The sequence below is a fragment of the Phyllobates terribilis genome, unplaced genomic scaffold, assembly GCF_046119375.1.
Source record: "Phyllobates terribilis strain yellow unplaced genomic scaffold, ASM4611937v1 Scaffold_2350__1_contigs__length_138666, whole genome shotgun sequence".
Taxonomy (NCBI): Eukaryota; Metazoa; Chordata; class Amphibia; order Anura; family Dendrobatidae; genus Phyllobates; species Phyllobates terribilis.
The window spans coordinates 29,292-101,380 of record NW_027365108.1 but is presented as its reverse complement, the minus strand read 5'-3'; the positions used below and the strand labels follow the sequence as shown (position 1 = coordinate 101,380).

At 46.4% G+C, this 72,089-nt stretch overlaps 1 long non-coding RNA gene across 1 annotated transcript; it reads right to left on the bottom strand.

Moving 5' to 3' along the window:
- Nucleotides 1-34,638: 34,638 nt before the first annotated feature.
- LOC141246225 (uncharacterized) lies at nucleotides 34,639-62,103 on the bottom strand. The gene is made up of 4 exons (XR_012309837.1): nucleotides 61,920-62,103; nucleotides 57,629-57,701; nucleotides 47,598-47,751; nucleotides 34,639-34,800 (listed from the first exon to the last, which is right to left on the bottom strand). It is a non-coding gene; the product is annotated as an uncharacterized lncRNA (long non-coding RNA).
- Between the last annotated feature and the right edge of the window lie 9,986 nt (nucleotides 62,104-72,089).

Genomic DNA, 72,089 nt, shown 5'->3' with positions numbered 1-72,089 from the left:
GCTCACCTGGGAGCGCACACCTGTTACCTGCCTGCTAGCCTACCTGGAGGCTCCGCCGTCACGTGCTGTGACCATCTGCCTTTTCAGAGACTCCTGCCCGCTCACCTGGGAGCGCACACCTGTTACCTGCCTGCTAGCCTACCTGGAGGCTCCGCCGTCACGTGCTGTGACCATCTGCCTTTCCAGAGACTCCTGCCCGCTCACCTGGGAGCGCCCACCTGTTACCTGCCTGCTAGCCTACCTGGAGGCTTCGCCGTCACGTGCTGTGACCACCTACCATTCCAGAGACTCTCGCTTGCTCACCTGGGAGCACACATCTACCATCTGCCTGCTAGCCTACCCGGAGGCTCTGCCATCACAGGTCGTACCTACCCTTTACCCAGAGACTGCCCCGGTCACTTGCCGTAACTCCCTGCCCGTTCATCCAGAGACTGCCCCGGTCACTTGCCGTAACTCCCTGCCCGTTCTTCCAGAGACTACCCCGGTCACTTGCCGTGACCTCCTGCCCGTTCTTCCAGAGACTGCCCCGGTCACTTGCCGTGACCTCCAGCCCGTCCACTCAGAGACTGTCCCGGTCACCTGCTGTGACTGCCTGCCCGTCATCCCTGATTGCCACCCGCTCCCTTATAAGGACCGCCCCCTTGTATAGTAGCTCAGAGGTTCCGCCTCCCAGACCCGTTACAGTTTGCTCGGGCCCTGGAACCCGGTGGCACCCAAGCTCCCTAGCTCTCGGACCTGTGTCATGAACTGTCCCGCCAGAGGTCCCAACAGGAGTCCATCCTGGGTCACCTGCGGAATGTCAATTCTTGCCTGGACACTCTGACTGCTCCGCCAGCAACCTCCGCCAGCGCCATGATTCGCAATCCGACAGCTCCGCTGTCCACCAACACTATGGTATCCTACCCCGGACCCCGGCTTTCTGCACCTCCTCGCTTCGGAGGCGACTCCGCTCAGGCTCGGGGCTTCATAAATCAGTGCACCCTGCACTTTGAACTCCTGTCCCACCAGTTTAACTCCGACCGGGCCAAAATTGCCTTCATCATGTCCCATCTCAACGGAGAGGCTCTGGCCTGGCTAAATCCTCTATGGGAGAGAGGAGACCCCCTGGTGTCCAACTTGCCTGCCTTTCTCACGGCCTTCCGGAAAGTCTTCGACGAACCCGGACGGAAGACCTCATCCGCATCGTCACTGCTACGCCTCCGTCAGGGAAGCCTCACCGTGGGCCAATATGCCATACGGTTCCGTACCCTTGCCTCGGAGCTGGCCTGGGATAATGACGCTCTGGTTTCAGTCTTCTGGGAGGGTCTATCCGGCCGTATTAAAGATGAACTTGCCGGTCGGGACATTCCTACCACCCTCGATGACCTGATAGCTCTTGCCACCCGGATTGACCTGCGGTTCCAGGAGCGTGCCAAAGAGGTCACCCGTGAGAGGAGGTTTCCACGCCTAGCTCCTACTTTTCAGCAACCCGTCACTCCCTCCGTCTCTCCTGAGCCTATGCAGGTCGACCAGACCAAGATGGTCGGTTCTCGCCAAGAATCTCGCCGAGCCGAGGGAAGCTGTTTCTATTGTGGCAGTAAGAAGCACTTCATCCGTTCCTGCCCGGAAAAGCCGGGAAACGCCAGTGTCTAGGACCACTCGGAGAGGTCGTCCTAGACAAAAGTAAGTCCTCTCCGTCTCTGACCTTACCGGTCTCTATTGCTTGGGGAGAAAACCGTCTCTTCGAACTCGCCCATCTGGATTCTGGAGCTGCTGGAAACCTCATCGCCCAGTCTCTGGTAGAGAGATACCATATTCCCACCAAGTCCCTGGCGGAGCCATTGTCAGTTGCTTCCGTGGATGGAAGACTTCTCTCGGAGACCATCCTGCTCGTCACCGAAACTATAACCCTACAGGTGGGAATGCTGCACTCTGAGGAGATCTCATTCCATGTGCTGTCCGGACTTTCTCACTCCTTGTTGCTAGGTCTACCTTGGCTCCAGACACATGAACCCGTATTGAACTGGCGGTCCGGTGAAGTACTCCGATGGGGTCCTGACTGCCATAGGACCTGCCTGGTTCCGGTCCGTCCACTTCGCCCTCAGCCTACTCCAGCTAATTTACCTGGTCTCCCGGCTCCCTACTGGCCCTATGCGGACGTCTTCGGTAAGAAGGAAGCTGAGACGTTGCCGCCCCATAGGCCATACGATTGCCCGATCGACCTGGTACCTGGCACCACTCCTCCCCGTGGGCGTATCTACCCGTTATCTGCAGCCGAGACCCGAGCCATGTCTGAGTACATTGAAGAGAATCTGGCTAGGGGATTTATCCGAAAATCTACCTCCCCGGCTGGAGCCGGATTCTTCTTTGTCAAAAAGAAAGACGGCTCGCTACGTCCCTGTATTGACTACAGAGGACTCAATCTCATTACGGTAAAAAACAAATATCCTCTGCCACTCATCTCCGAATTGTTTGACCGGCTCAAGGGCGCCAGGATCTTCTCCAAGCTGGATCTTCGAGGAGCGTATAATCTGGTCCGTATCCGTCAAGGAGACAAGTGGAAGACGGCATTCAATACCCGGGACGGTCACTACGAGTACCTTGTGATGCCCTTCGGTCTCTGTAATGCTCCCGCGGTCTTTCAGGAACTAGTCAATGACATCTTCCGTGACCTCCTGTACTCCTGCGTAGTGGTATACCTGGACGATATCTTGGTCTTCTCTCCGGATCTCCCCACACACCGGAGGGATGTTCGTCAGGTCCTGCTTAGGCTTCGGCAGAACCACCTTTACGCCAAATACGAGAAGTGCCTCTTCGATCAGACCTCCCTTCCGTTCTTGGGCTATGTCATCTCCCAAACAGGTCTGCAAATGGATCCCGAGAAGCTCTCTTCCGTTCTAAAATGGCCTCGTCCTGAAGGTTTGAAGGCGATACAGCGATTCCTGGGCTTCGCTAATTATTATCGTCTTTTCATCCCACACTTCTCGTCTCGGACTGCTCCCATATCTGCACTTACCCGTAAGGGGGCTAACCCCAGGATATGGTCGCCTGAAGCCGAGGAGGCCTTCCTTTCCCTAAAGAAAGCCTTCGCCTCTGCTCCCGTCCTGCACCGTCCGGACTGTAATAAACAATTCTACCTGGAGGTTGATGCTTCCTCCTCCGGAGCCGGAGCGGTGCTCACCCAGAAGTCTTCTACCGGGAGAATGGTAACGTGCGGCTTCTTCTCCAAAATCTTCTCCTCGTCGGAGCGCAACTACTCCATTGGAGACCGGGAATTGCTAGCCATCAAATTGGCACTAGGAGAGTGGCGCTATCTGCTTGAAGGGGCTCTCTACCCGGTAATTATCTACACGGATCACAAAAACCTGGCATATCTCCAAAATGCCCAGAGGCTCAATCCTCGCCAGGCCCGGTGGTCGTTGTTTTTTGCCCGCTTCGACTTCACTCTTCATTTCCGTCCGGCGGACAAGAACGTCAAAGCTGATGCCTTGTCTCGGTCTTTCCTGTCCTCCGATCAAGAGGAGGAACCTACGCACATCATCGACTCCTCCAAGGTGATGAATGTGGCTCCCTTGGATCTAACTCGTCTTCCACCCGGTAAGACGTTCATAGCTGTGCCAGATCGGGAGAGGGTTCTTCGCTGGGGACATTCTTCTAAACTAGCTGGCCATGCTGGCCAAAAAAAGACCTTTCAACTTATTGCCCGGCATTACTGTTGGCCTACCCTACGTAAGGACGTGGTAGACTTCGTCGCGGCCTGTTCATCCTGTGCTCGTAACAAAGTTCCCCGACATCTACCTGCCGGCCATCTCCTGCCCCTTCCCGTACCTGCTGCTCCTTGGCAACACATCGCTATGGACATTATCACCGACCTTCCAGTTTCTGCCGGTTGTACCGTCATTTGGGTTGTCGCTGACCGTTTTTCTAAGATGGCCCACTTCATTCCCCTGCCTGGTCTTCCGTCTGCACCCGAGTTGGCTAAAGACTTTATCCGCCACATCTTCCGTCTCCATGGTCTGCCCCTCCACATCGTGTCGGATCGTGGGGTTCAGTTCACCTCTCGTTTCTGGAGAGCCACTTGTAAGCTGCTGGACATTACCCTGGATTTCTCCTCCGCTTACCACCCTCAGTCCAATGGTCAAGTGGAGCGGATCAATCAGATCTTGTCCAGCTACCTCCGGCACTTCGTGGATGCTCACCACTCGGACTGGGTGGATCTTCTACCGCGGGCCGAGTTCTCTTATAACAACCATGAGAGCGAGTCCTCTTCCAAATCCCCGTTCTTTATAGTTGGTGGCCAACATCCCCGGATTCCACTTCCTGTCTCCGTTTCTGTGGACAACCCTGCTGCGGAGTCTCTTGTCAGCGAATTTTCTACTATTTGGGAGAGCACCAGGTCCGCTCTTCTTCTCTCCTCTGAGCGGATGAAGAGATATGCTGATAAGAGACGTCTGGATCCGCCCCAATTCCGTCCGGGAGACAAGGTTTGGCTCTCATCCAAACATGTGCGGCTCAAAATACCCTCCTACAAGTTGGGTCCTCGATTCATCGGCCCCTTCGAAGTCCTCAGGCAAACTAACCCTGTGGCCTACAAATTAAAACTCCCGGCCACCCTACGGATCCCCAACTCCTTCCACGTATCTCTCCTCAAACCCGTTGTCTTTAACTCTTTTTCCAAAAATCCAGGTGCCCCTCCTGCTCCGGTTTCCGCTGATGACATCTTTGAGGTAGAGAGTATTCTGGCCTCCAAGAGGGTAAGAGGAAAAACCTTTTTTCTGGTAGATTGGAAGGGGTTTGGTCCTGAGGAGAGAACTTGGGAACCCAGGGAGAACATCAACGCCCCGCTTCTCCTTGAAAAATTTCTTTCTGGCCTAAAGGAGAGGGGGCCTAAAGGGGGGGTACTGTAGCATCGGCGTCTCTGCCCCGTTCTAGGCAGAGACGCCGTCCCTCTCACCTCCCCGCTCCTGGCGCGGCGTCCTCCAGCGCTGCTCTCCCCGCTGCTTCCGGCGCGCGCTCCTTCCCCGGCAGTGTGCTTAGGGCGCGCGCGCGCTCCCCCTCTCTTAAAGGGACCGCGCGCGCCGTCCTAAGGAGTCCCCGGCCAATTGCCGGAGGACCTCCCATATAAAGGGCACCTCCTCCAAAATGGAGGTGCCCGAGCAATGTTGTTTGCACCTGTGTATCACCTGTGCTTCAGCCCTCAGGTCCCGTTGCCAGTTACCTGCCAGTTACCTGCCAGATTCCTGCCAGCTTGCTGCCTTTGTCCTGCCTGATATCCAGTCACCTGCCTGCTAGCCTGAGGTCCGACGGTCTGCCTTCCAACTCCCGTCAGTCTGTCTATGGACCAGCTTGCCCGCTCACCTGGGAGCACACACCTGTTACTTGCCTGCTAGCCTACCTGGAGGCTCCGCCGTCACGTGCTGTGACCATCTGCCTTTTCAGAGACTCCTGCCCGCTCACCTGGGAGCGCACACCTGTTACCTGCCTGCTAGCCTACCTGGAGGCTCCGCCGTCACGTGCTGTGACCATCTGCCTTTCCAGAGACTCCTGCCCGCTCACCTGGGAGCGCCCACCTGTTACCTGCCTGCTAGCCTACCTGGAGGCTTCGCCGTCACGTGCTGTGACCACCTACCATTCCAGAGACTCTCGCTTGCTCACCTGGGAGCACACATCTACCATCTGCCTGCTAGCCTACCCGGAGGCTCTGCCATCACAGGTCGTACCTACCCTTTACCCAGAGACTGCCCCGGTCACTTGCCGTAACTCCCTGCCCGTTCATCCAGAGACTGCCCCGGTCACTTGCCGTAACTCCCTGCCCGTTCTTCCAGAGACTGCCCCGGTCACTTGCCGTGACCTCCAGCCCGTCCACTCAGAGACTGTCCCGGTCACCTGCTGTGACTCCCTGCCCGTCATCCCTGATTGCCACCCGCTCCCTTACAAGGACCGCCCCCTTGTATAGTAGCTCAGAGGTTCCGCCTCCCAGACCCGTTACACACCATCTCTTCAGCTGGAGCTTTTCGTACGTCTTCAACTAGCTCTCTCTCTCTATGCTTTTACCGTTCTTTATTTCTGCAAAGTCTTTTAAGAAAAATCAAAGCATGAAAACAAGTCTTTCCACCAGGCAACATCTTCCATCCTGCCTCTCAGTGGTGAATACCACTCAAGTGGGCTTACCTGGTCCGCAGGCAGAGATACATGATTCCAGTCGACAGTCCTTGGCACTTGACTTGGTTCATCAAGTGTCTCATATGTCAGCATCACGGGCCTCCTCACTTCTCGAGTCGACAACCTCCTGGTGGGTTGTTCCTCAGAGACCACGGGTTCTTCAATCACAGAAGTTTCTTCCGCCGCACTCATTTCCCATGCTTCCTCAGATGATCTTGGAGCTGCCTCTGTAAGTTCCTGTACTTCTCCTGAGTCGCTTGTTTCCGCATGGTCTGGTAATTCCGCTCCTCCTGAGTTTCGATCGGTCTCTACAGGGGCCGTTGTTAGATTATCAGATCTGAATTGGACTTCATCTGTACTCCTTGGTACGAACTCTGGTGCCTCAGGACTAAGTTCACTGTCCTGAGGATGGTACATCCCTCTCCTTGCTGGTCCAAGAAATACAACGGTGTGCTATTCTCCATCGGAACTTTCAAGGTCACTATCGACCCCCGGAGCTTCAGTCTGTGGTGGTCCCTTAGTCGATTTCTGAAGATGTCGGTCATGGTCCACATTGGCACCAATGACAAAGTGAGTGGTAGATGGAGGGTCCTTAAAAATGATTTCAGGGACCTAGGTAGGAAGCTTAGGGCAAGGACCTCCAAGGTAGTTTTCTCAGAAATACTACCAATCCCGCGAGCCACACAGGAGCGCCAACGGGAAGTTAGGGAGGTGAATAAGTGGCTAAAGAGTTGGTGCAAGGCAGAAGGGTTTGGGTTCATGGAGAACTGGGCCGACTTCGCGGTCGGCTACAGGCTCTACCGTAGGGACGGGCTGCACCTCAATGGGGAGGGTGCAGCGGTGCTGGGGAAGAAGATGGCTAATAGGTTGGAGGAGTTTTTAAACTAGAGACGGGGGGGGGAACCAAGGAAATAGGTGGGATGTGAGGCAAGCAAGGGGGAAGGGGAGAAGTGAATATAATGAGGGTGGAGAGGGGGGTGGGGATAGTACAGTTAGATCGTTAGAGAAGAATAGGATGCTAAATAACCCCAAAGTTTTATCTTGCATGCTGACCAACGCAAGAAGCCTGACCAATAAGGCGGATGAGCTGCAGGCGCTTATATCGGAGGAGAGGTATGACATCGTAGGTATAACAGAGACTTGGCTAGACGATAGCTACGACTGGGCGGTAAATTTATTAGATTATAGTTTATTTAGAAGGGACCGGAAACAGGGGAAAGGCGGAGGAGTCTGCTTATATGTAAAGTCATGTCTAAAACCCAGACTAAGGGAAGATATAGGAGAGGGAGAAGAGGGGGTCGAGTCCATGTGGGTAGAGATAGAGGGAACTAAAAATAATAATAAAATATTACTGGGGGTCTGCTATAAGCCACCAAATATAACAGAGGAGAATGAGAATCTGCTATTAGGACAAATAGACAAAGTAGCAAAACATAATGAAGTGATTGTAATGGGGGATTTAAACTACCCGGATATTGACTGGGAAACAGAAACCTGTAGATCTCAGAAAGGAAAAAGGTTCTTGACAAATATTAAGGATAATTATCTCTCCCAACTAGTGCAGGAACCAACGAGAGGGAAGGCCGTGTTGGACTTAATATTGACTAATAGGCCTGATAGAATAACTGAGGTACAGATAGGGGGGCACCTAGGTAATAGCGACCATAATATTATAGACTTCAAAATGCCCTTCAGTAGGGTTATCAATAAGGGAGCAACAAAAACATTAAACTTTAGGAGGGCGAAGTTTGATCAGCTGAAAGAAAGCCTTCAACTTATTGACTGGGACAAAGTTCTTAATCAAAGGAATACGAATAGTAAATGGGAAACCTTCAAAAGAATTCTGAATACTCAGTGCGAGAGGTATATACCGTATGGGAATAAAAGGGCCAGAAATAAGAGGAAACCAATATGGTTGAATAAGAACGTAAAAGGGGCGTTAAATAGCAAAAAAGAGGCATTCAAGAGATTAAAACAGGAAAACAGCAAGGAGGCACTAATGTGTTACAAGGAAAAAACGAGAACCTGTAAAAAACAAATAAAAATAGCGAGGGAGGAAACAGAGAGACGTATTGCTAGGGAATGTAGATCAAATCCCAAACTGTTCTTTACGTATATAAATAGTAAAAGGATTAAATCGGATAATATTGGACCGATAAAAAGTGAGGAAGGCAAAATCATAGAGAAAGATGAGGATAAAGCTAATCTATTAAATAATTTTTTTTCGACAACTTTCACAAAGGAAATCGAACTAACAGGAGAAATGAGAAGTGACAAACTTAATCCTCCACTAAGTATGACAAATCTAACCCAAGCTGGGGTACAGAAACGCCTCAGTAACATTAAAATAAACAAATCACCAGGACCTGATGGCATACACCCACGGGTACTAAGGGAACTAAGTAATGTGATAGACAGACCGTTATATCTTATATTTAAGGACTCTGTTGAGACTGGGTCTGTGCCACTTGATTGGCGACAGGCGAATGTAGTGCCAATATTCAAAAAGGGAGCGAAAAGTGACGCCGGAAACTATCGGCCGGTGAGTCTGACGTCCATTGTGGGCAAAATTTTTGAAAGCTTCATTAAAGAGGCAATTACGGAGCATCTTGATGCTAATAATCTTTTAATCCCGAACCAACATGGATTCATGAGGAATCGCTCCTGCCAAACAAACCTGATTGACTTCTACGAGGAGGTTAGCTCTCGAGTAGATCAGGGGGAACCAGTGGATGTCGTGTATCTCGACTTCTCAAAAGCGTTCGATAGCGTGCCACAAAATAGGTTGGTATACAAAATGAGAATGATGGGGCTGGGGGAAAATGTCTGCAAGTGGGTAGGTAACTGGCTAAAGGATAGAAGGCAGAGGGTGGTTATAAATGGAATATACTCAGATTGGGTAAGCGTCACTAGTGGGGTACCACAGGGGTCTGTACTAGGCCCAATTTAATTTAATATCTTTATTAACGACATAGTCAACGGGATAAATAGTAAAATATCAATATTTGCAGATGACACAAAGTTATGTATAACAATTAATACAAAAGAGGACAGTGCAGACCTACAGAGGGATTTGGATAAGCTGGGTAGATGGAGCATTAAATGGCAAATGAGGTTTAACGAGGAGAAATGTAAGGTCATACATATGGGAAGGAAAAATGGAAGTCACCAGTACTCACTGAATGGGAAATCATTGGGGAATTCAGAGATGGAGAAGGACTTGGGCATCTTGATTGATAGCAAACTAAATTGGAGTGCCCAAAGTCAGGCCGCTGCTGTAAGGGCAAACAGGGTAATGGGATGTATCAGAAGAGGTATAGCTGCAAAGGATGAGAACATTGTTCTTCCACTGTACAAAGCACTGGTCAGACCACACTTGGAATACTGTGCTCAGTTATGGGCCCCAATATATAGAAAGGATATAAATGAGCTTGAAAAGGTACAAAGGAGGGAAACAAAATTAATAACGGGAACGGAGGGACTGCAATACCCAGAGAGGCTGGCAAAACTAGGACTATTCAGCCTGGAAAAGAGAAGGTTGAGGGGGGACATAATAAATGTGTACAAATATGTTAGGGGACAGTATAGAGATCTTGCCCGGGATTTGTTCAAAAGGAGGGATATTACGGTAACAAGAGGGCACTCACTAAGACTGGAAGAGAAAAGGTTTCAGCACCAGCATAGGAAGGGGTTCTTTACGGTAAGAGCAGTGAGAATATGGAATTCACTGAGTGAGGAGACGGTAATGTCAGATTCACTACACCAGTTCAAGCGGGGACTGGATGCATTTCTAGACACCAGGCAGATTTCAGCGTATACTTAAAAATAAAATAAAATAGTAGGTTGATACAGGGATTTATTCTGACTGCTGGTTTCAGAGTCGGGAGGGAATTTTTCCTCAGGTGAAGATTGGCTAAATCATTTGGGGTTTTTGCCCTCCTCTGGATCAACTTTAGCAATTACAGAACTAACAGGTCGAACTTGATGGACGCAAGTCTTTATTCAGCTTTACAAACTATGTTACTATGTTACTATGTTACTTCTGGGAAGTCTTGTTGTGGTGGGAGATAATAACAGGGTAATAGTAAATTCCGATGGACTAATCTGGTTTTCTTGTCTCCTGTTTCCAATCGAATTTCATACACTGGGCTGTCATCATCTTTCCTCCTTATGACCACATACACCTTGTCTTCCCAGTACGAATGAAGTTTTTCTGGACCGCCTTTCTCACGTACGTTCTTGACTAGCACCCGGCTTCCCGGTGCCAATTCTGCTCCATAACATTTTTGATCATAGTACTCTTTACTAGAGATGAGCGGTGTTCGACTAGAACTGTTCGCCAATCTCAAATTCGAGCTGTTTTGGGCGGTGTTCGAGTTGTTCGACGAACCCGAACGATTTGCAAAAAATTCGGCTGTTCGAGGTTATGTTCGATAACTGTTCGTGCACCAAAAGCTTGTCCTGCATGTCTGGCGCTATTTAGAGCACCAATCATGCAGGGATTGTCTGTCACTCACTGTAATGCCACAGCCATGGTGGTTGTGGCATTACAGTGATTGCCCAAATCGATGGGAACAGTGTCAACAGTGAAAAATGAAAAGCCGGCAATTCAGCAGCGGCATACACCGGTACCCGACAATTTAGAACCGAAAGAATAGAGCTTCACACATAGATTAGATAGATATAAACATGTCAGCCACATATATACGAAGTACAGTGAAAGTGCTGCTTACTGTACTTGTCATTTAGCGTAAAGGATTTATCAAAAAAAATAATAGTGTTTTCATGCACCGTCTCTTTAAAAAAGCCGGCCGGCAATTCAGCAGCGGTACCCGACAATTTATAACAGACAGAATAGAGCTTCACACATAGATTAGATAGATAGAAACATGTCAGTCACATATATATGAAGTACAGTGATAGTGTTGGTTACTGTACTTGTCATTTAGTATTAAAATAAAGGATTTATTATTAAAAAAAATGGCGTGGGGTTCCCCTTAATTTTAGGCTCTAGCGGAGGTTAAGCAGACGGCTGGGGCAGATGTTTGAAGCCTGGGAAGGGGGTAATACCCACGGAGCTTCCCAGGCTACTAATATCAGCCCCCAGCTGAATACATAGCCTTTACTAGCTATTAAAATGGGGGACCCCCCAAAAAAAATGACGTGGGGTCCCCCCTAATTTAATAGCTAGCAAAGGCTAGGCAGACAGCTGGGGGCTGATATTAATAGCCCAGGAAGGGAGCCATGAATATTGGCCCCCTCCCAGGCTAGAAACACCAGCCGTCAGCCGCCCCAGAAATGGCGCATTCATAGGATGCGCCAATTCTGGCACTTAGCCTCGCTCTTCCACGCTGCCCTGGTGCGGTGGCAGGGGGTAATAGGGTTGGGGTTGATGTCAGCTTATAATGCCAGCTGACATCAAGCCCAGGTTAGTAATGGAGAGGCGTCTATAAGACACCCCCATTACTAACCCCAAAGTCAAAGTTAAAAAAAACACAAACACCCAGAATAAAGTCCTTTAATTGAAATAAAGACACAATCCTTTATTGTTCTAAATTAAACCATACTTACCGTCACGCCCATTCCAGCTGAAGCCAACGATCTCCTGCAATAAAAGAAAAATAATAAAGCAACCTCATCCTTACCTTTCCATGGTTCCCACGACAGCTTCAGCTCTGCTACATCGAGATGACAGGCTGGACCGCAGCAGAACGCTGCCATCCAGCCTCTCATCCCGCAGACACTGAGAAGCGCAGGCTTACTTGCGCTGCTCAGCGTCTCTCTGTGACGACATCCAGATGAGCCGAGTTCATGTCCAATGAACTCAGCTCACCTCCTGCACGTCACTGACAGCGTGGGAGAATTCTCCTGCACTCAGTGCTTCAGCGTGAGAATTCTCCCGCTGAAGCGCTGAGTGCAGGAGAATTTTCCCACGCTGTCAGTGACGTGCATAAGGTGAGCTCATGTCCAATGAACTCAGCTCACCTCCTGCACGTCACTGACAGCGTGGGAGAATTCTCCTGCACTCAGCGCTTCAGTGTGAGAATTCTCCCACGCTGAAGCGGTGAGTGCAGGAGAATTTTCCCACGCTGTCAGTGACGTGCATGAGGTGAGCCGAGTTCATTGGACATTAACTCGGCTCATCTGGATGCCCTCACAGAGAGACACTGTGGAGCGCAAGCAAGCCTGCGCTTCTCAGTGTCTGCGGGATGACAGACTGGATGGCAGCGTTCTGCTGCGGTCCAGCCTGTCATCTCGATGTAGCAGAGCTGAAGCTGTCATGGGAACCATGGAAAGGTAAGGATGATGTTGCTTTATTATTTTTCTTTTATTTCAGGAGATCGTTGGCTTCAGCTGGAATGGGCGTGATGGTAAGTATGGTTTAATTTAGAACAATAAAGAATTGTGTGTTTATTTCAATTAAAGGACTTTTTTCTGGGTGTTGTGTTTTTTTTAAATACTTTACTAGAAATTCATGGTGGTCATGTCTAATATTGGCGTGACCCCATGAATTTCGGGCTTAGGGCCAGCTGATAATGCCAAGCTGGCCCTAACCCCTTTATTACCCAGTGAGCCACCGCATCAGGGCCCTGGATGAGTTGGGTACAGCGCCAGAAGATGGCGCTTCTATGAACGCGCCATTTTCCGGGGTGGCTGCGGACTGCAATTTGCAGCGGGGGTGGCCCAGAAAGCTTGGGCCTCCCTGCGCTGCGGATTCCAGCCCCCAGCTGCCTAGTTGTACCTGGCTGGACACAAAAATAGGGCGAAGCCCCACGTACTTTTTTTTTAATTATTTCATGAAATTCATGAAATAATTAAGAAAAAAAGGCCTTCCCTATATTGTTGTGTCCGGCCAGGTACAAATAGGCAGCTGGTGGTTGGGGGCAGCCCGTTCCTGCCTGCTGTACCTGACTGGACACAAATATAGTGCGAAGCCCCACGTCAATTTTTTTTAAATTATTTCATGAAATAATTAAGAAAAAAGGGCTTCCCTATATTGTTGTGTCCGGCCAGGTACAAATAGGCAGCTGGTGGATGGGGGCAGCCCGTTCCTGCCTGCTGTACCTGGCTGGACACAAATATAGTGCGAAGCCCCACGTCAATTTTTTTTAAATTATTTCATGAATTTCCTGAAATAATTTAAAAAAATTGAAGTGGGGCTTCGCACTATATTTGTGTCCAGCCAGGTACAGCAGGCAGGAACGGGCTGCCCCCATTAACCAGCTGCCTATTTGTACCTGGCCGGACACAACAATATAGGGAAGCCCTTTTTTTCTTAATTATTTCATGAATTTCATGAAATAATTAAAAAAAATTGAAGTGGGGCTTCGCACTATATTTGTGTCCAGCCAGGTACAGCAGGCAGGAACGGGCTGCCCCCATCCACCAGCTGCCTATTTGCACCTGGCCGGACACAACAATATAGGGAAGCCCTTTTTTTCTTAATTATTTCATGAATTTCATGAAATAATTAAAAAAAATTGAAGTGGGGCTTCGCACTATATTTGTGTCCAGCCAGGTACAGCAGGCAGGAACGGGCTGCCCCCAACCACCAGCTGCCTATTTGTACCTGGCCGGACACAACAATATAGGGAAGGCCTTTTTTTCTTAATTATTTCATGAATTTCATGAAATAATTAAAAAAAAAGTACGTGGGGCTTCGCCCTATTTTTGTGTCCAGCCAGGTACAACTAGGCAGCTGGGGGCTGGAATCTGCAGCGCAGGGAGGCCCAAGCTTTCTGGGCCCCCCCCCGCTACAAATTGCAGTCCGCAGCCACCCCGGAAAATGGCGCGTTCATAGAAGCGCCATCTTCTGGCGCTGTACCCAACTCATCCAGGGCCCTGGTGCGGTGGCTCACTGGGTAATAAAGGGGTTAGGGCCAGCTTGGTATTATCAGCTGGCCCCAAGCCCAAAATTCATGGGGTCACGCCAGTATTAGACATGACCGCCATGAATTTCTAGTAAAGTATTTAAAAAAAACACAACACCCAGAATAAAGTCCTTTAATTGAAATAAAGACACAATTCTTTATTGTTCTAAATTAAACCATACTTACCATCACACCCATTCCAGCTGAAGCCAACGATCTCCTGCAATAAAAGAAAAATAATAAACCAACCTCATCCTTACCTTTCCATGGTTCCCACGACAGCTTCAGCTCTGCTACATCGAGATGACTGGCTGGACCGCAGCAGAACGCTGCCATCCAGTCTGTCATCCCGCAGACACTGAGAAGCGCAGGCATGCTTGCGCTCCTCACTGTCTCGCTGTGACGGCATCCAGATGAGCCGAGGTCATGTCCAATGAACTCGGCTCACCTCATGCACGTCACTGACAGCGTGGGAAAATTCTCACGCTGAAGTGCTGAGTGCAGGAGAATACTCCCACGCTGTCAGTGATGTGCATGAGGTGAGCTCATGTCCAATGAACTCAGCTCACCTCCTGCACGTCACTGACAGCGTGGGAAAATTCTCCTGCAATCAGCGCTTCAGCGTGAGAATTTTCCCACGCTGTCAGTGACGTGCATGAGGTGAGCCGAGTTCATTGGACATGAACTCGGCTCATCTGGATGTCGTCACAGAGAGACGCTGAGCAGCGCAAGCAAGCCTGCGCTTCTCAGTGTCTGCGGGATGACAGGCTGGATGGCAGCGTTCTGCTGCGGTCCAGCCTGTCATCTCGATGTAGCAGGTCTGAAGCTGTCGTGGGAACCATGGAAAGGTAAGGATGAGGTTGCTTTATTATTTTTCTTTTATTGCAGGAGATCGTTGGCTTCAGCTGGAATGGGCGTGATGGTAAGTATGGTTTAATTTAGAACAATAAAGGATTGTGTCTTTATTTCAATTAAAGGACTTTATTCTGGGTGTTTGTGTTTTTTTTAACTTTGACTATGGGGTTAGTAATGGGGGTGTCTTATAGACGCCTCTCCATTACTAACCTGGGCTTGATGTCAGCTGGCATTATAAGCTGACATCAACCCCAACCCTATTACCCCCTGCCACCGCACCAGGGCAGCGTGGAAGAGCGAGGCTAAGTGCCAGAATTGGCGCATCCTATGAATGCGCCATTTCTGGGGCGGCTGACGGCTGGTGTTTCTAGCCTGGGAGGGGGCCAATATTCATGGCTCCCTTCCTGGGCTATTAATATCAGCCCCCAGCTGTCTGCCTAGCCTTTGCTAGCTATTAAATTAGGGGGGACCCCACGTCATTTTTTTTGGGGGGTCCCCCATTTTAATAGCTAGTAAAGGCTATGTATTCAGCTGGAGGCTGATATTAGTAGCCTGGGAAGCTCCGTGGGTATTACCCCCTTCCCAGGCTTCAAACATCTGCCCCAGCCGTCTGCTTAACCTCCGCTAGAGCCTAAAATTAAGGGGAACCCCACGCCAATTTTTTTAATAATAAATCCTTTATTTTAATACTAAATGACAAGTACAGTAACCAACACTATCACTGTACTTCATATATATGTGACTGACATGTTTCTATCTATCTAATCTATGTGTGATGCTCTATCTTTCTGTTCTAAATTGTCGGGTACCGCTGCTGAATTGCCGGCCGGCTTTTTTAAAGAGACAGTGCATGAAAACACTATTATTTTTTTAAATAAATCCTTTACACTAAATGACAAGTACAGTAAGCAACACTATCACTGTACTTATTATATATGTGACTGACATGTTTCTATCTATCTAATCTATGTGTGAAGCTCTATTCTTTCTGTTCTAAATTGTCGGGTACAGATGCTGAATTGCCGGCCGGCTTTTTTAAAGAGACGGTGCATGAAAACACTAATATTTTTTTTAATAAATCCTTTACACTAAATGACAAGTGCAGTAACCAACACTGTCACTGTGCTTCTTATATGTGTGACTGACATGTTTCTATCTATCTAATCTATGTGTGATGCTCTATTCCTTCTTGTCTAAATTGTCGGGTACCGGTGTATGCCGCTGCTGAATTTGCCGGCCGGCTTTTTTAAAGAGAGTGTCTTCTGAGCAGTTTGTCAGCTTTTGGACACCTTTGCAGGTGTTTTCTATGTGTTTCTATGTGTTTTTGTTTGCCTGCCATTGGTTTTAACGGTGTTCGACGGTGTTCTAAGGTGTTCGACGAACAGTTCGACGAACAGTTCCTCGAACATCCCGGTGTTCGACGAACCGAACCGAACCCGAACACTACGGGGGTGGCTCAACACTACTCTTTACTCTTGCTTCTGTAAGTCTCTGACATCGGAGTATCGAGCATGATGTCGATTGGCAGTCTTGGCGATCGTCCATATAATAGGAAAAAGTGTGAGTAACCCATTGCATCGCTCTTTGTACAGTTATAGGCATGTACCACTTTTGACAGACAACTCTTCCAGTCTTTCTTCTTATCAGCTGTTAAAGTGTGCAACATCGACAATAATGTCTGGTTAAAACATTCCACTTGTCCATTACCCTCTGGGTGATAGGGCGTTGTATGGGATCTCTGAATTCTACAATACTTTCCTAGCTTGGCAAAGAGCTGGTTCTCAAATTCTCTTCCTTGGTTGTGGTGTAACCTCGTAGGTAACCCAAACCTCAAAGCAAAATCATTGAAGATCTTCTCTGATGCTGTTCGACCCGATTTATTGGTGGTGGCATATGCTTGAGCAAATCGAGTGAAATGGCCCATCACCACCAAGATGTATTCATAACCACCCTTGCACGTCTCGAGATGTAGAAAGTCTATTGAGACCATCTCAAATGGATATGTAGTTTGAATGTTGCCCATAGGTGCCAGGTTGATGTGTTGGGATGTTTATCTTTCAGACACTCACACTCCCTGGTCACGTACCTTTCAATATCTCTCTGCATGGATGGCCAGAAGAAACGTTCACGGATCAAATTTGTTGTCCTTTCCACTCCCAGGTGTCCCATGTTTTCTTGGAGTTCTTTGAAAACCAACCTATGGAATACTCTGGGTAGTAGCAACTGCTGGGTTTGTCCTCCTTTACGATACAGGATACCATCTTCACTGAGGTAGAGCTTCGTCCATTCTTTAATTAAAACAGATACTGCTGGTGACTCATTGTCTCTCTCCCGTTTACTTGGAAACCGATTTTGGTCCACATAAAGGAGTATTCTACCAATTATCTGATCTTCCCATTGTGCTCTATGGATTTTCCCTTTTGGTAGTTGTTGAATAGACAAGGGGTGATCTTGTTCTCTCGCTTTTATGGTGGTTTCCACCGTCAATGGACACCACAATGGTGTGTCTTTCTCCTGATAAGCTTGTACTGCTTGGGTAGTGCTCACGATTGCTTCCAGACTGACTTCCTCCGAGCATTCTTGCATGAACTCCTCAGGCTCTTGTGGCATTCTTGACAATCCGTCAGCATCCGCATTGCATTTTCCTGGCCTGTACTTGATGCTGAAATTGAAGTCAGCTAGTTCAGCGACCCATCTCTGACCCGTTACATTCAGTTTGGCTGTAGTAAGGACATGGGTCAAAGGGTTGTTGTCAGTGTCTATCTCAAATTCTTTGCTGTAGTAGAGATAATCTCTAAATCGTTCACAGATAACCCATTTCAATGCCAGGAACTCAAGTTTTCCGGAATGTAGATGGTAATTCTTCTCGGCGTCTGTCAAAGTTTTAGAACCGTAACCGATGACCCTCAATTTTACATTTTGATTCTGATAAAGGGCAGCTCCCAGTCCAACTTGAGAAGCGTCAAAATGAAGAACAAATGGTAAATTGAAATCAGGATATCCCAAGAAGGATGGTTTTACCAGGTAATCTACTAGTTCTTCCAATACTTTCTGGTGATCTGCTGTCCAGAGAATGGGCTGTTGGGACGAAACGGCGTTGTTTCTTTTAAGAGTTGTCATCTCTGTCATCCCCCCGAAGATGAGGTATAGTGGGGCAGCAATCCTGGAGAAGTTCTGAATGTAAGTACGATAGTAGGAGAGGAATCCTAATATCTGCCTCAACTCCCCGACGGTAGAGGGCCGCTTGTCTTTTAAGGCCAGTACCAGAGCAATTTCTACCGGGTCCCTGGTATATCCTTCTCCCGACACAATTTTTCCTAGAAATCGGACTTGCCTTTTGAACAGTTCACAATTCTTTGGGGTCAACTTAACTCCATGTTCTTGATACCGCTGTAATATGGTACTCACGTATTCAACATGCTCCCGGAAGGTTTTGCTGTGTACCACATTGTCATCCAAGTACGGCTAACCGATACCATCCCTCAATCCTTCTAAACATGTCTCCATGCTCCTCTGGAATTCTGCTGGAGCTGAACTGAGCCCAAACGGTATGCGGATCCACTCATATAATTCCTATGGTGTGATGAATGCTGTCAAGGGTCTACTGGACTCTTCGACAAACCTTTGGTGGTATGCCTTACCCTGATCGAGGACAGAGAACCAGGTACTTCCTGATAGGCTATCCAGCATATCTTGAATCTTTGGTATCGGGTGTTGATCAGGTACTGACTTTCTGTTTAGTTCCCGGTAATCACAACAGAGTCTCAACGTACTGTTCTTCTTCCTAACACAGACAATAGGAGAGGAATAAGATGACTTCGACTTTTGGACCTAACCTGTGTTGATGAGATCTTGTAAATATTCTTTCACTTCACGGTGTAATGGCTTTGGCACAGACATGTAACTTCTCGTTACTGGGATCGTGTCTTTCAGATTTACAATTGCAACGATGGGATGCAGCCTATATCAGAGTCATCTTTAGAGCATAACACTCTTCTCTCAGCATCTGTTTTGCTATCGCTATATCTTCACCACACAAGTGTTCCAGTGATACTGGAGGATCCCAGGACCCTGAGGTGGGTCTTGCAATTTCCTCTCCTGGGCAACTCTTGTTCCTTGGTGGGAAAACTGAATTCACTGTAGACCCCTGGGCTAGTCTCACACTGGCTGGATATACTGTTTTAACGGTTTCGATGTGACCTAACACAGTCTTTGGATCCAGTCTAATTTTGTGTTTCGTAGTATTCATCACTGGTACTATTACTCGAGCAAACCCACCAGTAGGAATCGTAAGCACAGTCTCACCTTGAACTAGGCCTTCTGTAAGTTCTGAGGAGTCTTTTGGCACAAACAATCTTTTCTGGACTTTTCTTCCCGGTTCTACCCAGACTCCACACCTCACCCCCACCATTTGGTTTGCAGGGATGAGGGTTGGGCACAAGCCTACCTTGACTTCCTTTAGGTCCATTGTATTCTGTGCTTTCTTTACTCTATGAATCACGTTTTCCGCCATGGTGTTGAGTATGTTGAGCGATGTGGCAATTGCATCCACCACCAACGCCCCTGTCTTGTGTTTCGTGATGACCTCACTGATTACATTATAACCCAGGATAGGATCCTCTGCCACGTTCTGATCACTGGTCACGAGAAAAGGTACCAAAAGCTCGATGGTGTTGCTGTTCTTCGTGCCCCTGAGTTGGAAAGTCACTTCCACCCAGTCTATGAAAGGCATTTCAGTCTGGTAGACGGCTTTGCTGTGGAGTTCCACTGGTCCCAAGAGCTCTTTTAGTGACTGAAGGCAAGTGTGTGGCAGGTAGCGCCTTCTCCTTTCTTCATTTAAAAGGCTCGCTTGGGCTCCTGTGTCCCACAGTGCTTTTACTAGGAGTCCATCTAGCTGGCACTGTATAAAGCACCTTTCACCGATTAGGTTGATGAGGCTATCTTTACTGACTGAGGAATCCTCCTCACAGGAGTACATTGTTTGACCTCCGCACTGGGCATTAAGTAACTGATGCCCCTGTCTCCCTTGAAGCTGTTGTAGACGGAAACACACTTGGGGATAGTACTGACGCAGCCATTTTTACCTCATGCGCTGATTTGGATGAGATTTGGATTTTCTGGCGCCTTCTCTGTGTCGCGGTTACCACTGGTAACTTCCTGTCTTTTAACCCAAACAACCGTTACCATTGGCATTCCTTGGCATAATGTCCTTCCCCACCACATCTTAGACAGTAGACACACCGTACTCTGATTTGATGAACGCCACGCTTCACAAGCTGGGTATCTTCGGTTTTGGAACCACTTCCTGGCCTGGAACGAATCAACTTTTTCACCTCAATCAACTCGGCTTGCAGTTCTCCTATTACTTCCTTCCAATCAGAGCTGGCAGGCCTCTCTTTTGTTGGTGATTTAAGGTTCACTCTTGGAGGTGGCACTGGAGGGTCTCTATGATGATCTTCGGACTGGCCACCGGTGGTCTCCAACTTCAGCTGACTCATTTTGGTGATCTTAGGATTAGAGCCTTTCTTTAACTTCTGTTCGCTCTCTGACTCCAAACTAGCGGCTTCATTCATTTTTTCAGTTAGGACTTCGTCCAAAATGCCAGGATCTTCTAGGTACTGTTTCAGCTACAACTTGATATCTTTGCTGATTAATCCCATTCCCAATGATCTCAAGAATTTCTTCTGGACTAGTCCAGCATCAAACTTCTCTTCCGCTTCTACATCTCTGGATACAAACAACAGTCTATCCTTCAGTTCAATTGCTCTGAACAAGAAATTTTGGGGGGATTCATTTTTTTTCTGTGAGAGGTTACTGAGTCGGTGGAACAATTCTAAAGCACTCTCTTTATAGTGCCCTTTTAAAATCATCTTCAGCTGTTGCAAGGTCAATTGACTTTTCATTTCTAGCATACTACGGAGGTTCAGTCCTGGGCTGATCGCTTTCACCACCCCCTCAACGATCTCATCTGGCTGGTAGGCTTTCTGTAAGCCTGCATCGATCTGGTGCAACAAGTTCATATAAGACAGTCTCTCCAATCTGTCCCAGGATCTTGAATTCTTTCGTTATGGTGATTTGTGGTGTTAGAGAGGACTGTCTTCCTGATTTATCTAACCAAACAGGTTAAAGGCCCTGTCTGAGTCTATCACCCGTTCAGAGATTTTGGTCTATTCCTGCAGGACTGTTGTTAGGGCTTTGAATTGTTCTTTCAGTTCCTGTAGTTCAGTCTGTGGACTGAGATTCCTGCTTTTGGTAATTGGTGCTGCCCCTCCATCCTCCAACTTCAATCTGGTTAGAAACTGTGTTAGTTCCTGGAGGAATGTCCCCATGATGTCTTCAGCTTCTTTATCCCCCAGCTCATCCATTTTTGCATTAATTGCTGCTAACAGTTGCCTGCGGTTGTGTGCTTTGGAAATCTGTTCTACTGACATCTTTATATGTTTTGCCACTATTCTCAATTCTTCACAGGTTAACTGAAGAAGCAGCTCACTAATTCTGTCTATTTGTATTTCCACATCCATTGCTGCTAGTGAGTTTTTCTTTAGGGCTGGTCCCCTTTAACTGGTGTTGCAGAGTTGAGTTGAGGTGCTGTGCTGCTGTGTTTTTCCAGACACTTTTCCTCTTCTCCCTCTACACGCTAATTCCCACTCAGGATTCTCTGTACGGGTCACCAATGGTAGAACAGTAGCATTTAATAAGAAGCCGCACAGCCAGTGCAAGTTAAGTCATACGAGCAACAGGCTCCAGTGACAAACAATACAGTTTCCTTAGCAGCACAGCAGTTCACAGTCTTCCCAGTAGTACAGGACAGCACAGATCTAATGCAAAGGCACATTAATGAACACAGCATTCTTTACAGCACAGCACTACTTCTGCATGTCACACAAGAACCTGACTATCATGGATCTGAGCTGGTGATATTGGCAGATTCCCCTGACCAGCAAGGCATGGGAACTCTCTACCTTTGTCACCCCATTCAGACTGTACGAGTCCACTATGATGTCATTTGGCATGAAGAATGCCCCTGCTACTTTTCAGCGGATGGTTAACACGCTACTCAAGGGACTTCAAGGGTACGTGGCCGCATACCTGGATGACATTGCCATCTTCAGTTCCACCTGGGAGGATCACTCTCTGATGCATGTGGTTCACTTCGAACAGGGGGGCTTACGCTGAGTAACGTTATGTGAAGGACCTAGGAACACGCTGGAAGCTCAGGCCCCCATGAGACCCAGCGAACACATGGTCAGATGTCACCAGTTGACCTGATTCATCTGCTTATATCTTTTGTCCTACTACTATTGTATTTGTATTGTGACACAGGTACTTTAGATGCAGTGACACAGAAACACAGAGCAGCCAGTACAGGGTTAATAAACAGGGGGGATTTATTGTAACAGGGTCAATCTCCACACAGGGAGTAACAGGGGAAATTTGGGGACAACAAGGGGAGTAGCAGGTAACAGACTATAACTGACAATCCACAGTTTGGCTGGATGCAGCAGAGTTGACATGGTTGTAATCGGCAGTTTTACACTTAGCTGACTCTTGTTCCCCACAAGGCAGTTGCTGGCTGATGCCGGTGTTGTTTTCTTCTGGCTTCCCCGCCTAAACAATGCTCCATCTTCTGGCGGCAGCGGACAGTCTCTGGTTTGACCCGCTGAGCCCCTAGTCCATAACACTGCACCTCACTTGCTCAGCTCCACATCTTCTGGTGGCAGCGGGTGATCTCCGGTTTGACCCACTGAGCCCCTAGTCCATAACACTGCACCTCACTTGCTCGGCTCCACGGACCCTGCGTCTCTTCTCCCTCTAGTGGGGTTTGACCCCAACTGAACACTCTCTGCTTTCCCGTGCAAAATAACTCCTTTTTCTCCCTCTTCCTAGACACGCCCCCAGCTCCCCAGTCACCTGACTCCTGAGCTCTGGCTCTGGACACGCCCCCAGCTTCCCGGTCACCTAACTCCTGTGTAGAGATGAGCGTTGTTCTACTCGAACTGTTCGCCAATCTCAAATTCGAGCTGTTTTGGGCGGTGTTCGAGCCGTTCGGCGAACACGAACGATTTGAGAAAAATTCGGCTGTTCGAGGTTATGTTCGATAACTGTTCGTGCACCAAAATCATAACTGGATTTTTTCTCAGTAATGATGAAAATTAATGTTAATACGCAGTTTGAGTGTACAGCGGGGTGGGGGGAGGGGCAGGGGATGGATCTCTGCAGGAATAATGAAGATCTCCATTTTTTTTTCTCTTTCCCGCATTTACAGTGGGGAGGTGCAATCTGTCAGCCTATCAGCAGCGCACACACGGAGCGAAGTGCTTTTTTCACACAAGCAAGGGCATGTGTCATTGGCAGTGTATGTCACATGTCCTTGCCCTATAAGACCAAGCCATTTTCCCCGTCGCCACCATTTTCTCACTGCTGCAGCTGCATGTTAGACGGCACCGCTGTTGCTGTGTGCGCTATACCTTGTTAATTTCAAGCCAATTTTCGCACAAATCTACAGATAGCTTGGGAGTAGGGAATAGTTGTGATTGCAGTCCTTTTAAGGACTAGGTTACAGCATTTCCTATGACTTTTATCAGGCAGGTCTGTGCTCTTAAATAGATAGATTGTGGGAGTAAAGACTAATTGTAATTGCAGTCCTTTTCAGGACTAGGTTACATCAGTTCCTATCAGTTTTTGCCAGGCAGGTCTGTGCCAGTGCTGTGCAAGTTTTTTTCACAGCATTTGGCTGAATCTAGCAAAGCTAATCCTTTTTGGCCTATTGCAGAGTGTGTTAGTCAGTGGAGTAGCCTATCTGTGTTGCAAGAAATACCACCTGTGCATAGAATACCAATTTTTTTACTGCATCTAGTGAAGTAAAATCTTTTGGGCATAGCATCATTCTATTAGTCCATCTATACTGACCTCCATCAGGTTGCAAATTGAATATAATTTTTTTCTGCATCTAGCTCTGAAAAAATATTTGGGCTTCTAGCAGTGTGTGGGACTTGTTCTATTAGTCCATCTATACTGACCTCCATCAGGTTGCAAACTGAATATAATTTTTTTCTGCATCTAGCTCTGAAAAAATATTTGGCCTTCTAGCAGTGTGTGGGACTTTCTCTATTAGTCCATCTATACTGACCTCCATCAGGTTGCAAACTGAATATATTTTTTTTCTGCATCTACCTCTGAAAAAATATTGGGCTTCTAGCTGTGTGTAGGACTTGTTCTATTAATCCATCTATACAGACCTCCATCAGGTTGCAAACTGAATATATTTTTTTTCTGCATCTACCTCTGAAAAAATATTTGGGCTTCTAGCTGTGTGTGGGACTTGTTCTATTAGTCCATCTATACTGACCTCCATCAGGTTGCAAATTAAAAATAATTTTTATCTGCATCTACCTCTGAAAAAATATTTGGGCTTCTAGCTGTGTGTGGGACTTGTTCTATTAGTCCATCTATACTGACCTCCATCAGGTTGCAAACTGAATATAATTTTTTTCTGCATCTAGCTCTGAAAAAATATTTGGCCTTCTAGCAGTGTGTGGGACTTTCTCTATTAGTCCATCTATACTGACCTCCATCAGGTTGCAAATTAAAAATAATTTTTATCTGCATCCAGCTCTGAAAAAATATTTGGCCTTCTAGCAGTGTGTGGGACTTTCTCTATTAGTCCATCTATACTGACCTCCATCAGGTTGCAAATTAAAAATAAATTTTTGTCTGCATCTAGCTCTGAAAAAATATTTGGCCTTCTAGCAGTGTGTGGGACTTTCTCTATTAGTCCATCTATACTGACCTCCATCAGGTTGCAAACTGAATATATATTTTTTCTGCATCTACCTCTGAAAAAATATTGGGCTTCTAGCTGTGTGTGGGACTTGTTCTATTAATCCATCTATACAGACCTCCATCAGGTTGCAAACTGAATATAATTTTTTTCTGCATCTACCTCTGAAAAAATATTTGGGCTTCTAGCTGTGTGTGGGACTTGTTCTATTAGTCCATCTATACTGACCTCCATCAGGTTGCAAACTCAATATAATTTTTTTCTGCATCTACCTCTGAAAAAATATTGGGCTTCTAGCTGTGTGTGGGACTTGTTCTATTAATCCATCTATACAGACCTCCATCAGGTTGCAAACTGAATATAATTTTTTTCTGCATCTAACTCTGAAAAAATATTTGGGCTTCTAGCTGTGTGTGGGACTTGTTCTATTAGTCCATCTATACTGACCTCCATCAGGTTGCAAACTGAAAATAATTTTTTGTCTGCATCTAGCTCTGAAAAAATATTTGGCCTTCTAGCAGTGTGTGGGACTTTCTCTATTAGTCCATCTATACTGACCTCCATCAGGTTGCAAATTAAAAGTAATTTTTATCTGCATCTACCTCTGAAAAAGTATTTGGGCTTCTAGCTGTGTGTGGGACTTGTTCTATTAGTCCATCTATACTGACCTCCATCAGGTTGCAAACTGAATATAATTTTTTTCTTCATCTAGCTCTGAAAAAATATTTGGCCTTCTAGCAGTGTGTGGGACTTTCTCTATTAGTCCATCTATACTGACCTCCATCAGGTTGCAAATTAAAAATAATTTTTATCTGCATCCAGCTCTGAAAAAATATTTGGCCTTCTAGCAGTGTGTGGGACTTTCTCTATTAGTCCATCTATACTGACCTCCATCAGGTTGCAAATTAAAAATAATTTTTTGTCTGCATCTAGCTCTGAAAAAATATTTGGCCTTCTAGCAGTGTGTGGGACTTTCTCTATTAGTCCATCTATACTGACCTCCATCAGGTTGCAAACTGAAAATAATTTTTTGTCTGCATCTACCTCTGAAAAAATATTTGGCCTTCTAGCTGTGTGTGGGACTTGTTCTATTAGTCCATCTATACTGACCTCCATCAGGTTGCAAACTGAATATATTTTTTTTCTGCATCTACCTCTGAAAAAATATTGGGCTTCTAGCTGTGTGTGGGACTTGTTCTATTAATCCATCTATACTGACCTGCATCAGGTTGCAAACTGAAAATAATTTTTTGTCTGCATCTACCTCTGAAAAAATATTTGGGCTTCTAGCTGTGTGTGGGACTTTCTCTATTAGTCCATCTATACTGACCTCCATCAGGTTGCAAATTGAATATAATTTTTTTCTGCATCTAACCCAGCCAATAGTTTTGGCCTAATACCACAGTTTGGCCACTCAGCTCTGCTCGGTTCCCATCCATTGTTTTTTTGTGCAAACAACTCCAGAGTTGTGAATTAGTTAACCACCAAAATGAGTGGAAAAAGGCCTGCTGCTGGTGGAAAGGGGAATAGGCGTGTTGGGAAGGGGAAAAAAGGTTGTGTCCGTGGGGTAGGTGTTAAAGCAACAGTAACATCTGCAGAAGAAAGACCATCTTCCAGCCAAACTAAAATGTCTACTTCTTTTAGCGGACAATGTGATAAGATCCCTTTCTTACGGCCACGCCAATCGCTACAAATTCCAGATGAGGCACAAAAACAGCAGGTGCTTCAACGGATATCAAGTGCTCCTTTAAGTGGGCTCTCCTCCACATCAACTTCAACATCACAAATACTCCAGTCCTCAAAGGTGTCACCCCAATCGCACTTGCTTCCTCACAGCTCCCAAATCTCCAGCTGCCCGTCTGAGTATGAGGTAGAACAGATGGTTGAGTCTGCAGAGCTGTTTACTCATACTATAGCCTGGGAATCAGAGGTCGACTCCAGCGCTTCTGTGAATCCAGACGAGGAAATGATCTGCACTGATGCCCAGAATCTTTATGAATCGGATCCAGGACCAGACGCAGAAGGTTCTGACCATAATGTAGACCCTCATTCCCAAACTGTAACTCCTGTTGGTGGAGACAATGAGGAAGACGATGATGAGACTCAAATACCTGATTGGAGCGACAACTTTAGTTTTTTGTCAGGGCAGGAACAGGTTGGCTCTGAGGACGACGGGTGTGATAACGCACAGGGTGATGATGATGAGGTTGGAGATCCCACTTACTGTCAACCCACAGTCAGCCAAGAGATGAGGTCAGCAGAGGAGGTGGAGGAAGATGCTAGTGACGACGAGGTCAGGTTGCGCCTTCCTGGACAGAGACGTAGTACTGGAAGCACGTCAACAACTGCATCCTCAAACACAACTCTGCCTCTCACCACAAGTCGTGGTGGCTCTTCAGGTCGTATGGGTGCTAAGCCTTGCATAGCCTGGGCATTTTTTCAGATCGATAAAGATGACCCAACTCGTGTTATCTGTAACATTTGTCAGCAAAAGCTAAGTAGAGGCCAAAAAATACATAGTTTGAGTACTTCATGCATGAACCGGCACATGGACATGAAGCATAAGTTGCAGTGGGAAGCTCAGTGTGCTACAATGCGGCCTAGCCGGCCGGGCCAACTACCGTCTGCCATATCTTGTGCATTCGCGGCCTCTTCATCCTCTGTGACTGGGGGGACAGCAGTCACACCTGTTTTGGGGCGCAGACCTGCCACCTCTTTACCCGCAACAGCCAGCGTGATTGGCAGGTCATCATTTTCTTTGGAGGTGGTAACACCAGCTGGTGTTGAGCGCTGTCCGACATCGATAGCACCACCTTTGGATCAAGGCAACCTAACATGTCCGCCTGCATCTTCCTCACAGACCGGCAGTTTGCCGGGGACACCCTTATCAACCCCGTCTAAGCACAATAGCCAGCCCTCGGTCCCTCAGATGTGGACAAGTAAAAGACCATTTCCTCCTAGCCATGAGAAAGCTAAGAGGTTGAATTTCACCATCTGCAAGCTCTTGGCTACAGAAATGCTGCCTTTCCGCCTGGTGGACACAGAGGATTTTCGAGACCTTATGTCGGTCGCAGTGCCCCAGTACCAGATGCCCAGTCGGCAATACTTCTCAAAGAAAGGTGTGCCTGCGCTCCACCAGCATGTCGCACACAACATCACCGCTTCTTTGAGAAACTCTGTGTGTGACAGGGTGCATTTCACCACAGACACTTGGACGAGTAGGCATGGACAGGGGCGTTACATGTCGCTGACTGGGCACTGGGTAACTATGGTGACAGCAGGACAAGGGGCTGCTGTCCAAGTCTTGCCGTCCCCACGAGTTGTGCGTCAATCCTCTTTATGTCAAAGTTCCTCCACTGCTTCTGCCTCCTCAACCTCCTCTCGGTCTTCCACCTGCACCCAAAGCCTGTCTGGTCATGCCACAAGCTTTCTAACTGCACAGAAAGGATCCTGCACACCTCCTTACTATGCTGGCAGTAGGGCTCAACGTCATCAGGCGGTTTTTACTTTGAAATGTCTGGGAAATGTGAGTCACACAGCTGAGGAGTTGTGGTCAGCTCTGGAGAACCAATTTCATGAATGGTTGTCTCCACTGGACCTGAAACCAGGGAAGGCCGTGTGCGACAATGCTGCAAACCTGGGTGCGGCCCTTCGCCGGGGCAATGTCACACACGTGGCTCACGTGTTGAACCTGGTTGTCCAGCAATTTTTAGCCCACTATCCCAGACTAGATGGCCTTCTGCAGAGGGCACGGTCGCTGTGTGCTCACTTCCGCCGTTCGCATCCCGCAGCTCAGCGACTTACATCTCTACAGAAGTCGTTGGGCCTGCCACTTCACCGGCTAAAATGCGATGTGCCTACCCGGTGGAATTCAACTCTGCACATGTTGCAGCGACTGTGGCAGCACCGACAAGCCCTGGTGCAATACGTTCTGACGTATAGCCTGGGCCAACGAGATCCGGAGGTGGGGCAAATCACGCTGGAGGAGTGGTCTCAGATCAGGGACCTATGCACCCTTCTGCACAGTTTTGAAATGGCGACGAAGATGTTTAGTGCTGACGATGCCATTATCAGCATGACTATTCCGGTGATTTACATGCTGGAGCACATGTTAAACAGAATTTGGAGTCAGGTGGTGGCACAAGAGGAGGTGGAGGAAGTAGAGGAGGAGGAGTTGTATGCGGAAGGGCTAACATCTGCAAGGTCCAGACGGTCGGCAGCACCAAGGCGGCAGGCATGTGAGGGTGGGGGAGATGGTTTTACCAGGGCGCATGGTAGCAGCCAAACTAGTGAGGAAGGTGCAGGAGCCCAGGAAGAAGTGGAGGACGAACTGATGGAAGACTCATCAGATGAGGGAGACCTTGATCACATTTCTGTTGTGCGAGGTTGGGGGGAGAGGACAGAGGAAGGAAGCATGATTGTTACCTCGCCACCAACACAACAGGGACTTGGTGCTCCTGGATGCGCAACACACATGAGTGCCTTCTTGCTGCACTACCTGCAACATGACCCTCGAATTGTGAGAATTAAAAATAATCCTGACTACTGGGTTGCCACACTGTTAGATCCCCGGTACAAAAGTAAATTTGCAGAAATTATTCCTGCCATAGAAAGGGATGCACGCATGCAGGAGTATCAGCAGAGACTGTTGCAGAATCTTACATGTGCTTTTCCACAAAACACCAGTGGTGCACGTAGTGAATCTCACAGTTCCAACTTGCCAACCGTGGGACCGTCAAGTGTTCAGCACTCAAACCGTAACAGAACCACAGTATCTGCTGGTAACATCAATTTTGCGGAATCACCCTACCAACCGTTTTAAGCTTTCAAATTACTAATCATGTTTATCTGTATCTTGACTGGAAAATAATTTGGGCTTTGTAGCAGTGTGCAGCACTGATCCTATTAGCCCATCAATACTAAGCTCCACCAGATTTAAAATTAATAATAATTTTTAGCTGCATCTAGCCCGGAAAATAATTTTGGGGCTCCGAGATGCGCAAGACACATAAGTGCCTTTTTGCTGCACTACCTGCAACATGACCCTCATATTGTCAGAATTCGAAGTAATCATGACTACTGGGTTGCCACACTCTTAGATCCCCCAAACTTTTCGATCAACCTTTTCATTTTAATAAAGACCAAAAAAATGGTAATTTTTGAAATTATAAGCATTAGCAGGTTATTAGAAACTGAAATCAAACAGTTTTCAACTCAAAACTTTATTCTAGGTGATGTTACATTTTCACATAGGACCCCTTGTTCGAAAGGAGCTTCTGAACTCTCTCGTCCATTGAATTTGTCAGGTTTTGGATGGTTTCTGCTTCAATTGTTTTGCATGAGGACAGAATACCCTCCCAGAGCTGTTGCTTAGATGTGAACTGCCTCCCGCCATCATAGACACTCCTTTTGATGATGCTCCAGAGGTTCTGAATGGGGTAGAGGTCAGGGGAGCATGGGGGTCACACCATAAGTTTGTCCCCTTTTATGCCCATATCAGCCAGAGATGCAGATGTTTTATGTGCAGCATGAGATGGTGCATTATCATGCAAAAAAATGATCTTGCTGTGAAATACATGGTTCTTCTTCTTGAACCATGGCAGGAAGTGCTGTTTGAGAAAATCCACATACATTATGGAGTTCATCTTTAGCGCCTTCAGGGATCCTAAAGGGGCCGACAATCTCTCTCCCCATGATTCCAGCCCAAAACATTACTCCACCTCCTCCTTGTTGGCGCTGTAGCCGTGTTTGCGTGGGGTGTCCATCAACCAGCCATCCTCCACTCCATCCATCTGGACCATCGAGCGCTGCACGGCACTCATCCGTGAACAAAACAGTTTTGAAATCAGTCTTCATGTAATGTTTGGCCCACTGGAGCCATTTCTGCTTGTGTGAAGTGGATAGAGGAGGTCGACAGGATGGCATATGCACAGCTGCAAACCTCTGAAGGACCCTGCATCTTGTTGTTCGGGGGACGTTGGAGGCACCAGCAGCTTCAAAAACTTGTCTGCTGCTATGACAAGCCTTTTTTGCCGCTGCTCTTTTAACCTGACGTAATTGCCTGTAGGAAAGAGTCCTCAATTTGCCCTTATCAGCACGCACACGTGTGTACTGTGAATCAGCTACTTACTTCTTGATTGCCAAGACACTTCATCCTGATCATCGCACAATGTTGATTGTAGTCATGCCTTGATCTAAACACTCCACAATTTGTTGCTTCTCAGCAGCCGACACATCCTTTTTCTTTCCCATTTTGGCAGAAAATGTAGGCTGCTTAATAATGTGAGACAGCCTTCTTAAGTAGTCTTGCCTTTCATTGGACACACCTGCCAAACTAATTAGCACAGGTGTCTGCAATTGCTTACAATGATATAAAGAGCCCTGACACACATCACCATCAATGAGTTTAACTGACAAACAAACAAATTCTTTCCTTATCACTCCTAAACACTTTTTGCATAATAATTTGGAACACAGTGTACATGTGCTTTTCCACAAAACACCAGTGGTTCACGTAGTGAATCTTACAGTTCTAACTTGCCAACCGTGGTCTGTATGGAGTTGTTCAATAAAGGGCCCAAAATTAAGATAACATAGATGGGAGAGGTCTCTATGAATAGGAATTCCTAAGTATTTGATACCCTGTGAGGGCCAGGCAAAGGGAAAGTTGGACTGGATGGAATCCTATATGGATTTGGGGAGGGAGACATCGAGGGCCTCAGACTTCGCTGCACTGATTTTAAAATTTGACCATGTAACAAAGTGATCTATTTCAGCCATAACAGCATGGATGGATATATGTGATTGAGTGATATATACTAGTACATCATCAGCAAATAGAGAGCACTTGTACTCGGTGCCTCCCACCTCAATCCACCTAATATTGGGGTTATGGCGAATTGATGAGAGCAGGTGCTCCGTCACTAGGATGTATAAGAGAGGGGACAGAGGACATCCCTGCCTTGTCCCATTGGTGATTGTGAAAGGTGATGAAAATGTTCTGATGCACCCCCTGGGCCTTGGGACACCCGGAGCCGGACCCTTTTTGGTGGATGCTGGTGGTTGTAGTCTTCGTGGCGGCGACCCGGTTCCGTGGCTCAGGGTGGTCAAACCAGTGGCGGAACTATTTATGTGGTTTTGATGTTTAAATGTCCGACTACGCCACCCATGGATTGCGGTCAGAGTGAACCGCCGCTGCAGGGCAGACCGCTGAGGCTGGTGTTATGGGTGCAGCAGAGCATAGCATAACTCCCCACGGGAGGAGTATAGCCTCAGGGCAGTGTATGCGGAGGATGGGGGTGATGGTGCAGGGCAGCAGCAGTAACGACACGGAGTCAGTGATGCAGTCCATTGCCTTTACTCACAGTTCTTATTATCCAGACCACGTCTGCAGGTAACGGCTGCCCACGTCGTACTGTGCTCACCAGGTGAGGGGCTCAGACAACTCCCAGATAACTTTGGAGCGCTTCACAGGACCCCCTTTGTGTGTCCTTTGTCTGGCCTTTCTTACCAACCCTTCTGTCCGGCTGCCTCGGGCCTCCTCTTGGTAAACTTGGCGCCAGTTTCCCTGACCCTATGTGCTGCCCTCCTAGCGGGTGTAGCGAGGGGCTGCGCCACATAAAATGTCACAGCCTCCGGTTTCTAGCTGAGGGTCGTTTCCTGCCTCCACTAGTTTCGGGGACCGGTCTCCCCGTTTGGCCTGACCCCTCCACGCAGGTGGATTCGGGCGTGCGGTGGCGACTCGCCCATCCGCACCCCTGGGATCCCTTCGTTCCTCGTTCCTGGAGCCTTCTCCGCTCCTCTTCCTTCCTTCTCCCTCTTCCAGGCCTGGGCCTCTGTTACTAGGCCCGCCTCCGGAGCAGAGCTCATGCAGAGCCCCTGCTCCCTGCCACTTCTGCTCAGACTTCTCTGCACTGAACTAAGATGGTGCCCACCTTTTATACTCCCTTCTCAATGCACCCAGGAACTGCTTCCTCCCTGCTCCTGCACTACAGGGTTCCCCTTCCTCAGTGTTCCCTCCCCCCACTCCAGCCAGGGACAGGGACTGTCGTGCCCATCTCAGGGGCATATTGGTCACCCTGCCCCACGGCAATGTGGTGTAATGCATGCAGGTGTCGGGTCCTGATCCACACTCCATCCTTACCTGAGAGTGAGATATCACACCTCTGGGTGAGGTGCAATACCTCTGTAGCAACAGAGCCCTCAGGGTGCTACAGTTCCATTTATCTTCAGCCTAGGTGACGTATTGCGATACAGGGCCGTGATTTTGGCTATAAAAGGGTCCCCTAGACCCCTACCCCAAGCTTTTTAAGAGAATCATATATGGCGTGCCAGGAGACTCTATGGAATGCTTTCTCAGCATCCAACGAGAGTATCTAATTACAAATTTTTAACTGCATCTAGCCCAGGAAATACTTTGTGCCTAGTAGCAGTGTCTGCTAGTCAGCGGATTATCCCGGCTGTTAAGCAAGCTACACCACCTGTAGTTTGGACACTTAATTTTTTCAAAGCAAATGCTTCGGGACCACAGGATACTCAGTGAAGAGCATTAGGAGGCACCCCAAGGCATAGGGGCTGGGACTGGCAGTAGGATGCCTTGCGGTGGACAGCCGAGCTCGATCCTTATAAAAGCTTTTTAACTGCAGCAGCTTTAGTGGACGCTACTGGAGCTGGAATTACGCGGCTGCTGGCATGAGACTTGCCCTCCAATAGATCCTTGTAAATGGATTTTAAGTGTATTCATTCAAATTAGAGAGACAATTTAAATTAAAAAGCTTAGAGCTGCCTCCACCACAGGTGGGCTCGCTCGACCCACCAGCGGACAGGCACCAGTATTGGGAGAGGGGGGCTGGCCGTCAGGGTTCACCGCGGCTCTGGCACAAACCCGGCGACACGGAGGTGGCACGGGCAGGAGCGGACTGAACGTGTCGGCTTCTCACTTTTTGGATTTTAGAAGGGCATGACATGCCTATATCTGTGTCTCCCCCTCCTTTTACTCCTCCACCTCTTTTCTTTTCTCATGACTATATGTACTTGTCACTTTTCCGTGTTAGTTGTGTCTTCTGAGTAGTTTGTCAGCTTTTGGACACCTTTGAAGGTGTTTTCTATGTGTTTCTATGTGTTTTTGTTTGCCTGCCATTGGTTTTAACGGTGTTCGAAGGTGTTCGACGAACAGTTCGGCGAACACACGGGTGTTCGACGAACCGAACCGAACTCGAACACTACGGGGGTGGCTCAACACTACTCCTGTGCTCGCAGTCTGTCTTTCCCCTGCAACCTGAGGCACGGCCCCGGAAGTTTCAGGTCCCTTGTTCTGAAAGTACTTACACCCCGGTCTTCCCCCTTACAGTATATCTGACCATTATATATGTATAACCCTTGTGTATATAGTGTGCCCTTAAGGCAATTAAAAATATAATTTAACCTTGGGTTGCCCTTTTATCTTGATTCGCGAAACCACACATCCGTTGCTTGGTTTAATTTCCCATACTACCGGAGCTGGTTTCTGGCCCGATATAATTACTGTTAACAGACTGGGCTTATATCGAATAGGAACTGGTGGTGGCTCTACAGGGCTAATAAGGTTCTGTTTCACTGGGGCTAGTGAAAGGGGCCTCTCAACCTGTCAGGGGTGTGAGTGAGTGTGGTGCCACATCAGTGACTGAGCGGGACACCTCTTCTCACTCCTGGTACCTTCCTGAGTCCGTGAAGACAGGGGCTGTCTGTGTAAAACTGTACCAATCTGACCTTACATGTCCCCGAGGGGTACGGAACGTCACGTTGGTGCAAAGTGAGGATCCCTATCACGTGATCCGTCTAACCTAATAGTGACGTTAGGCGGGCGGTGAAGTGCAGATTCATCACAACATCTGTTTAGACAAATGATGCCCAACTTTATGGTACCCTAAAGTGTTGTTTATGCAACTTACTTATCTTTGAAAACTTTTTTATTTATATATTTTAGGAAATGTTATTATAATAATTTTCTTACCTATAAAGACTCCAATGTTACTTCCATGTATGGTTTCGGAGGCATAGCCTGCATCTTCCAGAGCTCTGTATGTGCATTCAAGCAATAGCTTGTGTTGTGGGTCCATATTTTCAGTCTCTGATTTAGTCATACCAAATACTTTGTTGTCAAATTCATCAATCCTTAATAAATAAAAAAGGGATTTTTTAGCTTTTTTATATTTCCAAAAATCTTCTTTATAGCTTAGATATACATCATGATACAGTACATGATTCCAATATCATCAAGAAAAATGCAAAACCCCTAAAATGTATTAGTTGTGAGTAGTGTTGAGCGATACCTTCCGATATCGGGAAATATCGGATCGGATTGGATCGGACCGATACCGAAAAAGTATCGGATATCGCCGATTCCGATACCGGAAACCAATGCAAGTCAATGGGACATAAATATCGGAATTAAAATAAACCCTTTCTTTCCTTGTAGGTTATTTCTACATGAAGGAAAACAACTAAGAATAATGTAGAATGTATTGGGGGAGGTGGGGGAGACAATAAAGGCATAGAGGTTTAGCCCAGTCAAATGGAATAGCAGGAATTAATATTTTTTTATTATGTTCTGAGTTACGGAAATATTAACTATGTTAAGTATTTTTATATTTTGTCAGATATTTATGTTTCACTACTTCCATGCTCTTCACCTTCTTTTTTACTTCTCCCACACTTTCTCCTTCATCATCCTCAGCATCTTTTTCATCCACTTCTTCTTCACCTTCTTCTTCTTCACCTTCTTCGTATTATTCTTTTTTTTACATTCTTCATATTCTACTTCTTCATCTTCTTCATATTCTTCTTCTTCATCATATTCTTATTTGTGACAGGCATTCCTGTAGTTGTTATCTATAAAAGGTTGGACATTACACCTTTCGTTCTGCCCGTCACAAAAGATTTACAACAGGATTTGTCCGCGTTCAGTTTGGCCTGCAGCAGCAGGTCTTTTCCAGGGGCACCACGAGGAGGAACGGACTCACCCCCATACACTGCTTAGTCATCTTCTGCTTATAATTTAGATATTATCTTTTGCTCTGATTTTTAGTCTTATGCTTAATGTTCTTCCGCTTTTTGTTCTGCAGCTTCTTGTATTTCTGCTTCTTGGTTTTCTGTCTCTTGTTTTTCTGTATCTTGGTGCTTGTCTTCTCTTCTTTGTCTTCTTGGTCAACTTCTTCAGGGTCATCTTCTTGGTCTTCTTCGGGGTGGTCTTCAGGGTCGTCGTCTTCGGGGGTCCTCGTCTTCGGGGTCCTCGTCTTCTTCGGGTTGGTCTTCTGGGTCCTCGTCTTCGGGGTCCTCGTCTTCTTCGGGGTGGTCTTCAGGGTCCTCGTCTTCTTCGGGGTGGTCTTCAGGGTCCTCGTCTTCTTCGGGGTGGTCTTCAGGGTCCTCGTCTTCAGGGTCATTGTCTTCGGGGTCCTCGTCTTCTTAGGGTTGGTCTTCAGGGTCCTCGTCTTCAGGGTCCTCGTCAGGGAGATCCAGAGTGATTACCAAGAACCATTTCAAAAAGCTTGAACTTGGAAATGTAGCAGAAGGTACAAGAAAGCTGAGGAACTACCGAGGACCAGCTGACGGTACTGGAACCCGGATGGATAGCAGAAGGTACAAGAGCCAATGGAACTACCGAGGACCAGCTGATGTTACTGGAACTCGGTTACTAAGCAGGAGGTACCTGTGCCAGAAAGCACTACCAAGGACCAGCAGACGTTGGTGGAACTTGGATACCGAGAAGGAGGCACCTAATCCAAAGGCACTGCCGAGAACCAGCTGACGGTACTGGAACCCGGATGGGTAGCAGAAGGTACAAGAGCCAATGGAACTACCGAGGACCAGCTGATGTTACTGGAACCCGGATGGGTAGCAGAAGGTACAAGAGCCAATGGAACTACCGAGGACCAGCTGATGTTACTGGAACTCGGTTACTAAGCAGGAGGTACCTGTGCCAGAAAGCACTACCAAGGACCAGCAGACGTTGGTGGAACTTGGATACCGAGAAGGAGGCACCTAATCCAAAGGCACTGCCGAGAACCAGCTGACGGTACTGGAACCCGGATGGGTAGCAGAAGGTACCCATGTAAAAAAAAAGTTCAAGGCCGCGAGCCGGCCGCAGTTACCAAAACCCACAGTCCTACAGAGGGTGCTTGTCCTATTGGCACTATGGAACCAGCCTTCATTGCCAGATCCCGCAGCCCACATAGGAGTCACCTAAACTGCAGGCACCATAGAGTCGGCTAACCCGACCGCAACACGACAGGACAACGCATTGGAGGCAAAGTGACGTTGACACTACCCGGAAACAGCTGGCGTGCTGGAACCAGGCTGGGCAGGAGGGAGTACCCGTGCCAAAGACACTGCCGAGAACCAGCTGACGGTACTGGAACCCGGATGGGTAGCAGAAGGTACAAGAGCCAATGGAACTGCCGAGAACCAGCTGGCGGTGCTGGAGCCCAGGGTAAATACTAAAAACAGAAGAGCCAGAGGTGTATTTGGAGGAGGTTTTAAATCCGTACTACAGTGGATGTGGACAAAGCAGGAGAATTTGCCGGACACACAGCTGGGGATCAGCTGACGTTACTGAATCCCAATAACACTGGAGCAAGCGTTGACTGTGCAGACGGCACTTCTGAGCAGCAACTAGCGGTATTGGAGCCCAGGGTAAATACTAAAAACGGAGGAGCCAGAGGTGTAATTGGAGCAAGTTTTAAATAAGTAGCACAGTGAATATGGACAGAGCAGGAGAAATTGCCGTGAACACAGCAGGGGAACAGCTGACGTTACCGAACCCCAATAACACCGCAGCAAGTGTTGACTGTGCAGACGGCACTTCCGAGCGCCAACTGGCGGTGCTGGAGCCCAGGGATAAGAATGAAAACAGAGGAGCCAGAGGTGTAATTCGAGCAACTTTAAAATGTGTAGTACAGTGGATGTGGACAAAGCAGGAGAAATTGCCGTCCGCACAGCAGGAGAACAGCTGACGTTACTGAACCCCAATAACACGGCAGCAAGTGTTGACTGTGCAGACAGCACTTCCGAGCGCCAACTGGCGGTGTTGGAGCCCAGGGTAAATACTAAAAACGGAGGAGCCAGAGGTGTAATTGGAGCAAGTTTTAAATAAGTAGCACAGTGAATATGGACAGAGCAGGAGAAATTGCCGTGAACACAGCAGGGGAACAGCTGACGTTACTGAACCCCAATAACATGGTAGCAAGTGTTGACTGTGCAGACGGCACTTCCGAGCGCCAACTGGCGGTGCTGGAGCCCAGGGATAAGAATGAAAACAGAGGAGCCAGAGGTGTAATTCGAGCAACTTTAAAATGTGTAGTACAGTGGATGTGGACAAAGCAGGAGAAATTGCCGTCCGCACAGCAGGAGAACAGCTGACGTTACTGAACCCCAATAACACGGCAGCAAGTGTTGACTGTGCAGACGGCACTTCCGAGCGCCAACTGGCGGTGCTGGAGCCCAGGGATAAGAATGAAAACAGAGGAGCCAGAGGTGTAATTCGAGCAACTTTAAAATGTGTAGTACAGTGGATTTGGACAAAGCAGGAGAAATTGCCGTCCGCACAGCAGGAGAACAGCTGACGTTACTGAACCCCAATAACACGGCAGCAAGTGTTGACTGTGCAGACGGCACTTCCGTGCGCCAACTGGCGGTGTTGGAGCTCAGGGATAATACTGAAAACAGAGGAGCCAGAGGTGTAATTGGAGCAACTTTAAAATCTGTAGTAGTGAGAATGTGGACAGAGCAGGAGAAATTGCCGTCCGCACAGCAGGGGAACAGCTGACGTTACTGAACCCCAATAACATGGTAGCAAGTGTTGACTGTGCAGACAGCACTTCCGAGCGCCAACTGGCGGTGCTGGAGCCCAGGGATAAGAATGAAAACAGAGGAGCCAGAGGAGTAATTGGAGCAACTTTAAAATGTGTAGTACAGTGGATGTGGACAAATCAGGAGAAATTGCCGTCCGCACAGCAGGAGAACAGCTGACGTTACTGAACCCCAATAACACGGCAGCAAGTGTTGACTGTGCAGACGGCACTTCCGAGCGCCAACTGGCGGTGCTGGAGCCCAGGGATAAGAATGAAAACAGAGGAGCCAGAGGTGTAATTGGAGCAACTTTAAAATCTGTAGTAGTGAGAATGTGGACAGAGCAGGAGAAATTGCCGTCCGCACAGCAGGGGAACAGCTGACGTTACTGAACCCCAATAACATGGTAGCAAGTGTTGACTGTGCAGACAGCACTTCCGAGCGCCAACTGGCGGTGCTGGAGCCCAGGGATAAGAATGAAAACAGAGGAGCCAGAGGTGTAATTGGAGCAACTTTAAAATCTGTAGTAGTGAGAATGTGGACAGAGCAGGAGAAATTGCCGTCCGCACAGCAGGGGAACAGCTGACGTTACTGAACCCCAATAACACGGCAGCAAGTGTTGACTGTGCAGACAGCACTTCCGAGCGCCAACTGGCGGTGTTGGAGCCCAGGGTAAATACTAAAAACGGAGGAGCCAGAGGTGTAATTGGAGCAAGTTTTAAATAAGTAGCACAGTGAATATGGACAGAGCAGGAGAAATTGCCGTGAACACAGCAGGGGAACAGCTGACGTTACTGAACCCCAATAACATGGTAGCAAGTGTTGACTGTGCAGACGGCACTTCCGAGCGCCAACTGGCGGTGCTGGAGCCCAGGGATAAGAATGAAAACAGAGGAGCCAGAGGTGTAATTCGAGCAACTTTAAAATGTGTAGTACAGTGGATGTGGACAAAGCAGGAGAAATTGCCGTCCGCACAGCAGGAGAACAGCTGACGTTACTGAACCCCAATAACACGGCAGCAAGTGTTGACTGTGCAGACGGCACTTCCGAGCGCCAACTGGCGGTGCTGGAGCCCAGGGATAAGAATGAAAACAGAGGAGCCAGAGGTGTAATTCGAGCAACTTTAAAATGTGTAGTACAGTGGATGTGGACAAATCAGGAGAAATTGCCGTCCGCACAGCAGGAGAACAGCTGACGTTACTGAACCCCAATAACACGGCAGCAAGTGTTGACTGTGCAGACGGCACTTCCGAGCGCCAACTGGCGGTGTTGGAGCTCAGGGATTACAGTTCAGGTGGTAGAAACATGAACAGAACAGGAGACCTGGATACTGTTGCCAACCAATTATTTATTCTGGAAGAGGACTGGCAAATTCATGAGAGATCCAGGCCTTGTTCATTTTGAGAAAAGTAAGCCGGTCAACGTTATCGGAGGATAGTCGCATGCGACGGTCTGTTAGTACACCACCTGCGGCACTAAAGACGCGTTCCGATAATACACTAGCAGCAGGGCAAGCTAGCACCTCCAGTGCATACTGACTAAGCTCTGGCCATGTATCCAGCTTACAGACCCAAAACTTGAAGGGAGAAGAGCCGTCTGGGAGTACACTAAGAGGGCAAGACATGTAGTCTGTCACCATCTGACGGAAACGTTGCCTCCTGCTGACTGGAGCTGTCTGTGATGGTGTAGACATTTGTGGCGGCGGGGACACAAAACTTTGCCACATTTCGGCCATACTGGTCTTGCCTTGTGCTGAGGCGCTGCTTCTGCTCCCTCTTTGTGCAGAGCTTCCTCCACTGCCTCGACGCACTGAGCTGCTTTGTAAAGCACTAGCAGCACTGCTCTCGGTTGGAATGGAGAACATGATGGAATGCACCAGTGCGTCTTGGTACTCCCGCATTTTACGCTCCCGGTTCAATGGTGTTATGAGGCTTTGTAAGTTGTCCCGGTAGCGAGGATCTAGGAGGGTGGACACCCAATAATCAGCCGTGTTGAGAATGTGGGCGATGCGGCGGTCGTTTCTGAGGCACTGCAGCATGAAATCAACCATGTGCTGCAGACTGCCAACTGGCCAAGAAACGCTGTCCCCTGCTTGAGGCGTGATCTCTGCCTGCTCTGCATCACCCCACCCTCGCTCTAGATACTGACTACTAGAGCATTGTGTACCTCCCTCCTCTGGACAGATGTCTTCCTCATCCATTGACTCCTCCTCATCCTCCTCACAAAGTGTCCCCTGCCTAGGCCTTTGTGAGGAACCACGTTGCGCAGACTGTAGAGAAGCAGATGGCATTTGTGACTCCTCATCCTCCACCTCTTCCAAAACCTCGTCCCTTAGTGCTTGCAGTGTTTTTTCAAGCAGGCAGATAAGGGGGATAGTCATGCTGACTAGTGCATCATCTGCACTCGCCATCCGCGTGGAATAATCGAAGGCACGCAAAACGTGGCAAATGTCCTTCATAGAGGCCCACTCAGTGGTGGTGAAGTGTGAACGGCGCGCACTGCGACTTGTTTGCGCCTGCTGCAGCTGGTACTCCATTACTGCTGCCTGCTGCTCACACAACCTCTCCAACATATGTAACGTTGAATTCCACCTGGTGGGTAGGTCACATATGATGCGATGTTCCGGAAGACATAATCGGCGCTGCAGAGCTGCAATGCGTGATCTTGCATTGCTGGAACGCCGCAAGTGAGCGCACTCTATGCGGACCTTGTGAAGCAGTGCATCAAGATCCGGATAGTCCCTCAAAAAACTCTGCACGACCAAGTTGAGCACATGTGCCAGACATGGGATGTGAGTGAGGTTGCCTAGGCCCAGAGCTGCCACCAGATTTCGGCCATTGTCACACACTACCATGCCTGGCTGGAGATTCGCTGGCACAAACCACACGTCACTCTGCTGCTTGATGGCATTCCAGAGCTCCTGCGCTGTGTGGCTTCGATTCCCCAAAGAAATTAATTTTAATACGGCCTGTTGACGTTTGGCCACGGCTGTGCTCATATCGGTCATCATAACAGGTAACCGTTCACGGGTCGATGTGGAGGTAGACCGTGACGGCTCCTGCAGCGCTGATTCAGAGGAACTGGAGTATGAGGAGGAGTCAATGTGTACAGACTGGATTCCTGCAATCCTTGGAGTTGGCAGAACACGTACAGCGCCACTCTCAAGATCTGTACCCGGCTCCACAACATTTACCCAATGGGCAGTGAGGGAAAGGTATCGTCCCTGTCCATGCTTACTGGTCCACGCATCAGTGGTCAGGTGGACCTTGCTACTGACGGCGTTTTGTAGCGCATGTTTAATTTTTCCCTCCACATGATGTTGCAGGGCAGGGACGGCTTGCCTGCTGAAATAAAAGCGGCTGGGCACGTTGTATTGTGGGACTGCCAATGCCATAAAGTTACGGAATGTGTCAGTCTCCACCAGCCTGAATGATAGCATTTCAAGGGCCAGTAGTTTAGCAATGCCAGCATTCAGAGCCTGTGCTCGGGGGTGGTTTGCCGAGTATGGGCGCCTTTTCTCCCATGCCTGTGCTAACGATGGCTGTAGACTGGCCTGGGAGTGTGAGGATGACTGGGAAAGTGGTGCTGTGGGTGGAATTACACTGTGTCTCTGTACAACAGTGCCAGAGATTCTTCCATGGCGATCCTGTGAGGAAGCCGAACCAGCTGTGTGTGAGCTGGAGGAAGAGGCTACAACACGAGCTGAAGAGGTGGTAGGTGGCGCTGTAGGTTGGCCTAGGTCTTCAGTGTGTTTGTGTAACTCCACCACGTGCTTGGTCCGCACATGTTTCCACATATTTGTGGTATTGAGGTTGCTGACACTTTTCCCTCTTTTCACCTTCTGATTACACAGCTTGCATTTGACAAAGCAAATGTCATCTGCAACTGTGTCAAAAAAGGACCAGGCACTGCAAGTCTTGGGAGCGCCCGCTTTGGATTTTGGAAGAGCCATGCTCCTAATGGGTGCCGAAGTGGAGGCTACAGGCAACCAAGTCTGCCCCCTCCCTCTCCCTCCTTTTTGGGCCGTTCGGGGAATCTCTTCCTCAGAGCTGCTCCCACCACCTTCCTGTCCCTCACGCCATGATGGGTCAAGGACCTCATCATCTACACCACCCTCTTCAAACAACTGCTTCTCCTGGGTAGTCTCGACAGCACAGTACGCACCAGAAAGTGGCACCTGAGTCTCATCATCAGATGCGTACTGAGGTGTGCTGCTGACCATAGGCACTGGCCCACCCGCCTCTTCAGATTCAGAGAGACAAAACGGTTGCGCATCACTGCATACTACCTCTTCTTCAAATTCTCGAATTCTGCTTGGCTGGCCCCCTCTTTCCAAGCCAAGAGATTCAGAGAACAGAAGTAGAGATGGCTCCTGTCCAGGGCTCTCTGACTGCCTGGGCAATTTGGCAGGTGGTGAAGAGACAGATGGGTGCTCTTCAGTGCTCAGGACCTGAGAGGATCTGGAACTAATTGAAGTCGATGCGTTAGCTGCCATCCATCCGACAACGGCTTCAATTTGGTCCTCGCGCAGCAGTGGGGTACGGCTAGCTCCTACAAAGCTGCGCATAAAGGACTGTTCCCTGGTAAAACTGGGGGATGCTGAGTCACTGGTGCCCGCAGCAGGCACAGAATCCCCACGTCCTCTCCCTGCAGGCACAGAATCCTCACGTCCTCTCCCTGCAGAAACTCCACGCCCACGCCCACGACCACGACCACATGCCTTACTCCCTGCCTTCTTCATCTTGGTAGACTGATAAAGATAGGCAGAAAAGTACTAAGGGCTTAGTGTGCTTATTCCTGAACAGCTGCTAACAGGTATAAGAAACACTAATTTTATAAAGTGTGGACTAGACTTTAATATGAGCTAATGTGGCCTACACAACTGTAAAGTGGAGTGTTTGGTGAACTTTATTTAGGTTTTTTTTGTCACAAAAAGACACTGGATGTGCCTAAAGATGTAATAACGATAGTATCACAAACTTTTTGTAGCTATTACAATGTAGGAAGGTAACCTACAATGCAATAGATGAGGCTGCAAAAAATAGGCTAATACTAATCTGGCTGGGGCTGCAGGGCCCAATGCTGCAGAAAGGCTCCTCTATCTACTCCTATATAGTGTGTTTGGAATCAATTTAGCTGAATATGGATGGAACCACCACACTAATAGGAGATATCAGGAAAAATTATGAATTGGCAATAAAGGACAATGTATGAGGCAGTGACACACACTGAGTGCACTACAACCAGACGGGGTTGAAGCACACACTACAGGGTGAGCTGCACTCACACACCAGACCTTGCAGACAGCGGTGAACAGTACAGATGCAGAGCACTGTGCACTAGTGCTGCAAGACGGAAAAAAAATTCTCTATCTACTCCTATATAGTGTGTTTGGAACCAATTTAGCTGAATACAGATGGAACCACCACACTAATAGGAGATATCAGGAAAAATTATGAATTGGCAATAAAGGACAATGTATGAGGCAGTGACACACACTGAGTGCACTACAACCAGACGGGGTTGAAGCACACACTACAGGGTGAGCTGCACTCACACACCAGACCTTGCAGACAGCGGTGAACAGTACAGATGCAGAGCACTGTGCACTAGTGCTGCAAGACGGAAAAAAATTTCTCTATCTACTCCTATATAGTGTGTTTGGAACCAATTTAGCTGAATACAGATGGAACCACCACACTAATAGGAGATATCAGGAAAAATTATGAATTGGCAATAAAGGACAATGTATGAGGCAGTGACACACACTGAGTGCACTACAACCAGACGGGGTTGAAGCACACACTACAGGGTGAGCTGCACTCACACACCAGACCTTGCAGACAGCGGTGAACAGTACAGATGCAGAGCACTGTGCACTAGTGCTGCAAGACGGAAAAAAATTTCTCTATCTACTCCTATATAGTGTGTTTGGAACCAATTTAGCTGAATACAGATGGAACCACCACACTAATAGGAGATATCAGGAAAAATTATGAATTGGCAAAAAAGGACAATGTATGAGGCAGTGACACACACTGAGTGCACTACAACCAGACTTGGCTGAAGCACACACTACAGGGTGAGCTGCACTCACACACACAGACCTTGCAGATAGCGGTGAACAGCACAGGGAACTGTGCACTAGCACTGCAAGGCACAGTGATTTAGAAAGTAGCTTGGGTAAAGCAGTATAGAGCAAATAGGTAGCTAAAACTGTCCCTCAGAACAACAGCGTCCTATCCCTAACTGAATTCACAGCAGAGTGAGCTCAAAATGGCGGCGGTGGCTTTTATAGTGCATCATGACATCATTTCAGCAGCCAATCACAGCCATGCCATTAGTTAAGATGCCTACATGCCTAACAGGATGTGCCCACACTTCTTAGGATCCTCATTGGCTGAATAAAATGAAAATGTCTCATTGCATTATGGGAACTTCCGATTCCGGTATACGATATTGCAATAGTATCGGAATTAAGTATCGGAATTCCGATACCGCGAATATCGGCCGATACCCGATATTTCAGTATCGGAATGCTCAACACTAGTTGTGAGTAGTTTTTTCGAATTTAATAAATTGCCCTATGATATTACAAACTTTTTAGCAAGAAAGCCTCTCTTCTTAGGAATAGATCCTTATGTTCAATTTGGGATTATCCTCACATTTGAAGTGTATTTGAAATTTTTTTTTCATAATGTATTGTGAGGCAGTGAGAGAGATCATATGCGAGGGACGATATGTGTCTCCTAGGATGTGCATATATGCTTATTGAACCTTCTGGAGTGCATTGCAATCACTGACACAGCTGTGGTAGCAATGCAGAATAAAAGTAAAGTTTGAACTTGGTCAAGCTATTTGGCTAAGTTGGATTTAAGAAAACCCGGCATGGGCTTTTATTTTGGGAGTGAACTACAGGTGGCAGTGGGGCAGTTCATTCCCTCTAGCTGGGTCTTACAAGTGGCTCATGGCCACAGATTCCATTTAAAAACCTGCAGCAAAGGTCTGGGCGTGTCAGTATTTGGTTTGCAAGCTGCAGAGCAGGAGGCTCTGTACTATAGAGGCCTGTGTGAAGTGAACACAGAGCCCCAGGAAGGCAAAGCTTCTGACACACCTCGGCGTGATACGGCGGTGCAATCGCCCACAGCAACGGTGTTTTGTTTGTACGGACTATTGTGGACAACCCGGCTGTGATCCAGAGGATAAAGCTGCCTTCATTGTGTGAGTTTTTTGGATAAGAAAAACTTTAAGTTGGACATTCTTGGGTCACTACCTGTTAAATCGCAATGTGTGAACACCGCCGCACTACAGTATTCACTATTTAGCAATTTCTTGGCAAACCTATTTGATTTCACAAATTAAAGTTGTGCTATTGTTGGTTGTTACCATAAAAAAATCCTGTTTTTCTGTTTGAGAGTTTTGATAAATGAGACCCAGGATCTTGGGTTGCCAAGATATAATTTTTTTCAGGTATGTAAAATTAAGTAAGGCCATACAAAAAAAGTGAGTGGGAGATAATGGTGTAATGGAATTTTTGGAGAAACAGAGAAATATGAGAGGTATTATGTCTAAATTGTATAAGGAAATTTCGAGTAAAAAAAGATGGTGATATTCTTAGGGATATTCGAATGAAATGAGAAAGAGAAGGTGGTGATGTAACAAAAAATCTATGGGATAAAGTCTTTCCTCAACTACATGACGTAGACTAATGCAAATATTTATTTTATATAGAGCTTTTGCACTCCATATAGAATAGTAACATTTCATAGAATATATGTTCAACATGTAAAGAGACATTGGGAAAAACATTACATATGTTATTGGATTGCTGTAATGTGAGTATGAATTTGATATTAATGATGTTGGGGTATTTATATTGATATAAGGCAGCATGGTGGCTCAGTGGTTAGCACTGCAGCTTTGCAGCGCTGGGGTCCTGGATTCAAATCTCACCAAGGACAACATCTGCAAGGAGTTTGTAGGTTCTCCCCGGGTTTGCGTGGGTTTCCTCCGGATTCTCCGGTTTCATCCCACACACTAAAGACATACTGATAGGGAATCTGGATTGCGAGCCCCAATGGGGGCAGTGCAGATAGTGTCTGTAAAGCACTGTGGAATTAATGGCGCTATATAAATTAATAAAATAAATGTTTTTTTTATGGATTTATAGTTATATATTTTAATACTAATAAAGATGAAGAAAAAAAACAAACTATTTTTATGGATGTAATGGAGAAAAAAAGTCTGCATTTTTCCCCTATTTACCAATCAACATAATCTTTTCACTGTATTGTATGTGTTTTTACAATTACAGGGATACCAAATATGTTTGCTATTTACTGATTTGTGACATTTATTTAAAAAAATGTATTAAAAAGTATGATTATTGTAATTTGTTTTTCATTATTTTACAAGTAATGAAGAAGTATTGTAGAAAATCTTACTCTATTACAGGTATTTAGAGTACTGGTATATACAGTAGAGATTTATCTTTACCAGTACAGTGTGCCTGTAAAGACGGAGAATACAATTTAGATCTTTAGACAGAAAAAAAAAATATTCACATCTAAATCACTGGCCTAATATGAAAAGGAGTTGAATTCTGAGACCGACCACACGTAAAGATAATATTGAACTATATATGAAAGCATCTACTAAAACAGTGAGAGACACAGGGGCCTTTCCCCCAATGTCCTGATTTGAAGAAGAAGAATGTACACAGGGAGAAAGTGGTATAATCACAATAGCATCTTAGAAACCTGATGTATGACTGGATCTCCTTCCCCATGGCCCCTGTGTAGTTGAACCAACTACACATGTGATATGTCTGTCCCTGCTTATTTTCACATTTTCAAATTGTCACATAATGTTTAATAAATTTGGCACAAGTTCAGATATTAAAATTCTATCTAGAAATATTACTCCACTTTTTACATAACTCCCACCCATATACTGGAGTGAGTTTGCAACTTTTGTGTACCATTTTAAAAAAGTTCCAAATCATAAATATGGCATAAAAAGGGGAAATGACGAGGACCTGCCTCTTCTTAAGCGCTATTATAAAATAACAGAGTTGGCGCAAAATTCATTAAAGATGCTGAAAAAATTCCTCCCAGTGTACTTACCCGTTTACAAAAGCTGCTCGACTGGTGTATATTTTGCCTGGTTTGGCTTGATCCGTATCATACCATTTTTTCAGGTCAAATCTTTCTTCTGGTATCTCTGTTGTACAATTTTTCCCATTAGAAATAACTTTCCAAAAATTTTCAATTCCTTCTCCTGATAAATGAGCATTTTTAATATTATAGAAGAGAGTTGTATCAAAATAATTTTATCACACAATAGTTGATAATTATAAGACAAAAAAAACTAAAAGAAAGAAGAAACATTGTTTGCTTTTTTATTATTTTTCCTATTATAAATTTTAATGTATGTTTAGAATATATTTATATTTCTTAAAATAAGAAATAATAAAAGTTAACCAATAATTTGTATGTACCACAAAATGATTTGTATAAAAATTTTTTATAACTTATCCTGCCAAAAAATCTCACATACTACTGTGTTTGATAGAATCATTTTATAGCATGGAAAGATCATGGACCTATAGGTATAGATTACAAAGTATAGACACTCCTAGTCCAGGCAACAAATGGCAAACAATCTTGCTTACAGTGAGATTGCCTTAGCAAAAAGTACCACAGACAAGTAGGACAAATAATAAAGTGTCACAGTGCAAAAAGAAGTGCAAAAAAGTGTCACCCATTTGGTCCATAGAGGGTTACCATATAAGAAAGATTCTTCTTAATTCTCTGGAGCAGATGTTAGATGACCTTTGCAGGTGATTGCGCCCTGACAAGGGCAGCACCCAATTATGGACCTCAAACCATGTTTCACATAAAAAATTCATCCCGACGCGTTTCTTTTCTCGGTATAGAGATGTCACCAGGGGAGTGTACTTGCTAGGGGGATCTGAGCAATGAAACTCATGAGGTCCATATCTCTCTCTATTTCATGGAGCAGTAAGTGCTTCAGTGCTTGAAAGTGCTTAGTATCAAAAAATAGAAAAAGCGAATCCCACAGTGGTGGGCATTCATATGTGGGGAACAGAGTGCTGTCCTCTCCTTACAAAAGATGGGGAGAGACACTGAGAGTGGTGTATACACTTCATATAGGGGACACTGGGACTGGTGTATATATATCACACAAGAGAAACTGCGACTCATGTATATATATCACATAGGAGACACTTGGACTGCTGTGTGTGTATATGTGTCTATATCTCTCTCTCTCTATGTATAGAGAGAAAGATATATATCTATATATATATATCACATAGGATACACTAGTGATGGTGTATATTATTATTGTTCATTTATATAGCACCATTGATTTCATGATGCTGTACATGAGGAGGGGTTTCATACAAAATACAGATATCAAATACAGTAAACAAACTACTGACAATTATAGACTAGTACAGAGGGGAGAGGAGCTCTGCCCTCGTGGGCTTACATTCTACAGGATGATTGAGAAGGAGACAGTAGGTTGGGGGGGGCTTGCAGCAGTTCCGGTGTTGGTGAGGTGACAGCTTCTGTAGTGGTGAGGATCACATTGGATAGACTGGGACTGGTGTATATACTTCACATAGGAGACACTTAGACTGCTGCGTGTATATACAGTGGGGGGAATAAGTATTTGATCCACTGCTGTTTTTGTAAGTTTGCCCACTGACAAAGACATGAACAGTCTATAATTTTAAGGGTAGGTCAGTTTTAACATTGAGAGATAGAATATCCCCCCCAAAAAATCAAGAAAATCACATTGTATAAATTAGATCCTTTTTTTGCATTTTGCAGTGAGAAATAAGTATTTGATCCCTGTGGCAAACAACACTTAATACTTGGTAGCAAAACCCTTGTTGGCAAGCACAGCAGTCAGACGTTTTTTGTAGTTGATGATGAGGGTTGCACACATGTCAGGAGGAATTTTGGTCCATTTGTCTTTGCAGATCATCTCTAAATCATTAAGATTTTGAGGCTCTCCCTTGGCAACTTGGAGCCTCAACTCCCTCCATAAGTTTTCTATGGGATTAAGGTCTGGAGACTGGTTAGGCCACTCCATAACCTTACTGTGCTTCTTTTTGAGCCACTCCTTTGTTGTGTTGGCTGTATGTTTTGGGTCATTGTCTTGCTGGAAGACCCAGCCACGACCCATCTTCAATGCTTTTACTGAGGGAAGGAGGTTGCTGGCCAAAATCTTGCGATGCATGACCCCATCCATCTTCCCTTCAGTACGGTGCAGTCATCATATCCCCTTTGCAGAAAAGCACCCCCAAAGTATAATGTTTCCCCCACCATGCTTCACGGTTGGGACGATGTTCTTAGAGTTGTTCTAATCCTTCTTCTTCCTTCAAACATGGAGAGTTGAGTTAGTGCCACATAGCTCAATTTTTGTCTCATCTGACCACAGCACCTTCTCCTAATAACTCACAGAATCATCCAGGTGTTCATTGACAAACTTCAGATGGGCCTGCACATGTGCCTTCTTGAGCAGGGGGACCTTGCGGGCACTGCAGGATTTTAAACTTTTAAGGTGTAATGTGTTACCAATGGTTTTCTTGGTGACTGTGGTCCCAGCTGCCTGGAGATCATTAATAAGTTTCCCCTCGTGTAGTTTTAGGCTGATCTCTCACCTTTCTCATGATCAAGGATACCCCACGAGGTGAGATTTTGCATGGTAACCCAGATCGATGTCGACTGACAGTCATTTTGTATTTCTTTCATTTTCTTACTATTGCACTAACAGTTGTCTCCTTCTAAGCCAGCATCTTTCTTATGGTTTTGTAGCCCATTCCAGCTTTGTGCAGATCTATGATCTTGTCCCTGACTTCCTTAGAAAGCTCTTTGGTCTTGCCCATGTTGTAGAGGTTAGACTGATTAATTGAGTCTGTGGACTGGAGTCTTTTATACAGGTGACTATGTAAGACTGCTGTCTTTAATGCAGGTAACGAGTTGATTAGGAACATCTAACTGGTCTGTAGAAGCCAGAACTCATAATGGTTTGTTGGGGATCAAATACTTATTTGTCAATGCAAAATGCAAAAAAAAATATCTAATTTATACAATGTGATTTTCTTGATTTTTTTTGGATATTCTATCTCTCGATGTTAAAATTAACCTACCCTTAAAATTACAGACTGTTCATGTCTTTGTCAGTGGGCAAACTTACAAAAACAGCAAAAGATCAGATACTCATTTCCCCCACTGTATATAGATATATATATATATATATATATATATATATATATATATATATATATATATACACTGCTCAAAAAATAAAGGGAACACTCAAATAACACATCCTAGATCTGAATGAATGAAATATTCTCATTGAATACTTTGTTCTGTACAAAGTTGAATGTGCTGACAACAAAATCACACAAAAATCATCAATGGAAATCAAATGTATTAACCAATGGAGGCCTGGATTTGGAGTCACCCCCAAAATTAAATTGGAAAAACACACTACAGGCTGATCCAACTTTGATGTAATGTACTTAAAACAAGTCAAAATGAGGCTCAGTATTGTGTGTGGCCTCCACTTGCCTGTATGACCTCCCTACAACGCCTGGGCATGCTCCTGATGAGGTTGCGGATGGTCTCCTGTGGGATCTCCCAGACCTGGACTAAAGCATCTGCCAACTCCTGGACAGTTTGTGGTGCAACGTGACATTGGTGGATGGAGGGAGACATGATGTCCCAGATGTGCTCAATCGGATTCAGGTCTGGGGAACGGGCGGGCCAGTCCATAGCTTCAATGCCTTCATCTTGCAGGAGCTGCTGACACCCTCCAGCCACATGAGGTCTGGCATTGTCCTGCATTAGGAGGAACCCAGGGCCAACTGCACCAGCATATGGTCTCACAAGGGGTCTGAGGACCTCATCTCGGTACCTAATGGCAGTCAGGCTGTTATGTTCTGCTACCAAAGCTAAGGAAAGAGAGGAGATCTGTCCCTACTATAGGACTCAGCTGAATCCCTACGATGTAACAGGGAACCTGATCCTGCGATCAGACCTGCTAAAGTCCTAATCTAGTCTGTACGGAGACCTATAGATGTGGGGAGGGAATCCCTACAAGTACTAAGGACTGGGAGGAATATGGGACACCTCCTAACAGAAATAGTAGCAGACAGACGAACAAACAAAATAGATAGAACATAGAGGTCCGTAGACCAAGCAAACTAACAGAGCTAGATACAGAGCACAGGCTAGCTAGAAAGTAGATATACAATGAAGTCCAGCAAAGCCAGAAGGGCGGAGCAGGATTAAATAGGCCAACAAGGTCATGTGACCAGCAAAGGAAAAAAAACCTAACAGCAAGGTTCTAACAGTACCCCCCCTTCTAAGAGGATCCTCCGGATCCCCTAGGACCAGGCTTATCAGGAAATCTCCTGTGAAACGCTCTGATAAGTCTGGACGCGGAAACATCATCCGACCTCACCCAAGAGTTATCCTCGGGTCCGAAACCTTTCCAGGCCACAAGATACTGCAAACTACCTCTATACCGTCTAGAGTCAAGGATGCGAGAAATTTCATATTCCCCGTCCTCCACCACCGGAGGAACAGAGGCAGAGGCGTCACCATCCGACACAACAGCTTTTTTTAACAGAGAGACATGAAAGACCGGATTAATTCTCCAGGAGGTAGGAACCTCCAACCTAACAGCAGATTGATTGACAAACTGAAGCACCTTAAAGGGCCCTACAAACTTGGGACCCAATTTCTTAGAAGGAATCCTCAACCGCAGATTCCTAGAGGACAACCAAACCATGTCACCAACAGCGAACAAAACTTCCTGTCGTTTCCTATCAAAGTAGTCTTTAGATTTTCTGTTGGCCTCCTGAAGATTACCACGCACATCCGTCCAAACTCTTTCCAAATCACCGGAAAAATTCTCCTCCTCAGGCACGGCAGATCCCAACTTGGAGAACGACCCAAACGACGGATGTCTCCCAGAACAACAAAAAAAAGGCGAACAACCAGCAGAAGAAGATGTATGATTGTTCAGAGCAAATTCGGCAAGTGGCAGAAACTCAGACCACCCCTCTTGATTGTCTGCCACAAAACAACGCAAGAACTGCTCAACATCCTGGTTTTTCCTTTCTGTCTGGCCATTAGATTCAGGATGATATCCGGACGAAAACGACAAATGAATTCCCAACCTGTCACAAAAGGCACGCCAAAAACGAGCCACGAACTGAGGACCCCTATCAGAAACAATGTCAGTAGGAACGCCATGAAGTCTGACAATTTCCTTGACAAAGGCCTTAGCGAGAGTTTTAGCGCAGGGCAGTTTGACGAAGGGAACCAAGTGACACATCTTGCTAAAACGGTCCACGACCACCCAGATGACAGTAAAACCCTCAGAGGGGGGAAGGTCAGTTATAAAGTCCATAGCCAAATGTGTCCAAGGAGCACTGGGGACCTCCAAAGGACAAAGTAACCCCGCAGCAGGAGTATGTGAGGACTTAGATCTAGCACATATAGTACATTGGCGCACCCACTTAATGACTTCCTTCTGCCATCCAGGCCACCAAAAACTGCGACCCACCAGTCTCTTGGTCTCAGAGATTCCGGGATGACCTGCCAACCGAGATTCGTGACACTCAACAAACAAATCTCTCCTAAAGGTCCCAGGCACAAACAACCTCCCATGAGGAGTGTTAGATGGGGCATTCTCCTGAGCTTTAAGAATCTCATCTTCCAAAACGGAGTCTAAAGCAGCTATCACAACACCTTCTTGTAAAATGTTTTCCTCTTTCTCAGCACCGACTATGGGAGAAAAACTGCGAGACAAGGCATCCGCCTTAACATTCTTAGTACCAGGGATGTAAGTAACGGAGAAATTAAACCGCGAGAAAAACAGTGCCCACCTAGCCTGACGGGCATTCAGGCGCTTGGCAGCATCAAGATATATCAGATTTTTATGATCCGTAAGAACCTGAACGGGAAATTCCGCACCTTCCAAGAAGTGGCGCCAGTGTTCAAATGCGAGTTTAATAGCCAATAATTCCCGATTACCAATATCGTAATTCAATTCAGTCTCCGAAAATTTTTTTGAAAAAAAGGCACAGGGATGTAATCCATCCCCGTTATCCTGAGACAATACTGCGCCAACCCCCACAGAGGAAGCATCAACCTCAACCAAAAACGGCCTAGTAACATCAGGCTGCATAAGGATGGGAGCAGAGGTGAACCTCTCCTTGAGATACACAAAAGCTTCAATGGCCTCAGAAGACCACTGAACCGCATCAGCATCTTTCCTGGTGAGATCAGTCAGAGGTTTGACAATACTAGAAAAATTTTTTATGAATTTTCTATAGTAATTGGCGAAACCCAAAAACCTCTGTATCGATTTCAAACCAATAGGCCTAGGCCATTCCTGCACAGCCTGAACCTTAACCGGATCCATCTCAAAACCTTTGCTGGAGATAATGTAGCCCAAAAAACTAATTCTCTGTACAGCGAACTCACATTTCTCCAGCTTAGCAAAAAGCGAATTGTCCATTAATAACTGTAATACCTCACGCACGCTCCGCCAATGAGACTCCAGATCTGGCGAATAAATCAAAATGTCATCCAAATACACAACCACATTTTTACCGATCAAAGGTCTAAGGATGTCATTAATCAGATTCTGAAAAAATGCAGGAGCATTAGTAAGACCAAAAGGCATAACCAGATTCTCAAAATGACCCACAGGAGTGTTAAAAGCAGTCTTCCATTCATCACCCTCCTTCATGCGCAACAGATTGTATGCCCCCTTAAGGTCAATTTTAGAGAACCACTTGGCCCCCAATAACTGGTTAAACAGATCAGGAATCAATGGCAGTGGGTAAGGATTGCGTACCGTAATTTTGTTAATCTCACGAAAATCCAGACAAGGACGTAAACCGCCGTCCTTTTTTTTTACAAAAAAAAATCCAACCGCCACAGGAGACTTAGAGGGCCTAATGTGACCGGCGGCCAAACTTGTCTGTATGTATTCCTCCAAAGCCTTCCTCTCAGGAATAGTAAGTTAAATAAACGACTTTTAGGAAGAATCGCTCCAGGGACAAATTCAATAGAACAATCATAGTCTCTATGGGGAGGCAAAACCTGCGATTCCTTCTCAGAAAAAACTCTCCAAAAATCCTGAATAGGAACAGGCAATTCTCCCCTATCCAAAGCTGCAATACGCCCGTTACAACACTTGTCATAACATTTATGGCTCCAGGATTTAATTTCACTGGTAGACCAATCCAGTACAGGATTGTGAAATTTTAACCAGGGCAAACCCAATATTACTGGAGAAGGCAAGTTATTCAACACTACCAAATCCAATTTCTCATGGTGAACACCATTAATAGTGAGAGGAAATTCACTGACCTTGAGAGTAATATTCTTCAAAGGGGAGCCATCCACAGAAACCACAGCAATGGGGGATGATAAAGGTTCAGGTTTTAAATTGAGTTTTTCCACAAATCCCCCATCAATTACATTCAGTGTAGACCCGCAATCAACAAACACCCGAAATTCCATTAATTTTTCCTGAGCAATCGTGGAAGCAGCTAAAAATATACCCTTGGAATTTAAACAGGCAATACGGGCGTGACTGACCATTTTTTTTTCTTTCTTCATACGAAGCTCACAGCCTTTAATCAAATGACCAGATTTTCCGCAATAGAAACACAAGCCTTCCGAAAAACGACGGTCTTTTTCTTGAGAGCGAGGTGCCACCGATCCAATCTCCATCGGTTCACCACTGTTAGTACACACATTATCATAACCAGAAACTGACATAGCAGAGGATTTGCTCTCATTAACCCTAGCACGCAGTCTTCTATCCACCCGTATAGCTAATTGCATAGCCTGTTGCAAATCCTCAGGTGTAGGATAAGCAATTAGCAGGTCTTTAACCCTTTCACTGAGCCCAGCAAGAAATAGACTTTTCAGAGCAGAATCGTTCCACCCTGTTTGAGTGGACCAACCACGAAAATGAGTACAATATTTTTCCACATTACCTGATCCTTGTTTTAAACGTCTCAACTCAGTCTCAGCTGATGCCACACGGTCAGGATCATCATATAATAATCCTAAAGCAGAAAAAAAACTATCCACTGATCTGAAGCATGTATCACTAGGTTGTAAGGAAAAGGCCCACTCCTGAGGCTCTTTGCGCAAAAGTGACATTATGAACCCTACGCGCTGGGATTCATCCCCAGAGGACTTGGGTCTCAAACGAAAATACAATAAGCAAGCATTTTTAAATGAAAAAAATTCTCGATGTTCACCAAAAAATAAATCCGGCAAACATACCTTAGGCTCCAAGAAATATGCTCCAGGACAGTTACTCACGTGCTGACGGAGCTCGGCCACTTCCAGAGAGAGTCCCTGCAGGTGTTTAGCCAAATCCTGAACCGACACCATGATGGAACAAAAAAAAAAAAAAAAATCTTTCCTTAGAGAATTTGCAGGCTGGACTTACTGTTATGTTCTGCTACCAAAGCTAAGGAAAGAGAGGAGATCTGTCCCTACTATAGGACTCAGCTGAATCCCTACGATGTAACAGGGAACCTGATCCTGCGATCAGACCTGCTAAAGTCCTAATCTAGTCTGTACGGAGACCTATAGATGTGGGGAGGGAATCCCTACAAGTACTAAGGACTGGGAGGAATATGGGACACCTCCTAACAGAAATAGTAGCAGACAGACGAACAAACAAAATAGATAGAACATAGAGGTCCGTAGACCAAGCAAACTAACAGAGCTAGATACAGAGCACAGGCTAGCTAGAAAGTAGATATACAATGAAGTCCAGCAAAGCCAGAAGGGCGGAGCAGGATTAAATAGGCCAACAAGGTCATGTGACCAGCAAAGGAAAAAAAACCTAACAGCAAGGTTCTAACACAGGCTACCTCTGGTGAGCACATGGAGGGCTGTGCGACCTTCCAAAGAAATGCCACCCTACACCATTACTGATCCATTGCCAAACTGGTCATACTGAAGGATGTTGCAGGCAGCAGATCACTCTCCACGGCGCCTCCAGACTCTGTCACGTCTGTCACATGTACTCAGTGTGAACCTGCTTTCATCTGTGAAGAGCATAGGGTGCCAGTGGTGACTTTGCCAATCCTGGTGTTTTGTGGCAAATGCCAAGCGTTCTGCACAGTGTTGGGCTGTGAGCACAACCCCCATCTGTGGACGTCGGGCCCTTATACCGTCCTCATGGAGTCGGTTTCTAACCGTTTGCACAGACACATGCACATTTGTGGCCTGCTGGAGGTCATTTTGCAGGGCTCTGGCAGTGCTCCTCCTGTTGCTCCTTGCACAAAGACGGAAGTAGCGGTCCTGCTGCTGGGTTGTTGCCCTCCTACGGCCCTCTCCACGTCTCCTGGTGTACTTGTCTGTCTCCTGGTAGCTCCTCCAGCCTCTGGACACTACGCTGACAGACACAGCAAACCTTCTTGCCACAGCTCACATTGATGTGCCATCCTGGATGAGCTGCACTACCTGAGCAACTTCTGTGGGTTGTAGAGTCTGTCTCATGCTACCACGAGTGTGAAAGCACAACCAACATTCAAAAGTCACCAAAACATCAGCCAGAAAGCATTGGTACTGAGATGTGGTCTGTGGTCCCCACCTGCTGAACCACTCCTTTATTGAGTGTGTCTTGATAATTGCCAATAATTTCCATCTATTGTCTATTCCATTTGCATTACAGCATGTGAAATTGATTGTCAATCAGTGTTGCTTCCTAAGTGGACAGTTTGATTTCACAGAAGTTTGATTTACCTGGAGTTATATTCTGTTGTTTAAGTGTTCCCTTTATTTTTTTTAGCAGTGTGTGTGTGTATATATACACTGGCAGAGCGCACTAACTCCACTCGCAAAGAACTTCCTGACGCTGGCATTCTTCATTGCATGCACTGCTGCGCTCACTTTAAGGATGAATTAAATGGCGGCTTGCAAAATGGGGCCGGGGCAGGAGGAAATGAAATTGCAGGCCATAAACAGCCCGTGAGTCAGTAGTTCCCCACCCCAGCAGTAAATTATCAATGATTTTTTGGGAATATCCCTTTAAATTGTAAACCATGGTTTATAATACTCACCTCCAGGGAAATTGCATCCTATGCCAAAAACTGCTATGTGATCTTCTGCCTCCTCCATCCTGATCCTTGAGTTCTAAAAAAAAAAAATAGATAGAAGCACGGGTCTTATGATGGAAAGCAATTACTATTTCTACCATTTTGCTGAACAGAATTTTTTCGTATCTAAGTTGATAAATGTTAGTGCAATGCATCGTTTCAAGAAATTCTTAGAAAAATAAGTTCTGCTTTTATGCTAACATTGTACACTTTTTTAGTTCCCACTGTCAAAAGGTATGTTTAATTTAAATTGTCCTTGCGTTGAAAGTATATTATTGGATATAATAATACTCACATACTAATGTGTATTTGTACCATACTTTAAGTGAATATCCACTTTTTATCACATTAACATTTCTAGGGCTTAATTTTTTTGCTAAGGTTTTTTTTTCTGATATTGAGTTTCAAGTCTTGTTCATGTAGATATAAGGTTAAAAAATTATTAAAGATTTGCTATTATTTTTTACATGTTATTTTTCTCTTAATTGCAAGTAAATTGGTGAGGATCTGGGTTGTTGAGATACTCACTGATTGCTGAAAAATCCCCCAAGAAGTGCACAGCTCAGGAGCGCACAACTTTTGGCACATACCGTATTTTTCAGACTATAAGATGCACTTTTTTCCTCCAAAATTTTGGAGAAAAGTGGTGGGTGCGTCTTATAGTCCGATATACATAAATACAGTGGTTGTTAGTGGTAGGCAGGGCTGGCGTCAGTACCCGGGCAAGTGCCGAGGCCCTGAATATCCTGCATGGGGCATTATATGGGGGGGAGTGACATCCTGCATGGGGCATTATAAGAGGGGGGGTGACATCCTGTATGGGGTATTATAAGGAGGGGTGACATCCTGCATGGGGCATTATAAGGGGGGGTAACATCCTGCATGGGACATTATAAGGGGGGGTGACATAATGCATGCGGCATAATAAGGGGGGTGACATCCTGCATGGGGCATTATAAGGGGGGAACGGCCTGAGTGGGACATTATAAGGGGGGGAACAGCCTGCATGAGGCATTATGTGGGGGGAGCAGCCTCCATTTGGAGCGTTTTATGGGGGCCAGTATCCTGTATGGATCATTTTATGGGGGCCAGTATTCTGTATGGAGCGATTCGCCGGTTTCTGAGCTATTGTGGAATTTACAATAGATATCGGTCATGTAATGTAAGTGAAATCTTCGGCATTGTACTATATATATATATTTCTCTGCGGTATCTGTGCATCATGAATCGTAGTATGTGTTAAAGGGGCCCACTGAGACTCTTTCGCCCAGGGCCCACAAAAACCTGGAGCTGGTCCTGGTGGTGGTGGGTGTGGGGGAAGCTATATCAGTGGTGAAGCGGGGCACAGGAGGAAGCAGCCGCCTGCTGCAGTCTATACTGTGTCTGCTACTAAAGAAAATGAATATTTAGTGCTCCCCACGCCCATGGGAGTGGGAAGCAGTGAATATTCATTTTCCTTAATAGTTGGCACACTGTGCCTGCAGTTGGGCTCCTGGTATGTATGGCACCATTCATCCCTGTATGTATGCCCCCCCTCATCCCTGTATGTATGGTCCCCCTCATCCTGGTATGCTTGGCACCCCCTGATCCCATCGCGCTGCACAGAAAAAAAATAAACAATTATATTCCCCTCCTCTCTCCTCCAGCGCTGTGTCCCGCTCTGTGCCAGAATAGTCACTGCTCTCCACGCCGGGACTGTGTTCGTGGGGAGCAGTGACCATTCATTCTCCCTAATAGCTCGCACACTGTAGCCGCAGTGCGGCTCCTGCTGCGCTTGGCTGTCAGCGTGCCTGCTATTAAAGACCATGAATATTCACTACTCCCATGGATGTGGTGAATATTCATGGTCTTTAATAGCGGGCACACTGACAGAGCACAGCAGGAGCCGCGCTGCGGCTACAGTGTGTGCGCTATTAGGGAGAATGAATAGTCACTGCTCCCCACGAACGCAGTCCCGGCATGGGGAGCAGTGACTATTCTAGCACAGAGTGGGACACAGTGTTGGAGGAGAGAGGAGGTGAGTATAATTGTTTATTTTTTATGTGCAGCGCAACGGGGATCAGGGGGTGCCAAGCATTCCAGGATGAGGGGGGCCATACATACAGGGATGAAGGGGGCCATACATACAGAGATGAGGGGGGCCATACATGCAGGGATGAGGCATGAGGGGGGTCAAACATAAGGGATGAAGGGTTCCATACATACCAGGATGAGGGAGGCCATACATACAGGGATGAAGGGTGCTATACATACCAGGAAGAGGAATGAAGGTGCCATACATACCAAGAAGAGGGACGAAGGTGCCATACATACCAGGATGGTTGTAAGGGGGGCATACATACCAGGATGAAGGGTGCCATACATACCAGGAAGAGGGATGAGGGGGGTCATGCATACCAGGAAGGGGGATTGGGGTGCCATGCATATCAGGATGGGAATGAGGGCCACGTATAACAGGAAGGAGGGGGCCATATATACAATGATGGGGGATAGTAACATAATTGGGGGACATTACCCATATAAGCAGACCCCCTCCCCCTTAACAGGGCATCATGACCACATTTTTTGCTTACATTTTTTTTTCTATTTTCCGCCTCTAAAACCTAGGTGCGTCTTATAGTCCGAAAAATACGGTACATAGTGTAGTATGGATGCAGTAGAAAGATTAGGCTGTCTAGTGTATCTGTAACCCGCTCTGTGTGTGCATTGAAGCACGAGCTGTGCGTTTCTGACTCCAAAGCTGATCACCTTTCTAGGCTTTTTTGAGCACTTGTTGTGGGTTTCATGACCCCGACCCCCACCAATCTACTTGCAATAAAGAAATCAACTTCATATAAATAAGAGCAAACGTTGAATTACTTTTTAAAGATAGAAAAAATTGTTTCAGCTGCCACTAGTGGGAGCTTATGAGCTTATTTTATACTGTGTCACCTCTGCTTTCAATATCAACATCCTATTGAAGAAAGTATGCCAGGGATTATTATGGCTATTCAACCCAGAAATGCATTTAAAAAAGATAGTGCCATTAATTCCACAGCACTTTACAGACATCATCATCACTGTCCCCATTGGGGCTCACAACCTAAATTCCCTATCAGTATGTCTTTGGAGTGTGGGAGTAAACCAGAGAACCCAGAGGAAACCCACGCAAACACGGGGAGAAGATCCTTGCAGATGTTGTGCTTGGTGGGATTTAAATCCAGGATCCCAGCGCTACAAGGCTGCAGTGCTAACCACTGAGCCACCACGCGGCCCTATATGTATATTTTAATTCTTTCCCATTTCCAGGTTCCCTAGTACTGTAATTTATAACATTGTTGTTATATTAGTGTGAAAACTACAATGCTAGAATTGCTGTTTATAAAAAAAAACAGAATATAAAGCAAGAAAATAATTAAGCATACTTCAAAATGGTATCAATGAAAATCTCAAATGATCTCTCAAATAACAAGTCCTCAAAGATTGAAAAGTCTCAAAATATGGCAACACAAAACCAAATGATATTTAAATGTAACTAGAAGTTCTTGGGCAAAAGAATTAAAGCTAAAAATATATATAAATGTGCTATTACCACAATCATACTAACCTGAAGTATAAAGTTATAATATCACTTATGCAAAGTGAACTCCTAAAAAATTGCACAATTGCCTTTCCATTCCTTCCTCCCCCCCAAAAAGAACGATAATAGTTTTCCAACACAAGCTTACTACAAAATAATATCATTAAAAAATACACCTTGTACTTGCTACAACAGAAAAATTGAACAGCTATGATTCATGGAACACATTAATTAAAAAAAAAATTGCTGTGTCCTTAAAGGTCAAAATAGTTGCCCCTGAAGGGGTATGGATGTAGCCAGTAATATTTGCAGTGATGGACCAAAAAGAGGAATCATGATCAAGGAATTGATGCACAAAGTGCACTAGAGAGCTGCCTTTACTATGCAAGAATTAATCTATATTTATATAGCATAAAAATATCTTTAGCATAGGAACAGATCTTTATTTCTAAAAAAAACAGATTCAAAGTGTCATGCAACTTACTATTATTAAAATTATAAAACAATAAAAAATAGATTATCTTAACTTCCAGTAACTAATGTTTTTGCTAGAACTAGTTAAAAAGGTCATGTTTAACGTCAGTACACTTTTATTATTATGCGCATGTAAATTTCCAAATCAAATTATCGGTGTTATGGTACAACCTTTGTAAGAGAGACTTCAACAGCAAAAAAAACAGTACTCGGAATACTTACGTGCCTGGGATATTCAGTGAGTGAAAGTAAAACTAATGGGATTCACTAATTTTGTACTTGCAATCCACCAGCCCATCCTTATTTTTGATAACTTGGGTTTTCTTACAAAAAGTACTGGCTGTGATAAAACATTTCAAAGTGCTGAGAGATAGATTTATATGACTTAATCTAGAAATGGAAAATGTCAAGTAGGGATGAGTATAACTTTGCCTTGTCTACGAATTAGCAAATATTGTTTTGTTTAATGATTCTGACTTCTTTGTTGGATTATAAACAGACTCCTGGACGTTCATTCTATTCTTTCACCACAGTCTTTTATTTCATAACCTTTTGACACGCTTCATCAAATATTAATGCGTTTTCATTACCACTAATCCTTCCTTTTACTTGGTGTACACAGTATTTTTAAGTTTCTAGAAGGATTTGTCACATATAGTTGCTTACCTTTTTTACAGTCATTCATTTTCAGATGTTCTGGAGAGCTTCCATTTTTACAGTGTGGTTGGAAATTACTTATGTGATTCACATTGGTCTCTGTTTAGGAAACTGCCATTTTAAAGCTCTGTTCACATTTGATTCATGGCTTTTTCTTACAAAAAAAGTTACCATGCAGTGCCCGTTCTATCATATAACGGATGCCAACAGCATCGGAAAGACCCCATTTAAAGGGCATCCATGAGTAGGATCAAGTCTCCTAAGCCATCTATTTGGGTATGTAAGGTATTTAAAGTTGAACCAAACCTTGATGTTTGTAATCTGATGATACAGGGACGGACATACCGCCGGTGCAGTCAGTGCAACTGCATCGGGGCCCGGGGATGCAGGGGGACCCTTGCCCGGTGGCTAATACTGAGGGCAATCTGGCCAGTTTCTCAGACCCCCAGGCTCCGGGGGGGAGGCCCATGGCCAGATTGCCCTCATTATACACGGCGGGCAGGGAGTGATCCCTGCAGCTCCACTGCCTATAGGAGAGAATGGCAGCATAGCTGAAGGATCCATCCTCTGCTTCCTGCGCGCCCGGCGCTTTCTGTTTGACACAGAAGCACACAGCTTGATGATGTCATCATGCAGCGTGCGCCTGTATCAGAAAGAATGTTGCTGGTGAAGACGATGCTGCAGGGGAGCGGGCTGAGAAGTATTTTTTTTTTTTAATTTTTTTTTTATTAAAATACACTGGGGAGACTGAGGACACTGAGGTGTGGTGGGGGAGAGCAATGATGAGGATGATAGAGGGAGAGCAATGATGAGGATGATGTGTAGAGTAATGATGAGGATGATGGGGGAGAGCAATAATGAGGGTGGTGTGGAAGAGCAATGATGAGGGTGGTGTACCACAGCAATGATGGGGAGAGCAATGATGAGGGTGATGGAGGGAGAGCAATGATGGGGGTGATGTGGGAGAGCAGTGATAGGGGAGAGCAATGATGAGGGTGATGGGGAGAGCAGTGATGGGAGTTGTGTGGAAGAGCAATGATGAGGGGTGGCGTGGGACAGCAATGCTGGGGGTTGGTGTGCGACGGCAATGATGGGGGTGGTGTGGGACAGCAATGAATGGGGGGTGGTGTGCAACAGCAATGATGGGGGGTGGTGTGTGACAGCAATAATGGGGGTTGTGTGTGACAGCAATAATGGGGGTGGTGTGGGACAGCAATGATGGGGGTGGTGTGGGACAGCATTGATGGGGGGTGGTGTGGGAGAACAATGATGAGGGAGGTGTGGGAGAGCAATTATGGAGGTGGTATGGGAGAACAATGATGAGGAAGGTGTGGGAGAACAATGATGGAGGTGGTGTGGGAGAACAATGATGAGGGTGGTGTGGGAGAGCAATGATTGAGGTGGTGTGGGAGAACAATGATGAGAATCATGTGGGAGAGCAATGATGGGGGTGGTGTGGGAACGCAATGATGGGGGTGGTGTGGGACAACAATGATGGGGTGATGTGGAACAACAATGATGGGGGTAGTGTGGGAGAGCAATGATGGGGTGGTGTGGGAGAGCAATGATGGGGGTGGTGTGGGAGAGCAATGATGGGGGTGGGGTGGGAGAGCAATGATGAGTGTAGGGGAGAAGACACTGAGGTGTGGTGTGGGAGAACAAAGATGGGAGGAGAGCAATGATGGAGGTAAGGTGCATAGGACACTTTATAATAGATTGAAAGGTGGGAGAAGGCGGTGTCAGGGACTTGCAATGAATTGGGGGAGGTAGCAAAGGATGCTCAGTACCTGATATTGTCTACTCCCACCTCCAAATTCATTATGATGCTATCAAGGACTTATAATGAATGGGGGGACACAGGGCAAGGACAAAAGCTATGTGCACACATTCAGGATTTGCAGGGGAAAACTCTGTGTTGGCAGGAAGAACGCTACGTAAAATATATTTTTTTGCCACGTTTTGCTATTGTTTCGTACCCCCCCCTCATTAGTATGGGTGAAATACGCTGCAAGAATTGACATTATGCAGATTTTAATCTGCTGCAAATCTGCAAGGAAAAAAATAAGCAACGTGTGCATGAGACTTCAGAGATCTCATTCACTTTGCTTGTACTGTAAAACCTTGTATATTTTCCGTGTGCACATAGCCTTGCAGTTAATTGGGGAAAGATACAGAGACTAAATAGTTTATATTATTGGACGGTGGAGATTATAGTTAATGGGGACACAATGTTGCTTATCACTTTATATTGTGATTGGTGCGTGGCTAATAGTATATTAATGGTGGGGTACATATCTGTATTCAAGAGCAGTGTGGGTGAAACGCATGTACAAGTGCATCTCACTAAATTAGAATATCATCAAAAAGTTAATTTATTTCAGTTCTTCCATACAAAAAGTGAAGCTCCTATATTATATAGAGTCATTACTAACAGAGGGATCTATTTCAGGTGTTTATTTCTGTTAATGTTGATGATTATGGCTTACAGCCAATGAAAACACAACAGTCATTATCTCAGTAAATTAGAATACTTTATAACAACAGCTTGAAATTTTTTTTTTTAAATCCAAAATGTTGGCCTACTGAAATGTATGTTCAGTAAATGTCCTCAATACTTGGTCGGGGCTCCTTTTGCATCATTTACTGCATCAATGCGGCGTGGCATGGAGGCGATCAGCCTGTGGCACTGCTGAGGTGTTATGGAAGCCCAGGTTGCTTTGATAGCAGCCTTCTGCATTGTTGGGTCTGGTGTTTCTCATATTCCTCTTGACAATACCCCATAGATTCTCTATAAGGTTAAGGTCAGGCAAGTTTGCTGGCCAATCAAGCACAGTAATACTGTTGTGTGTAAACCAGGTATTGGTACTTTTGGCAGTGTGGACAGGTGCCAAGTCCTGCTGGAGAATGAAATTTCCATCCCCAAAAAGCTTGGCGGCAGAGGGAAGCATGAAGTGCTCTAAAATTTCCTGGTAGACGGCTGCACTGACTTTGGTCTTGATAAAACACAGTGGACCTACACCAGCAGATGACATGGCTCCCCAAACCATCACTGATTGTGGAAGCTTCACACTAGACCTCAAGCAGCTTGGATTGTGGCCTCTCCACTCTTCCTCCAGACTCTGGGACTTTGATTTTCAAATGAAAATTGGAACTCTGAGACCTTATGGAGTGTGTCAATGACAGCCTTCTGGACATCTGTCAAGTCAGCAGTCTTCCCCATGATTGTAGAGCCTACTGAAACAGACTAAGGGACCTTTTTAAATTCTTAGGAAGCCTTTGCAGGTGTTTTTTGTTAATTATTTTAATTTACTGAGATAATGACTTTTGTGTTTTCATTGGCTGTAAGCCATAATCATCAACATTAACAGAAATAAATTATTTATTGGACAGCACAAGGACTTGTAGAGTTTTATAGATTCATTCACACATCCGTGAAAATCACGAATCTGAGAATGAGATCTGTGAGGGTCAGAGAATGTCCTATTCTGATCTGATTTTGAGGATCAGAATAGGATAAGCATGCTCAATGCGTCTGTAAAAGCGGACAGCACACCGACACTGCACACAGATACAGTAATGTAGCCTTATTATGTATAGCATAGTCCCTTAGTATATAGTGTATTCACTTATTATGCATAGTGCCGTCCTTAGTTATATAGTTTCCTCTTTTATTATGTATAACACCCTCCTTTATTACGTACCATCCTCTCTAGCTATATATGGTGCCGTCTATTATTATATAGCTTCCTCTGCTGTTATGTACAGTGCTGTCCCTTACATAGTGTATTCTTGTTATTTTTGGCAGTCACAGTGCCCTCTTTTATTACATAGTCATCTCTTGTTAGATATAAAATGATTGCTGATAGAGCAGACGGTGACCAGAAGATCAGTCCATCTGTTCCTCCATCAGAAAAGAAGCTTTCCCTTGCTCCATCAGCCGACATTGCTGATATATCTAACAAGAGAGGACGGTATTAGTGATGAGTAGTGTTGAGCGATACCTTCCGATATCGGGAAATATCGGATCGGATTGGATCGGACCGATACCGAAAAAGTATCGGATATCGCCGATTCCGATACCGGAAACCAATGCAAGTCAATGGGACAGAAATATCGGAATGAAAATAAACCCTTTCTTTCCTTGTAGGTTAATTCTACATGAAGGAAAACAACTAAGAATAATGTAGAATGTATTGGGGGAGGTGGGGGAGATAATAAAGGCATAGAGGTTTAGCCCAATCAAATGGAATAGCAGGAATTAATATTTTTTTTAAGACGTTCTGAGTTACGGAAATATTGACTATGTTAAGTATTTTTATATTTTGTCAGATATTTATGTTTCACTACTTCCATGCTCTTCACCTTCTTTTTTACTTCTCCCACACTTTCTCCTTCATCATCCTCAGCATCTTTTTCATCCACTTCTTCTTCACCTTCTTCATCTTCTTCTTCTTCACCTTCTTCGTATTATTCTTTTTTTTTACATTCTTCATATTCTACTTCTTCATCTTCTTCATATTCTTCTTCTTCATCATATTCTTATTTGTGGCAGGCATTCCTGTAGTTGTTATCTATAAAAGGTTGGACATTACACCTTTCGTTCTGCCCGTCACAAAAGATTTACAACAGGATTTGTCTGCGTTCAGTTTGGCCTGCAGCAGCAGGTCTTTTCCAGGGGCACCACGAGGAGGAACGGACTCACCCCCATACACTGCTTAGTCATCTTCTGCTTATAATTTAGATATTATCTTTTGCTCTGATTTTTAGTCTTATGCTTAATGTTTTTCCGCTTTTTGTTCTGCAGCTTCTTGTATTTCTGCTTCTTGGTTTTCTGTCTCTTGTTCTTCTGTATCTAGGTGCTTGTCTTCTCTTCTTTGTCCTCTTGGTCAACTTCTTCAGGGTCATCTTCTTGGTCTTCTTCGGGGTGGTCTTCAGGGTCGTCGTCTTCGGGGGTCCTCGTCTTCGGGGTCCTCGTCTTCTTCGGGTTGGTCTTCTGGGTCCTCGTCTTCGGGGTCCTCGCCTTCTTCGGGGTGGTCTTCAGGGTCCTCGTCTTCTTCGGGGTGGTCTTCAGGGTCCTCGTCTTCAGGGTCGTCGTCTTCGGGGTCCTCGTCTTCTTAGGGTTGGTCTTCAGGGTCCTCGTCTTCAGGGTCCTCGTCAGGGAAATCTAGAGTGATTACCAAGAACCATTTCAAAAAGCTTGAACTTGGAAATGTAGCAGAAGGTACAAGAAAGCTGAGGAACTACCGAGGACCAGCTGACGGTACTGGAACCCGGATCGGTAGCAGAAGGTACAAGAGCCAATGGAACTGCCGAAGACCAGCTGACGGTACTGGAACTCGGTTACTAAGCAGTAGGTACCTGTGCCAGAAAGCACTACCAAGGACCAGCAGACGTTGGTGGAACTTGGATACCGAGAAGGAGGCACCTAATCCAAAGGCACTGCCGAGAACCAGCTGACGGTACTGGAACCCGGATGGGTAGCAGAAGGTACCCATGTAAAAAAAAGTTCAAGGCCGCGAGCCGGCCGCAGTTACCAAAACCCACAGTCCTACAGGGGGTGCTTGTCCTATTGGCACTATGGAACCAGCCTTCATTGCCAGATCCCGCAGCCCACATAGGAGTCACCTAAACTGCAGGCACCATAGAGTCGGCTAACCCGACCGCAACACGACAGGACAACGCATTGGAGGCAAAGTGACGTTGACACTACCCGGAAACAGCTGGCGTGCTGGAACCAGGCTGGGCAGGAGGGAGTACCCATGCCAAAGTCACTGCCGAGAACCAGCTGACGGTACTGGAACCCGGATCGGTAGTAGAAGGTACAAGAGCAAATGGAACTACTGAGGACCAGCTGACGGTACTGGAACCCGGATGGGTAGCAGAAGGTACAAGAGCCAATGGAACTGCCGAAGACCAGCTGACGGTACTGGAACTCGGTTACTAAGCAGGAGGTACCTGTGCCAGAAAGCACTACCAAGGACCAGCAGACGTTGGTGGAACTTGGATACCGAGAAGGAGGCACCTAATCCAAAGGCACTGCCGAGAACCAGCTGACGGTACTGGAACCCGGATGGGTAGCAGAAGGTACCCATGTAAAAAAAAGTTCAAGGCCGCGAGCCGGCCGCAGTTACCAAAACCCACAGTCCTACAGGGGGTGCTTGTCCTATTGGCACTATGGAACCAGCCTTCATTGCCAGATCCTGCAGCCCACATAGGAGTCACCTAAACTGCAGGCACCATAGAGTCGGCTAACCCGACCGCAACACGACAGGACAACGCATTGGAGGCAAAGTGACGTTGACACTACCCAGAAACAGTTGGCGTGCTGGAACCAGGCTGGGCAGGAGGGAGTACCCATGCCAAAGTCACTGCCGAGAACCAGCTGACGGTACTGGAACCCGGATGGGTAGTAGAAGGTACAAGAGCAAATGGAACTACCGAGGACCAGCTGACGGTACTGGAACCCGGATGGGTAGCAGAAGGTGCAAGAGCCAATGGAACTGCCGAAGACCAGCTGACGGTACTGGAACTCGGTTACTAAGCAGGAGGTACCTGTGCCAGAAAGCACTACCAAGGACCAGCGGACGTTGGTGGAACTTGGATACCGAGAAGCAGGCACCTAATCCAAAGGCACTGCCGAGAACCAGCTGGCGGTGCTGGAACCCTGGGTAAATACTAAAAACAGAGTGGAGCCAGAGGTGTAATTGGAGCAAGTTTTAAATCAGTAGTACAGTGGATGTGGACAAAGCAGGAGAATTTGCCGGACACACAGCAGGGGAACAGCTGACGTTACTGAACCCCAATAACACTGGAGCAAGCGTTGACTGTGCAGACGGCACTTCTGAGCAGCAACTAGCGGTATTGGAGCCCAGGGTAAATACTAAAAACAGAGGAGCCAGAGGTGTATTTGGAGGAGGTTTTAAATCAGTAGTACAGTGGATGTGGACAAAGCAGGAGAAATTGCCGTCCGCACAGCAGGGGAACAGCTGACGTTACCGAACCCCAATAACATGGCAGCAAGTGTTGACTGTGCAGACGGCACTTCCGAGCGCCAATTGGCGGTGTTGGAGCTCAGGGATAATACTGAAAACAGAGGAGCCAGAGGTGTATTTGGAGGAACTTTAAAATCTGTAGCAGTGAGAATGTGGACAGAGCAGGAGAAATTACCATCCGCACAGCAGGGGAACAGCTGACGTTACTGAACCCCAATAACACGGCAGCAAGTGTTGACTGTGCAGACGGCACTTCTGAGCGCCAACTGGCGGTGTTGGAGCTCAGGGATAATACTGAAAACAGAGGAGCCAGAGGTGTATTTGGAGGAGGTTTTAAATCAGTAGTAGTGAGAATGTGGACAGAGCAGGAGAAATTGCCGTCCGCACAGCAGGGGAACAGCTGACGTTACTGAACCCCAATAACACGGCAGCAAGTGTTGACTGTGCAGACGGCACTTCCGAGCGCCAACTGGCGGTGTTGGAGCTCAGGGATAATACTGAAAACAGAGGAGCCAGAGGTGTATTTGGAGGAGGTTTTAAATCAGTAGTAGTGAGAATGTGGACAGAGCAGGAGAAATTGCCGTCCGCACAGCAGGGGAACAGCTGACGTTACTGAACCCCAATAACACGGCAGCAAGTGTTGACTGTGCAGACGGCACTTCCGAGCGCCAACTGGCGGTGTTGGAGCTCAGGGATAATACTGAAAACAGAGGACCAGAGGTGTAATTGGAGCAACTTTAAAATCTGTAGTAGTGAGAATGTGGACAGAGCAGGAGAAATTGCCGTCCGCACAGCAGGGGAACAGCTGACGTTACTGAACCCCAATAACATGGCAGCAAGTGTTGACTGTGCAGACGGCACTTCCAAGCGCCAACTGGCGGTGTTGGAGCTCAGGGATTACAGTTCAGGTGGTAGAAACATGAACACAACAGGAGACCTGGATACTGTTGCCAACCAATTATTTATTCTGGAAGAGGACTGGCAAATTCATGAGAGATCCAGGCCTTGTTCATTTTGAGAAAAGTAAGCCGGTCAACGTTATCGGAGGATAGTCGCATGCGACGGTCTGTTAGTACACCACCTGCAGCTCTAAAGACGCGTTCCGATAATACACTAGCAGCAGGGCAAGCTAGCACCTCCAATGCATACTGACTAAGCTCTGGCCATGTATCCAGCTTACAGACCCAAAACTTGAAGGGAGAAGAGCCATCTGGGAGTACACTAAGAGGGCAAGACACGTAGCCTATCACCATCTGACGGAAACGTTGCCTCCTGCTGACTGGAGCCGTCTGTGATGGTGTAGACATTTGTGGCGGCGGGGACACAAAACTTTGCCACTTTTCGGCCATACTGGCCTTGCCTTGTGCTGAGGCGCTGCTTCTGCTCCCTCTTTGTGCAGAGCTTCCTCCACTGCCTCGACGCACTGAGCTGCTTTGTAAAGCACTAGCAGCACTGCTCTCGGTTGGAATGGAGAACATGATGGAATGCACCAGTGCGTCTTGGTACTCCCGCATTTTACGCTCCCGGTTCAACGGTGTTATGAGGCTTTGTAAGTTGTCCCAGTAGCGAGGATCTAGGAGGGTGGACACCCAATAATCAGCCATGTTGAGAATGTGGGCGATGCGGCGGTCGTTTCTCAGGCACTGCAGCATGAAATCAACCATGTGCTGCAGACTGCCAACTGGCCAAGAAACGCTGTCCCCTGCTTGAGGCGTGATCTCTGCCTGCTCTGCATCACCCTACCCTCGCTCTAGATACTGACTACTAGAACATTGTGTACCTCCCTCCTCTGGACAGATGTCTTCCTCATCCATTGACTCCTCCTCATCCCCCTCACAAAGTGTCCCCTGCCTAGGCCTTTGTGAGGAACCACGTTGCGCAGACTGTAGAGAAGCAGATGGCATTTGTGACTCCTCATCCTCCACCTCTTCCAAAACCTCGTCCCTTAGTGCTTGCAGTGTTTTTTCAAGCAGGCAGATAAGGGGGATAGTCATGCTGACTAGTGCATCATCTGCACTCGCCATCCGCGTGGAATAATCGAAGGTACGCAAAACGTGGCAAATGTCCTTCATAGAGGCCCACTCAGTGGTGGTGAAGTGTGAACGGCGCGCACTGCGACTTGTTTGCGCCTGCTGCAGCTGGTACTCCATTACTGCTGCCTGCTGCTCACACAACCTCTCCAACATATGTAACGTTGAATTCCACCTGGTAGGTAGGTCACATATGATGCGATGTTCCGGAAGACGTAATCGGCGCTGCAGAGCTGCAATGCGTGATCTTGCATTGCTGGAATGCCGCAAGTGAGCGCACTCTATGCGGACCTTGTGAAGCAGTGCATCAAGATCCGGATAGTCCCTCAAAAAACTCTGCACGACCAAGTTGAGCACATGTGCCAGACATGGGATGTGAGTGAGGTTGCCTAGGCCCAGAGCTGCCACCAGATTTCGGCCATTGTCACACACTACCATGCCTGGCTGGAGATTCGCTGGCACAAACCACACGTCGCTCTGCTGCTTGATGGCATTCCAGAGCTCCTGCGCTGTGTGGCTTCGATTCCCCAAAGAAATTAATTTTAATACGGCCTGTTGACGTTTGGCCACGGCTGTGCTCATATTGGTCACCATAACAGGTAACCGTTCACGGGTCGATGTGGAGGTAGACCGTGACGGCTCCTGCAGCGCTGATTCAGAGGAACTGGAGTATGAGGAGGAGTCAATGTGTACAGACTGGATTCCTGCAATCC